The sequence below is a fragment of the Medicago truncatula genome, chromosome 1, assembly GCF_003473485.1.
Source record: "Medicago truncatula cultivar Jemalong A17 chromosome 1, MtrunA17r5.0-ANR, whole genome shotgun sequence".
Lineage (NCBI taxonomy): Eukaryota > Viridiplantae > Streptophyta > Magnoliopsida > Fabales > Fabaceae > Medicago > Medicago truncatula.
The window spans coordinates 44,033,264-44,105,352 of NC_053042.1; the positions used below are offsets into that span (position 1 = coordinate 44,033,264).

The following is a 72,089-nucleotide window of genomic DNA, read 5'->3' on the forward strand; positions in this document are numbered from 1 at the left end:
GATTCGAACTATAATCCTCCACACCTTCATAGGCAATTTCAAATAAGAAAGGTAGAAAATTGGAATTGAATTTAACACCGAGTTAAGAAACACAATTCTTCCATCGAAACTGATTTATTTATGACTCCAAGAGTTCAGCCTCCTACTTAAAGTATCCAACACCGGATCCCAAGTTACCGTCGATCTCACACTCGCCCCAACTAGAAGACCCAAATACTTGAAAGGAAGACTTTCTTGACTACAAACCAAGAAATCACAAGCCATTGCCATGAACTCCGGTGGAACATTCACGCCAATCAAAGAACTCTTTGCGAAGTTAATCTTCAACCCCGACGCCATTTCGAAACCCCGAAGTAATGCCTTCATCGTCCAAAGATTACCAACCGTTGGTTTGCCTATGCATAAAGTATCGTCTACATATTGCAAATGAGAAACCGCCAAACCATTATTACCAACCTCAAACCCTTCAAACAAATTTAGAGCCACCGCATTCCTCATTGAACCACTAAACCCTTCCGCTACCAACAAAAACAAGAACGGTGCTAACGGATTCCCTTGTTTAAGACCTCTTTTAATACAAATCTCCTCCTTAGGGATCCCATCAACAGGAATTGACATTGTTCCACCAAACACACATGCCTTCATCCAAGACACCCACTTTGGACACATACCAACTTTTCCCATCATGTATTTCAAAAAACCCCACTCCACCGAATCATACGCCTTTTCTAAATCGACTTTAAGAATCAAACATCGACTCTTTATCTTAATTGCATGATCCATCACCTTATTCACCACCAAAACCCCATCCACCAAATGTCTACCTTTAAGGAATGCCGATTGAGATGATGAAATTATGGAATTCATCACAACCGCCAATCTTCTAGCCAGAACCTTTGCTAGAATTTTGTAAAGGGAACCAAGCAAAGAAATCGGTTGAAAATCCCTCAAAGCCATAGGGGACAAAACTTTAGGAATTAACGCAACAAAATAAGCCAACATCCCCCTCGGAAATACCTCATTACCATGAAATTGGTCAAACATAATTCTCACCTCATCTTTGATCAAGTACCAAAATTCCTTCACAAAAGCAAAATTAAATTCACTCGGGCCCGGACTTTTGTTACCATCACTATCCATTATAACCAAATCTATTTCCTCCAACGAAAAATTGGCCACCAAAGACTCATTCTCCAAATCGGATAACCTATCAAAAGGGACCCATCCAACTTTGGCCTCTCCCAAAGATTTGCAGAGACTTGATTTGTGAAATAATCCACAACCACCTTCCGAACATCACTGGCGAAACCACCCAGCTCTCATTAACTCTTAGTGCTTTAATCGAATTCCTATTGGATCTCAATTTAATACTATTATGGAAGAATTTGGAATTTGCATCCCCCTCCTTAAGCCATTTTAATGATATCTTAATCTAAGCAAAAGTTAAAAAGAACAATTATGACATATTTAACAAATACTCTAAGCTCTTTTGGACAAAAAATTCATGCCACCCTCAACAAATGCTCATTCTTAACCATTAAAGTAAATTTTCTTGGATGTATCATCACCGCTGAAGGAATAAGAGTTGGTCTAATCATGGTAGAAGCCATCAATAGTTGGCCAACTTCAAACTCTCAATGGCATAAGTTGTTTTTACAACTTAACTACATTTTACGGTAGATGCATTAAAAACTTTAGGCCGACTCTTACCCTCTTATTGATTGGATGAAAGGAGAACAATTTAAAGAATATCGCTCTTTACTCAACACATTTTGCTTGCGTCCATCTGAAATACCGAAAATATCCCTGCGTGAGTTAACTCGCGCATATTTAAAATTAACTTGATTTAAAATTACGTTTTTTTACACATGCGTGACTTAAGTCACGCTGCATGAATTTAACTTACGCAGCGTGAAGTTAACTCACGCAGGTGTTACACCCCGAGTGAGTTAACTCACGCTAGTTCAATTTCTTTTAATATGACGTGAAGTTAACTCACGCAGGTGTTACACCCCGAGTGAGTTAACTCACGCGAGTTCAATTTCTTTTAATATGAATTAATTTCTTTTAATGAGAAGGCACTTGTTAGACACTTATCTGCATGTGAAACAATGGGTTCTGCTGGTTGTATTTGCACTGATAAAACTGGAACTTTGACCACAAATCAAATGGTTGTTGACAAAATATGGATTTGTGAACAAACGAAGCCGATTAAAAGCGGAAATCGTGATGATTGAAATTTATGGAAAGAACAAGGTGATGGGAACTCCAACAAAATCAGCATTGCTTGGTTTTGGTTTGATTTTAAGAGGTGATACTAAGTTTTTCAATGATAAATATAAGATAGTTAAGGTTGAACCTTTCAATTCAACTAGCGTGAGAAAAAATTGAACTAGTTTGACTTAAGTCATGCATGTGTAAAAAAACGTAATTTTAAGTCAAATTAATTTTACACCTGCACGAGTTAACTCACGCAAAAGTAAGCTTTGGGAAGTTATAAAAGAGTTTGGCATAAACACTTGTACTAACCCTTGAAATATATACAATTTATCATTTTAGTCTCTAATTTAAAATATAGCATATACTCTATGGACTAATTATTATATTTACACAAAATTATAAACTAACATAAAATATAAACTACACTGTAGTGTGAGTGTTATAGTTTAGAGATTAAATCGATAAAAACTTCACACAACCAATCAAATTAATAATATTAAACATAATAATGACTAAATTCACACAGCCAATCAAATGAATAATATTAAACTTCTCACGCATCATTCTCAACGTGGATGGAAGTTGCCTTGGAACTCCGCAACGTGCTGGCTTTGGAGGTCTCATTAGAAATTATGCTGGTCGCTATCTTTCTGGTTTTTGTGGTTTTATTTTCAATTGGAGGACATTTTGCATCTATCATGGGTTATCTTTGGCTGGTGATATGCATATCCGAAATTGGTTTGCTATACTGACTCTCATCTCTGCATCCGTCTCATTACCAGTTCAGCCAAGAATATCACATTTATGCTGCTCTCATCCAAGATATAAAGGACATATACACCTCACCAATGTTACTATCGTTCACACCCTTCGGGAGGGAAACTAATGTGCTGATTTTTTGGCTAAAATGGGAGCTTCATCTGATCCTGATTTGTCTATCCATTTCTCTACTCCTGCTGAGATGAATGATCTTCTTAGGAATGATGCTTGGGGAACCTTCTTTCCTAGGGGCTAGTTTTTGTTTGTTTGTTTAGGCTTTTTTCTGTTTTCTTTTCCTGTTTTTTCCTTGTAATAAAAAAAAAATTGAATAATATTAAAAATAATTATGAATAAATCAAATATCTTTAATAGTATAACTGTATAAGGATTATGATTGATTTACATTAACAACAACGGTGCATAAAAAAGAAGATAAAATACCAAAATCATACTATTTTAGCTAAAAGAAAAACAAACACAAAAAAATAGCAGTTGTCACTGCGTACTAACAACGGGAATCTGCTGAAATTGTTGGAGAAAAGAAAAGAAGAGACTTCTCGAAGATGGTAGAACGTTACGTGATCACGACTTTGTTGCTTAGTTTCATCTCATTTTCTTCAATCGTTTTCGCTTCTTCTTCTTCTTCATGCTCCTCCATCGCTGGTTAGTTATTCACTTCACTTCTCATTCTTCTTTTTTCTCCTTTTTCAATTGATCTGTCAAAGTTCTTGTTAGGTTTTTGCTGATTTGAACTTGTCATTCCCTTCATTTTCGGAATAAACAATTACGCAGGGTTACCGCTTGTGAGAAATATCAGCGAGATTCCTCAGGATAGCTATGGTAGACCAGGTCTCTCTCACGTAACCGTTGCTGGTTCAATCTTGCACGGAATGAAAGAGGTATCCAACTTAGTTACTATTTTTCACCATCCTCTAAACACATTTTAAGTTCATAATGTTATTTCACACAACGTTTATTTTGATCGACTTATTTGAGTTTATATACTGTGTAAACACCAATGAGACTGTTTGGCAAAACTTATGAAAACATTATAGCTTTTCAAAACAACTTATAGTTTATACAGAAACAATATCTTTTGTTATGGAAATAGCTTATAATAAGCGCTTATTCTAAAAGCTGCAAAAATTGGCCAAAAAAAAGTTGCAAAAATATGTTGTTTATACAGGGTCGTAGTTACAAATGTAAGGCGAGATTGTTTTCTTCTAATATATAAACATGCTGTCAAATTGTCTTACATAATAGATTTCAAGTGGTAAATGTAGAGAGGAGTTAAGTAGTTAACTAAAGGAACGGCAGAGTTGGCACAATTTGGATTACTTTCTAGTTTGTTGAAACTTCTCAACCGAGATAAGTATTTGGTTCCTGATTTATGAAAAAGTTCTTTGAAGTTTATAGGTGGTTGTGTAGAAGTTAAATGAGAGGTGCTTATGAAAAAGTTGAGGTGGACAGGCTAACTTCAACTTATGTGGGAAGTTATTTTATTATTTAGAAGACTAGTAGTTCATTGCAAGATTATTTCATATTTTCTTTTTCTACATGTGCCTGTTGAAAATTTTATCCAAACCGGTTCTATGTGTAACACTTGGTGCTCATGCCTTTTGTTTATTGGAACAGAAGATTTGTTGTTGATAGTTACACTATATTTTCGAGTTGAAAAACAGATCATTTAAGGTCTTCCATCATGTTTTTCAAGCATCTGTGTGGTCAATGATGGTTCCATCTGTTGTATAATATCATTTTTGTGAACTTTTTATGTAACAGGTTGAAGTATGGCTTCAAACATTTTCACCAGGAACACATACCCCAATTCACAGACATTCTTGTGAAGAAGTTTTTATTGTTCAAAAAGGCAGTGGCACTCTTTATATTGCATCATATTCACATGGGAAGTACCCTGGAAAGCCAGAGGAGCACTTTATCTTTCCAAACAGCACATTTCATATTCCTGTCAACGATGCTCATCAGGTAAACCATTAACTACTGTGAGATTTTACCATCTTTATTTAGTTGGATGCTAGGATCTTTGTACGTGCATAGACACATATGAAATTTGAATATGTAAAACTTAGCATGTCTGGCTGTAAGTAATGCATGCAATTTTTGCTTAGTAAACAAAGAGAATGCTAACTTGATAAAGAAAGGTTATATTGAGTGTCATTATGTTTTGCTCACAGTTTTGCTTTAAGGGTTAGGGAAACCTCATGTTTAAAATCTAAGCTTTTACTTGAGAAATTATAGAAGGCCAACATGTAGAGTTGAGCGCACCTTGTCAACTGTGAACTGTAACTGGTGAGCTGATTGAAAGAGTACAAGTTCTGGTATGGTCAATGTACAGACTTCAGATTCAAATGATGTCTAAATAAATGTAAGTTGGTCGGAGTGAAGTAACTCTTAGGAGTTTGTTAGGAACTTCTTAACTGAAAGGCAGGATATCCTTAGATTGTTTCGAATATATAAAATAATGCATGCCCAACAAGATGGAAAAAATATGTACAATGTTTCAGAGAGCATTATCAAATGAATTTTTTTTTAATGGCAAATAATAGTGTGTTAGTTTTTTTCTCTCCCCCCCCCCCCCCAACATTAGCAAATGAATGATGCACATTTCTTTAGATAAACTTAACATATTTCTTACTTGTTCTTCGGTTACTCTGGTCCCCCTCTATTTTTACATAATTATGGAGAATATGCTTTGCAGCTTTGGAACACCAATGAGCATGAGGATTTACAAGTTCTAGTTATAATATCTCGTCCACCAGTTAAAGTGTAAGTGGCCTCTAGTCTCATTCTCCTTGGATTGCATGCTTTACTAATAAGGTGATAGTTGTGACACTGACATTTAACTTCAGAAACAAAAGAAGATAGTGGTGGTGACTCTTGTCTGGCTCTTAAAAGTATAGCAAAACTAAAGCTCTTTATAAATATTGATTAGTACAAAAGCATTCTTAGTTCTGAGTAACTTGGTTGATGGTATCCCAAAAACGCGAGTATTAACCTTGGCATTTCACTTTCGATAGATTATACATTGGTTTTTACTCATGTTTTTTAAACTTCATGGTAGTTTTTATGCAGAATTTAAAAATGAGAAATGCTAACGAGTGCCCCGCCCCGGGACACTCTTTAAGGTCTTTAAATGGTAACTTTGTCTGAAAATATGTGTAATCAATGCATTGGAAATTGAAATATTTGACTTTTTTATGAAATAATTTCTTGTTTTGTAATCCTTAAAGAGTGCCAAGAGTTTCCCCGGGTGCACTCGCTAGCAAGACCCTTTAAAAATTCATATTAAATGGGTGGCATTGAATTGCATTCTTTTACCCGTATCACATTGTCTTTGCCTACTTTGTTCTGCAGTCAAATAAAATAAGATGCTTAGTTTGAAGTCAATATCCTTAGGTTCTTTAAAGATTGAACTGCAATGTCCCATATCGGGGGTGGGGGGGCTAAGATTGATTTTGTTGAGGTGGCCACCAATTTAACAAATATATATAAAACTATTTCAAATAAAAGCCAAATCAATTTGCTGGCCTGGTGGAAACTTTAGACCGATTTTTACACTCAAGAAGTGGGTGCTTCACCTAACTAGAACATTTTAATTTTGGTGTTTGCCCTCTGATTCTCAGGGAAAGGGGCCCTGCTAATCCAAAGTTCTGCTGAGAGGTAAGTAATGCCTGGCCAAGAATTGTTCTACCCAGGAATCGAACCCAGGTTCTCCTGAACAATTCATCATTGGTGGAGTAACTAGAACATTTTTGGAGAAAGAAAATAAAATAGAAACAAAAAATATACAATCTAAGACTCAAACTACCTATGCTTTGCAAGACATCCCTGTGCCACTGGAACCCTAGCAATGAACTCTAATATGAAACAGATGATAATATATACAGACATAACTATTATAATGTATATATTTATCTATTGAGCAGAAGAAAGTTTTGGGGTGGTCATAGCTATCCCTAGTCCCATCTAAGATCCAACTCTGTGTATTGGTCTGATGATGGTTTCTATACTAAACAATATTTGAATCTGTTGAGAGACATTTCATAGTTGGCGGTGGTTCAATAGTTTTGCTCTGGAATGCACGTCTTCTATTCTACTCCATTAACATATGTACATTTTACATTATCTAACAGTGGGGCCGATATTTTTCTTTCTTTTCGTAAGTTGGCCTTTTCTCCTATTTATATTTTCAAAACGCAACAAAGGATTCAAACTTGCACTAGCATCAATTTCCCAAAGGGCACAGCCACTGGGCTATCTTGTAATCATGTTTTTATCCTGTTTTTAGTTGCTCATTAATCATTATGTTTTTTTTGGTTTTTCATTAGGTTTGTATATGATGACTGGTCTATGCCTCACAGTGCAGCGAGACTGAAATTCCCCTACTATTGGGATGAGCAATGTTCTCAAGAATCTTCAAAAGACGAATTGTGATTTATGGTCAAGGTGTACACTTAATACATGTTTTATTGCTGGGATGTTGCATTGTTGTACAGAATTTCTTAACTACAAGTTCAAAACTGTTAGACAATCATATTCTTTAGTCTAATATCACCACTTTCCACATAGACTTGAATAAATTAGCAGGTTCTAAAATTTTGCTACTAGTTGTTCAACATTGGTTATGCAAAACAAACAGAGGATTCTTTAAAAAGGGATACGCCCAAGAATGGCAACTCTTTGAGGTGCCTTGTAATCTCTCAAAATTAAAAATTTAATTATACTTGCTATAAAGGAAACTGATCATCCACCCCCCCCCCCCCCCCCCCCCCCCCCCGTTTAAATACTTAAGCAAAACTTACTCAAGTCTTTAAGGGAGGGTTCCCCAAGTCTTTGGATATTTATCAATTGATATCAGTGCTTGACTTAGGTGTTATGGGGTGCCTAAATCCCACATGAGTTGTCTGGATGCTAGGTGGAGTATTTAAGTGGCTTGATTCTTCCCTTTTGATAGCTAGCTTGTAGGAGAGGTTTCCCAAATCTTTGATACTTATGAAATTCATACTTAAAACTTGAAATTGGTGAAGAATAAATTAATGAAAAGTTAACTTCGGGATTGTTTCAGAAGTTAAATATATTTGTTGTATAAACACATGGATTTTTAGAGTAGTCATTTGAGATGCAACTCAACCTCGGGATTTGGATCCTCCCCATTGAAATTTTTTTCAAGTTTTCTCCATTTTTAATCTCCATCATTAAAACCCACTAACCACTTTTCTTTATAATTTAACACTCATTTTCTCTCTCATATTTGATGGTTGAGATTTCAATGGAGAAAACTTGAAAAAAAATTCAAAAGAGAGAATCCAAATCCCTCAACCTCGAAATAAATTATATATTCTGCTTTTGACTTGAAAATTAACCTCATAGGAGGCTCAAAAGGTCAAAACCGTACAAATATTTGAATATTCCTACCGATAGTCAAAGATGTTAATTCCAGTTAGAAAATAAAACCATCTACCAAAAAATTCATTTAGTTATTTGCAGAGAAATATAACTTAATAGGATGGTAGCTAATTTTTTTTTTCTCTTGGGTTGCAGCCATGAATTTTTATTACTAATAGAGTTCAGTTGAAAAATTTATACTAACTTTTTTAAAATATGAAAAGTCAATTTTTTTGCTAAAAAAGTCAAATTTGATTCACAAACAAACAAAGGACAATCTAGTAATATTCACACACAAAATAGACATATTAATTTCATTAACAACAATTTTTAGGAAACAAGAAGACAAAGATGACTTATAGGGACTGAGGGAGTATTTAACAACTTTTGGAAAAGAAAAAAGAACTGTTTTTTTTTGGTCACTTAGATAAAAAAAAATAAAAAATAAAAAAATAAAAGAACTGTTTGAGGCAATGGATATGCAATAGCAACCTAATTTCGTTTGTGATAAAAAAGTTGTCTTTTTATAGGAAGAAAATCATTAATTTTTTTTGAGAAAAAAAATCATTAAAATTTATTTACATTATTTATTATTACACACGTCTAAAAATTTATTCTCTCAATTCAAAACGATGGGAAACTAATTCAAACTATGTTTATAAGGTATGATAATGATTCAATGTAACGAAGGTGAAACTTTGTTACTCTTCCCTTAGATTATTATAGTTGGTGGCTCAGTCCGTTTACCATTCTCGATATAAGCTAATAGTCGTTTCTTCCTAAATACTTCTTGTGTCATGAGAGCCAATTGTCGTCATAATATATTTTATTTTAGCATCTTAAAAAAAAAAATCAATGTAACGAAATAATCTCCTTCACAAATATACACTAGTATAGTATCCGTAGGAAAGTCATTCCCGACTATTTAGGCAACCAATATAGAAGCCATATACAAATCTCTTAAAAAAAACACGTAAAAGTAAATTCGTATTGTACAAAGGTTTTGGGACAGTGCCAAATAGCAACAAAAATGGCAACTATATTAATATCTTTCTATATTATAATATCCTCCGAGGATTATTCTCTTCCCTACAATCTCTCTAACTAATCCCACACAAACATTTTCTTTTCCTTAACCTTTTTACAAAATTTGTCTCAAACCAGCTACGCGCAAACAAACAACAGATCAAGGAATTATGGCTCCAACTCTTTCACCTCCTTTTGCTGCTTGAGACAACCTTGATTTCTCCTACATTAACATAAAAGGAGACAGGATGGCCTTTGGAAAATCACCACTCCATGGCCTCCTGTCTTTCCTCCTTCTCTTCTTCTCCCCTTCTCTCTACCATCGTCATGTTTCCGCTGCAGTCACCGTCACAACAACCTCCATCCATCTTGATGTCGTACGAAAGCCTTCCCTCGATGCCCCTATATTTAGAGAAGCCCCTGCTTTTCGCAACGGCAATACATGCAACAAAGAAAGCATTCACATTTCCATGACATTGGACTCAAATTATCTCAGAGGGACCATGGCTGCTGTCCTCTCCATATTGCAACATTCAACTTGTCCTGAAAATGTTGAGTTTCATTTCCTTTGGGCAAGGTTTGAGCCTCAGGTTTTTCTAATCATAAGATCAACCTTCCCTTACCTCAAATTTAAGATTTATCGCTTTGAATCCAATAGGGTACACGGAAAAATATCGAAATCGATTCGTCAAGCATTGGATCAGCCTCTTAACTATGCAAGAATCTACCTTTCTGATATTCTTCCTCTTTATGTCAAGCGAGTTATATACCTTGATTCTGATATTGTTGTTGTTGATGACGTTGGCAAGCTATGGGAGGTTGACTTGCAGGGCAAGGTATTGGCTGCACCTGAATATTGCCATGCAAATTTCAGTGAGTATTTCACAGATTTGTTCTGGAAAGACGCCGAGTTAGCTCGTACGTTTGAGGGTCGGAAACCTTGTTATTTTAACACAGGGGTGATGGTAATGGATGTGGAGAAATGGAGGGAAGGAGGGTATACGCAGAAGGTGGAGCATTGGATGAGAGTGCAGAAGCAGAAGAGGATATATCATTTAGGATCTTTGCCACCTTTTCTTTTGGTTTTGGCTGGGGATTTGAAGAGTGTGGATCATAGGTGGAATCAACACGGACTTGGAGGTGATAATCTTGAAGGAAAATGTAGGAATTTGCATCCTGGTCCTATTAGTTTGCTTCATTGGAGTGGCAAAGGAAAGCCTTGGTTGAGGTTGGATTCAAGGAGACCTTGTTCTGTTGATCACCTATGGGCACCTTATGATCTCTATGGTCCAAACACTCATTCTTTGGAAGAATGAGTTGTTGACAAAGCGAACGGGGGAGGAGGAGGAGGAGGAGGAGGGGAAGGAAGAAATAATAATAATAATAATAATAATAAAAGAGGTGAGTACTTTTAACAATTTCATTTCTTAATATTTTTCTTTTTGTTTTTGAATTTGGTCCTTTGACATATTATAATTGAGAGAATCTGTTGAGGGTGAATTATAGTTTACAAGACTTGGCTGAAAGTGCTGAGGGAAATGGAGTTATAATTAAAATTTTAAAATAAAAAAAGCTTTTTGCAGTTTGGTTTTGAAGAAAATTAGTAAAGGGAAGACATGGATCAATTTGCAAAAGCCTATGTTCAAGACCTACCTACGACTTCAGAAGCCAAGGGAAAAGCAAATAAATATTTATACATGGAACAGTGTTGGTTATGTGTTTTTATGTTTTTTTTCTTTATATAAATTCTGGGTTTTTGGGGGGTTGAATAATAAGACAATTCCTTGGGCATTGGTTGTGTGGATGATGGTATCATTTGCATCAGTGACTGGTTGCTGGATCGATGAACATCGTCCAAAATTAAGTGTCCCTGAAAAATGATATCTATGAATTTTAATATTTTTTTTATTATCTTGATAGATTTTGTACATTCTTGTGTCCAGCTCAAATTGCTGTTAGAAGATTTTGCCGTTTCAAGTTCTATTTTTGACTGAATATTGTGCATGTAATTTATATAGTTGAAAGTTTAATCTAAACTCGAAATCTTGAAGGAAGGAAGTACGTGTTTGGATTCACAATGAGTTTGATATAATCACGGTGAGACACTATGACTTTTTGTGTCGATCCTATTTGTAAGTTGTAACGATAATTGTAAAAAAGATTAAAAACATGCACATCCTAAGGATAAGGTTACTATAACCCTCGATTTAGGCCCACCAACAAAAAAATATTTTTCATTAATTTTTATAGGAAAAAAAAACCTCATCAGCAATATTTTTTATTAATTTTTATAGACAAAATAACCTCATCAGCAGACAAAAAAGGCCACATATAATAAAATTTGTCTCATATCTCACTTACTATTAAAAATTATTGGACCGTCCTTGTAAGTGGTCTCAATTTTTACCAAAAAAACCACATCATTTGTTGTATAGGGGGATGTTGAAGCCTAGGCGGTCACCGGTCGTCCAATACCTAAAATTGTTGTTCCAAAACGCCCATGATTTTATGGCCTTACGATCAAGAGACAGGTACCAAACTTTTGAAACAATACACACTTACTTTTTTTTTTTTTAACAGCAACAATACACACTTACTAACTTGCTTAGAGTATTTGGATAGATGATTTTTGAGGGAGTTTTTTTTTTTTTTTTTTTTTAATTAAGGATGCTATAAAACATTTTTAAAAAATAATCAAGTATTATAGTAAAATTATATGATGACCTATCTTGTTACTATTTTGATTTTTTCTTTCTTTCAAAATCTAGAATATATACCAAAATATGGATTTACTCCCTAACACCTCTATCCTTCAAAATTATTTCTCCAAACATATCCCTAAGGTGGATGTTTACGGTCACCTTATAAATAGATTTTTTTTTTTTTGAAAGAAAGATTTTGTAATGATTTTTGTTTGATATGCATATTTTGTTATTTACACCATATCTAAAATTTAAGAGATAATAACAACAAAAGAACAAGTTGATTTATAGCTATTGCAAGACTCAAGTTCACCAAAGCTTAAATTTAATAAGTCTAAAATATGATTTATAGCTATTTTTTAGTCTTAACGCAAAACCCTCAATCATACCACCCTTACAAATTGTCATGCCAATTCACAATAGAATTTGCTATCTATGCATGTGAATCATGTTGATCTGTAAAAGTAACATTTGTCTTTTGAAGAGTGCACCCAGTAGAAGTAACATCGGTCTTTAGAAGGCTGCACCCAAGGCCTATCTCATTACTTGGTATAAAGTTGTTCATATTATCAAACAACAAAATATTGTTCGAAGATGATTCATTTACTTCTTTCTCAGATTCCCATAGATCACGAAGTTTTTGTTGAAACTCCTCCATTGGTGTCGACGTCTCTACAAAATAAGGTATTAATGATTAAAAAAAATATACATCATATACGGTACATATTAATGAATATTAGCTATTAATGTGTAAACATAAAAATGAGATTGATTGATCAATCTTAGACCGACTCTTCCTTAGTTGTCTTTTTTTGATCAAGTAGTCTAGTGGCCAGAGAAATTCACCTTAAAGGTGAAAAAATGAGGTGTTTGGGGTTCGAACTTCGACCCCTACATATAATATGCATTGTCCCTTACCAAGTGATCTAAGCTCATGGGAACTCCTTAGTTGTCTTTTTATTAGAATAATTATCTTAAAAAAATGTAGAAATATGGAGTTGCATCGTATGTGTGTTACAAAGTTTGGCAAAATATGTCTACGTCTTTTAATATAGATCAATTGTAGTTCCATCTTATTGATAGTGAAGCAAATTAAGGTTTACAATGTTACAACTCATACATAAATATTACGGTTCAAATTATAATAATACTTCTGAATTGTACCCCTTAAAAATATTCTTACAATGTATTTCTTGCTCACTCTTCTTGCTTGTCCCGTCCATTTTACACTACTTATGAGACGTACTCATCATTTTCATTTTCAATCTATTAATTTGATTATATATTTTAAAAAGGTTTAAATATGTATTTCATCCTTGCAATTAGTGGTCGTTTAAAATTTGGTCTTTGTATTCGCTAATCCTTGCAAACTAGACTTGCAATCATTAATCATTTAAAATTTCGTCCTTTGACCAACTTAATCACTGCCACGACATTAATTTGATGACATGGCAATCACTGTTACATGTGAAATTCCAATTTTGCCCTTAAGAAGAGAACAAAATATTGAAGAAAAAATTGGAAGCCCAGGGGTAAAATTGGAATTTCATGTGTGACAGTGATTGCCACGTCATCAATTTAGTGACGTGGCAGTGATTAAGTGGGGAGAGGGACGAAATTTTAAATGATTAAACAATGCAAGGGTAAATTGCCAGAATTAGCGATTACAAAGACCAATTTTTAAACGGCCCCTAATTGCAATGATGAAATACATATTTAAGTCTTTTAAAAACTTTAGCGGCATGTGACTTTCTCACACATCACAATAAAATCAATCAATGCATTATAAAAGGAAAAACGGATGATATAAAATGGAGGGAAATTGAATAACTTGAGCTTTAAATTTTGTGAAATATGGTGAACAATTAATTAACTTATTGCAATTTTTATTACCTGGAGTTTGGTTTGAAAGCTTTGGGTCACTTTGAGATGCTTTTTCAATGTCAAGGTCTAATGACATATTTTGCTGAGCTATCTTCGGGAGATAGTTTTCAAGGGTTCCTTTGGCCTTGAAATGCAATCCACAAGCGTTACACAAGATTGGCGTCTCATATGGTCCTTTACGCCAAACTTTAGTTTCTGTTGAAATCATGTTAACATATATAAATAAACAAGAGTGATAATAATGTAAGATGAGATTCGCGTTAAAAACTAGAGTAAATTAAAATAAAACTGTATATGCGGTTTAGTTTGGATCGATTTTTGGATATCCAAATTACAATTTTATGAAAGAAAAAAAAATATTAAAATTAATATCATAAAGACACGGTAAAATTATAGGTTTTATGCAAAATATAACATATAATATACTAAAAATTAACAATAAGGAAGGAAAAAATCGATTATGTTTGCGACACATGAAATAGTCAAAAAATTGAATTAATTTTTTTTGTTTTGTCAAGTAGCCTAGTGGCTATAGCTCACACAATTTAATTGTGGAGAAGTGAAGTGTCCGGGGTTCGAACCCCGACTCCTGCATATAATATACAACTACCAACTGAGTTAAGCTCACGGGGATAAAATTGAATTAAATTTAAATAATAAGTATTGTTAAAAAAAAAAAAAAAAACCCGATATTAGATTAGTTCGATATTGTATACATATATATTTTTTTAATATTTGTGTATACGGTTCGGTTTGATTTTGAAAATGGAATTCAGTATCTAATCCGATCAGAGCGGTTGTTACAAAAACCTATCCAAATACATCCAATAAATTTATGTTTTGTGCGGTTTTTTTTTTTGGGATCGGTTTACAGTTTTATTTTAGAACGTTTCGATGTAAACACCTCTACTTTGAATATGATTTCCTCGGGAATCTATGAAAAAAACTCAAGATAAGAGATAACTTACCATTAATTCCACAATGCACACATGAACCCGCCATAGAATATCGTAATTTGAGTTAAGATGAATGAGCAAGAACAAAATTTAACTAGCTGAGCTTGAATTGAGTAGAAGTGGCTAGTCTCTCACGAGCTGATAAACACAACTTTAGGTTTCAACTAGAAGAGGTTCAATATTTATTGTTCGACCATGTCTTGAACAATACTACCTTCAGCGGCGTGAGCCCATAGAAAACCAAACCAAAAAGAAAGTTATGTGATAAATATTAAAAAGTTTCATAAAACAAGTCAAATGAATAAATGAAATTCTAAAAGTTTCATACCTTTGTTTTTTTTGGTTGAATACCTCGTTTTGAATATTAGTCCGGTCTCATATATAAGAAAATATTATTTTTCTAAGTTTATTGAATAATTAATATATCTGGTCTATATTGTAAAAAAAATACATTAATTATTCAATGGACCTAAAAAAAAGAATCTTTTCTTATGTATGAGATTGGAGGAAGTAGTTTTTTTGTACAAACTAATACACAACCTACCACATAAAAAATGAATGTTTAGATACAGTTTTGAAGGAATCAACTTTAAATATTTGATCAAACTCTATTGACATCGCATCTCTATCCCAACTCCCTATGACTTCGCATCTCTAAATGTTGATTTTTATTGTATTTTTTTCATATCTAATTTGCTACATTGTTATTTATATTTTTGAAATTAAATAGATTAAGAATACTCGAGTTTGATTATTGACGGGAAAAAATTTTGGTCAAATTTTACTTATTCACATGGTTAATTAAGATGTAATTTATATTTTCCAAAATGGAAAAAATTATCAAAAAAAGGTTGGCCACATTGGCCAAACCAATAGACAAGCTCCGCTTGTAACATTACGGCCATTTGCCGAGTATTTAGCCTACACTTAAGGATTAGCCGCATAATCGAGTCAATATTATATTACACTTTTGGTCCCTTAAAATAATTTTTTGTTTTACTTTGATCAATTAAGTTTGTTTTTTTATTTCTTTGTTTGACCCCTTAAAGTTACAAATGCACACTTTAAAAAGTATAGCAAATCAAGCAAATTGAATAAAATATTATTTTTAAATTACTTTTTTTTTGTAGCTTCTAAACGTTGTAATGGTCCTAAAAAAAAGTTGTAGCAGTGGTATTTTTTATTTATTTATAGCTATGTTAAAGTTGTAACCTTTGGTTTAGAATTTCTAACTCAGCTGAAAAAAATGTCAAAATTATTAAGTTAGACACCAAGCTCAGGATTTGAATCACAGCTCATCCACTTGAGTGTAAGTTTTCAATGACTATTATCATTTCATTTGTCTACCAAAATAAAAGTTGTATCTAAGTGGTTGGTTGAAGCGTTTAATGAACTTCGGTTAAGATCAAATTAATCACGATACATATTGATTTTTAGTGGAAATAATCTTTGGTTGTTTTCTTTAAATTTCATAATATTAAGGTCCTTTCTCATCTAACCTAAAAGTCGCCGCACTCCTTCCCTTCTTCTCCAAACCTCTCGTCGTCTTGATGTAGTGGTTCTTGGTGGTGGTGCAACGAGTTTTCTACTCTGCATCACCGATCCACCCTCATGGGTTGGATCGTCCCTTCGTCGACAATCTTTTGTTTTGTCGTCGGTTTGAAAACACACACGAGTTTTGGTCCTAGGTGCTATCAACACACGACTCTGGTGTTTTTTGGGCCAAGATGGCTGAAAACCCGGTGTTGCTAGGTTTGCAACATCTGGGTCGGTTTTTTTGGTTTTTGTTTGAAGTCGTGTTATCTTCCTTGGAGGTGGCGTCAATACCGTGTTTAACTTGCAAGATGGCTGCGGTTCATTTTTGGCTTTGTTTTCTTGATTCCATTACAGATTTGTTGAGATCTGCAGGGTTTCAAAGTTTCGGGATTGCGCCTGTCGTGCAAGAAAAGATAGGTTACAAGTCGGAAGAGAAGGTTCTGTTTCGACATAATTTCGATCTTGTGTACTTTGTAGTTTTGTATCCTAGTCATCCTTATTTTTAACATAGGACGGTGTGGGCACGATAGAGTCGTTAATTCTTGCTGCCGTACAGGGAGTTGATGGATTTTGAATAGTTTTTTATTTGGACTGTGAGGCTCGAAAGAGTCGTTTAGCTTGCTCCATTATTGCAGGAAGTTGATGGTACATGAACCGCCTCCGCATTGAAAGAGGGTTCAATCACCGCATCGAAGATCTTTATTTAGTTTTAGGATTAATTCAAGGTTGATACACTTGTGTGTTGTTTTAATTTTTGCATCATCCGTTTGGGGTCGACTTACACTCTTGTATGGTTTTAATGGGTTATGTTTATGTCCCCCAATTTTTATGTATTTTTTTCTCCCATTTTTTAATAATATTCATGAGCATTTGACAAAAGATTAGAGTAGGGTACCAACTTAGTTGAGAGTCTCTCTTTTAGATGTCATTTTACTCTTTATTAAAATTAATATTAAGGTCATTTCCCTCGAGAACAAAATTGTTAATTAAGATCGAAATATATTTTTTTATAATGAAAAACATAAAAAAATAAAAAATAAACTATCATATCTACCTTTAAAAAAATAGTAATTAATATGTTCCAATATCCTTTATAAACTTTAATAACTAGTATTTTATTCAAAACTAGTATTTCATTAAATAATTATTTTATATATTTTTTAGTATTGTCATGTTTCAAAACTAAAGTACTGAGTTTTTTTTTTTTTTTTTTTTACTGTGGCTGAAGTTTGAACTATGTACCTTGCATATATATTATGTATTGTTTCTACCAACTGAGCTCAACTCACGAGTTTAATAATTAGTAATCATCTCTAAAATATTTAGGAATGCCATTAAATAATTTTAATATTTAAATTAAAAAAAATATAGGCAAAAAAAAGTCCAAAAGTCAAATGTTTTTCAACTAAATTCATTGAGTTTTTAGATTCATTTTCCTTAAGTTTTGTTTTTTTTTTTTTGAAACATTTTGCTTAAGTTTTGTTATAGAAGAAGCATGTAAAAAAAATAAATAAAGAGATGATATGATTATAAATTGAGCAATGCTATATATCAAGAAAGATTTTATCAAGAAAATTTCAAGAATGACATGGCAGAATAATCACCCTTAGATTTTATCAAGAAATAGTCTTGAAATTAATGTTAGCCAATAAAATCTCAGCCTGGCCGGAAATCATGGGGTGGTGGGTGTTATGTATTTTTTTTTTATGAAATATTAATAAATGAGACTGAAATCTAAAGGTGATTATTGTGCCATGTCATTCTTGAATCTTTCTTATAAAATCATTCTTGATATCTAGCATTTTCTTTATAAATTATACGTATGCAAATTTACTTTTTTTTTTTGAGAGGCGTATGCAGATTTGTACACGGTGTAAAAAAATAAATTAAAATTTACTATGTTTTAAAATTAAACCATTAGTTTTTTGACAAGATTAAGCCATTAAAATTATGTCCCCTGCAGTTGGTAAGGACACTGCATAATATATATGTAAGGTCTGAGGTTCTAACATCATACGCAAAAAAAAAAAAAAAAATCATTAAAATTATATATACGCACTAAACGTCCAAACCTATTATTTGACTCTTAATGATTTTTTTTTATAGGAAACTTCGAATGAATTATCATTAAGAAAATTTAAGCCATAAATGTAGAATTCATTCTTTAAAAAAAAACGTAGAATTTATTAATTATTTTAATGCAATATACTTAATGACGTTTAATTTAATTTTTCTTAAAACAAGCATTTAGTTTAATAATTTTTAAATTTTTTTGTTTTTCTTGACAAATTTTTAAATTTTGTTGTTGATGTAGAGTATCCATTGATTATTAGGCGTGCTTTGGAAAAGCTATGTTTGAAGACATGTAATCAAAATGAATATGCAAATATAATTTGAGTTAAAAAGTATTGAATATTGATGATAAATTTGACATCTACAACAAATTGTTTCAACTAATAAAGTAGTAAGTTATCGTCTATATATTTGACATGTAAACCAAACTGTTTCAAATAATAAAGTGGTAAGTTATCGTCTATATATGTGTCAAAAAATGTTTTTTGAGGAAAAAAAAAGTTATTGTCTCTATATGAATTGTTGTTTTCAATTTGGCGATTAACTAAACCTATAAATTAAAACAATGAATTGGGGGAGTTTTCAAGATTGGTTGTTTGTTTACAACTAAATTCAAAAGGATTTTTTTTAATCAGCAAATATTATTAAACGTCATCCTCGCAAGACGCCAGATATGGACGAATCAAGATACAAATGGTGCCGCATATAGACGGTACATCATAACCACCTAAAAACACATCTGGAGATTAACCCACCGAAACACATCACACCTAACACGGACTCAAAAAAAAAAAAAAAATTGTAAACACGATATCCACCACCGCCTATCGTCACTACTAAATTCAAAAGGATTGAAACAAAGTTTCTACTGTGATTAGGATTCTTTAAATCTCATTTATATTCTTAGTTGGATTAGCACATGTTCCTAGACCGAATACTTTTTAAGGTTTATACTTTTGACGTCTAACAAAGTAAGACATATTCCAACTACAATTTCATAGACCTCTTCGTGAAATATTGCTCCTCTAATTCTTGTAGGGACTTATATTCTCAAAAGTGTTTGAGAAGGTTAAATCTAGTCATACAAGAGGAATTTTCAATCTCCATCGAATGCATCTAGTAAATAATAGCCAAGTCTTAACGGTATACAAAGATCACAGTACAAACCTCAAATTATCTATATATTCACTCTAAAAGTGAATATATTTAACTACTAAATTATTTGACAAAAAAGTTATTTCACCGGTCACCACCTCATCATCAACAACAATATTTTTTTATAACAAATTTGTCTACCAAGTGAAGCTCATACATTTTAATATAAAAAAGTAGAGAATTTAATATTTGAATCCTAACTCCAACATGATATTGTTCTATTAATTTATTTATTTTTGGTCAGGAGTTTTTTTTTTTACAAGTCCTATTAAGAAACATAAAAGAACTTGATATGAAAAGAGAAAATATTAATTTAAAATTAAAAATATATAGATTTGGTTGATAGATAGTACTTCCTATAAAAATTTTAAAATCTTCGAATGGCATTCAGCTAACTCAATTCACTCTCTAATCTCTCCTTAACCTCATGAATTTCTTCAAATCCGTTTTCTCCGACGACCCAGATCCACCTCAACCCGAATCCGAACCCAAACCCAACAATGTAGACCAGGATCCAAATTCCGGCGCCGGCGACGGCGACACTTGGAACTTCGGCGGACTCATGAAAACCCTCGCATCCAAATCCGAATCCATAATCGAAACTTACCGTCGCGATCTACAAGAATTCAGCACCGGCTTAAAAAACGAGATCGAAGTTGCTCAAGATTCCGTCGGTGAGATTGGAACCACCGTCATCAAAGGAACGGCTCAGATCATATCTCAAGGTAAGGAAGCAATCCTCGCCGTTAATCTCGATTCCGATTCCGATAATAGCACTGCCACTGCGAATCGCGATTCGAATCGATTGGATTCGAAGCGATATAGTAGGTTTGATGCTCAGGTTCGTGCAATTCAGGGTGATGTTGGGACTTATACTGAGATGCCTGAGGATTTGAGTGAATTTGATGAGTGGAAATTAGGGTTTGTGTTGGATGAGAAAAGTGATGAAATGGAGAAGCTTTCGAGGGAGAATGATGCAATGGAGAGTGTTTACAAGAGGGTTGTTCCGAATGTTGTCGATCATGAAAGTTTTTGGTTTAGGTATTATTACAAGGTTTATAGGTTGAAGAAAGCTGAAGATGTTAGGGCTAGACTTGTTAGAAGAATTTCCAGGGAAGAAGAGGATTTGAGTTGGGATGTTGAAGATGACGATGATGATGTGGAGGAGGAGGAGAATGAAGGTGAAGTTAAAGTTAAATCAGAGATTGTGATCAATAAGGAAATTGGTGGTGAACAATTGGTGGAAAAGGTTGATACTGATTTGAAAATCGGTGCTTCTGGCTCTGGTGCCAGTGATGAGAAGAATTCGAGTGTCGAAGAGGGGCAGCATTTGAGGGAGGAGGAGTTGAAAGTAGAAAAGAAAGACAATGTAATGCAAAGCAATGAACTAGGTGATGAGAAGGATAAGTCTGTTGAAGAATCACGAGTTTTTGAGAACAAGGATGATGATGGCGGTGTTAATAAAGCATCAAAGTCGGTAGTGGATGATGCTGCGAACAAGGAAGTTTCTGTGGGTGAGTCTGATGAGAAAGTGATAGAAAGGAAGGATGGTGATGAAAAACCTTCTAGTAAGAATGAGTCCTCTGTGGTTGAAAGTAAGCACATGGAAAATGAGGAGGAAGAGGATCTTGGGTGGGATGATATTGAGGATCTTAGTGGTATTGATGAAAAGAAGGAAACTCAATCTCAGAGTCAGAGTGATAGCACCAGCAAAGTTGATTTGCTGAAGCGCCTTAGTACTGCAGAGGAAGATGAAGACTTGAGTTGGGACATTGAAGATGATGACGATGAGCCTGCTAAGGCTTGATATATTTGATTCATTCTGTTTTGATTCCTCAAAAGAAATAGTATATGTGTGCCATTTTTAACAAAAAGAAATTTGCATGTGTCTTTTTTTTGTATTTTGTTGAATTATGATAGAAGTAATATTGTGAATTTGTGATTTCATTTCTATACTCATAATGCATCAAAAACAATTGTTTCTATAGTAATATGACTGATATCTTTTCTTATTTGATTATACATTACTTGTGAAAGTCTCACTCCAACTCCAATGGTTCCAACATAATACGCCTTTGTGTAATCGTATCGTCTTTTTATATTAAGCACGAGAATAGATTTGATTCATTCTCCAACAATTCCCATGTTATATTTATTAGTTTCCTTGGCTGACTCTCCATATGAACTTTGTTATACAACAAGCTGTGTAAATGGAAGTTCATATTTTTTTTTTTTGGGTACAAATGGAAGTTCATCTTAGAGTGATCTAAACAACCTCTCATTTCTACCCTTGAACGATTCAATGTCCAACTCTTATATTGCTTCTTCTGAGGTTGAGCAGCTTAGGGTTTATGGTCTGTAAATGGACATTGATTATGTTTGAGTCGCCAATGTTTGAGATGAAACTTGTCTGAATTGCATAGCCACGACATTAGAAGCTTGATTGGCAAACTCAGTTCCCAATCAAAAGTGTCTACGGAGATGTGTGTCAATAATGTTATCTTAATAAATTTCTAGCGAAAACTAAATGCTAGATTTGCTAAGAAAATGTATAAGCATTTCAGATGCTCATAACAAGAAAAATTTGAGTTTGTTGTAATTGAGATATTGAATAATCTTATACTGGTGGCATCTTTTAATCTTTCAGCTAACATGTATGCACAAGGAAAGTCCCCTTGGAAGGCAAAACAATGTATGCCTTATGTAGTTCAATTTGTCTACCAGGTGCCTGAAAAGTGCCATAAGAATATATGTGGTACAAGTTCCTCAACCAGCTACAATGAAGCCTGAATTAAGTGATTTCAAAGCTTACATTGCAAAAAATTGTCTGGACTTAAATATATTATAAGATGTAATCATTCAAAGCTACACTGCATTGGTCTTTTTGGCTCATTGCAGATGACATAATAAAAAATATGGATTATTACAGGGCCTTTTAGCCGTGGCAGGTTTGAGATCTTGACTTTGAGATAGGTAGGTGTCTACTATTTCATTATTCGTGTTATATGCAAAATATACTCTTTAAAAACTGAGTTGTGTTCAATTTTCAAAAAGCAAGATAAACAATATTCAAATTAAAACAAAATGAACGAACGGGTTTGCTGTAGTTCTTCCTAGAATGAAGTAGCTGAAATCAAAACTGAAAGCGTCAAATATACAAGTCTCTCTCATAGTATAACCTTCAACTGTTAGAGGATGAGATGCATGATAAAATTAGGTAACTGAATGTTAAGAATCTGTTTCCACTTTCAGATTTACTCCCTCCGTCCTAAAATATAAGCAAAAAAATCTCATATTCTTTGTCTCAAAATATAAGCAAAAAAGACTAATTTTTATGCTATTATTATGTTTTTTCAAACAAATATCTTTTCCAATGTAAAATTAAATGCAAATTGCATTCAATTTGTTCTCCTTTTTATTTTCTCCATAATTTTTAACCAATGAGAATTATTTTTACATCTTTCCATGAAACTTATTCCAAGGAGAACACAAAAAATTATACCTCAAATCACTACTAAGTGTTAGTTTTCTTAATAAGTGTGAATTACTGTTTTTTGCTTGTAAATTAGGACGGAGGGAGTAGGATGTTGATTCAACTATTTAAAGCATGTTGTTCACATAGACACACATGAATACAAACTCAGAAATGGAAGCAATAATTCTAAGCAAGAAAATGACATTAACACGAAGCATGGTGTTGGTAATGCAGAGGGGAAAAATCCACCGGAAATACTTGCAAGAATACCCCCTTCAAAGATTGAACGTGCATGTAATTGTGATTCAGACATGGCTAATTGTCCATACAAGTCTAAAAAGCAGTTAAAACAATCCATAACGAAGACTGAACTTGAGATATAACATCATATGGAATAGAGAAGCATAAATAAATAATACGCATCCCGGTGACGATTTGATTCGTCTAAGAAGATGGTTAACTTAAAATATCATTCTTACAAACTGATATATCAGAGATAATTCACACTCTTCAATTTTGAAAGCTTGACTATTCTACTAAAGCTCTTACTGTGACTGGCAAACATAAAAACCGTTGTGAACTCCACTAGATTCTACTCTATCCAAAAGGGAGAAGAAGAAAAAAAAAGAGTAAAAGAAAGAGTGTGAAAAAAAGAAAGAGAAAAAAGAATGAACCAAACTCATGTAGCAGCACTGGGGTGGACCCTGTTTGTACAACAAAATGAAATGCTCCTGTAGAGCAAATAACCGGGGCTTGAAAGCCAGCCACCTATCATGTTTCACAAGTCTTTGAACCCAAGGCTGCTTCAGAACCAAATTTGTTCTCATCCTTCAACACAAATGCTAGGTTCAGAAGTGGACTCTCCAATGTGTGGCTCAACAGGAGAAGGCAATGCTAGAAGCCTTCCTTTTTGCGCACGTGGTGGAAGATGCTTTGTGGGTTTTCTGGAAGGAACATTCCAGGGCAAGAAGACTCCAGTACCACCCCCAGCCAGTTTGCGGGGATTCACTGCCATAGGACGCATAGGTGTCAGCATCATCATCGGGCCGGGAAGCATTCCCCATTTGGGCATCATCATGTCCATACCATCATAGCCACAGCTTAAAGCTCCATTTGGCAAAGCATACGGGTTAGCGATGGCAGGTTGCCACATAGTCATTGCGCTTGTCATGGTAGGAGTTGGTGATTGACATTGATTGGAGTCTGGCCTCACTCTGAAGAAGGTGATGCTTACCCTTCTGTTAGGAGATGGACACATGACATGCCTTGCCATGTCAGCACTGTTTCCTCTCATCACCAGAAGAGACCTGTAAAATCAAGTGGTTATTTATCAGTTAGTACTGTACAATGATTGTCTCAATTTCCTCGCACGAGATATTCAAAAAAATATCTCAGCAGGTAACTATACATTCAGCAGCAATGATTAACTTGATGCTTGAGCTGAGAACATTAACAAGGCTATTGATAATTAAACTAGGTGCTATTTCAACTACAATCTAGCAATTGATATTTTTGAGATACAAACAATCAGTTTTTGTCTCTGGCTTGAGTGACTCCAAGTTTGTCTGATATTGAAAAACAAAACAAAAGTACCAAAGAAATATCTATCCCAATAATATGCATAGAATACGAGCACATAATTGCATCCTGTAAAATGCTAGCACTTCATATTATTCACTTACATCTGTCCTATATATGTTGAAGGTACTTCTTCCATTGATTCCAGCACTGTGCTAGAATCCTAATTAATAAATGGAAGATTAGGACTGCAAAGAGAATAAGTTCTTTGATATGTACCCCTTCTTCAATGACAGCATAAGTGGTCCCTTGTAGTTCCCATCGTTTTCACTCATAAGAATACGCCCAAATGCCATGGTTGATTCAGATAGAAGAAGAGTGGTCACAGGTTGATCCAGATGCGGTGGTTTCAGGAATGGCTGAGAAAACTCCCCCTAAAAAATATAACAATATTTCTAAATGGTTATTTCACTACACACTACAAATGATCACAGACTATTTTTTTTGAAGAAGATGATCAGAGACTATTACAAGGTAGAATAACTTTAAAAGGAGTGGTAAGAGAGAAATGGTACAAAATTTACCTCTTCAAAAAAGTTGATGATACAACCATTTGGTCTTTTGTACTCCGGAAGTAAATGCCATTGAATAAAGTGATCAATAACACGCTGCAGAAGTGCCGGAATTGGCTCTATATTACCTGAAAACGAAAATCCAAAATGAAAAAACAGAATTACAGAGCATATCTCTAGTTTAGAATCATCATTTATGCAATATTTGAGATCATAAGAATGAGATTGTACTTATATTAAGGTAAAGTAAAACTACTTGATAAATCAAAATTTCTTCAATAAATTCTTCTTACTTTTTGTGTCCTCCTTTATCTGTCCAAATATTGGAACACCAAGCTGAATGAGCTCTCTCTTGTTACCTTTCATCTGTTTGTTGAATAATATAAAAGTTTCACCTACAAAGGATGCAAGAGAAGTAGCAGTTTAAGAAATATTCGATTCATTATATAACGGCACGGATAATTTGGAGCTGCCATAGATGGTCTTGGTATATTTTTCTAAAAATGAGAATATCCAGCACACACAAAGTACAACAGTGGTTTACCAGACAGTTCCCCATTCTGACCAGCAGTATGGATCTCATCCACAAAATCTGACAGCTTGCACAATTCTGAATCAGTGAAAACGTCTTCATATAACTTCAATCCTTTCACAACATTCACCTGCAAATTGCAATCAGCTGTTATTCAGAAGTACTGCAGTAATAATAACCTGAATCTTAATGCATAAATTAATTAGGACGAAATAAATGTAATGTAATGTATTTTAAATTTGTGACATAAAGAAAGAACTTGCCATATGCCCCTTCACTGACTCTTTTGCTGTAAAACCTTTTGTCAACTTAAACTGTGTAGCACGTCCTTCACACTCTTCATGATTGGAACATATATTAATGTTCATCGAATTAGCTTGATTTTCTTGTGATCCTGCACATAAAAGCCATGCAAATTTTATAATCCTCAATTTCTAATACCCTCTTTTAGTAATACAAACACTACACAGTACACAGCATGTGCCACGATCCCCAAAATAGCTAATCTTTTTGTTATTATATGATTTATTCAATGATTAATGCTTAATTATAACATTATGGAACTAACATTAAATGAGTATTTTAACTGAAATTTTATAGTGTAACATGTTTGAAGAGTGTGATTGTTGAGAAATACTTGTCCTTTTCCTAAAAAGTGGTGTCCACCACTAATGTGTGCCCAAGCACTAACATTAGATACATGTCTGTTTTCAGAGTTGATGCATCCAACTGACCCTACATGTCTTTTTCCTCCCATTTCTTGTTTGTTTTAGCAGACTAGAGGCTGCTACAAGTTTGATCATAAAGTTCTAGCATTTGATGTTTTTTATTTTATTTTATCTTTGAATTATTTTAATGATTTTACAAATAGCTTTACTACATCAACATCAAGCATATACTTCTATATGAGTTATAATATGTGTTAGCATATTCTTCACCTAGTAATCAATAATTCATGAGAAAAACTTGAATTTGGCACCCAAAATTTGACCCACCAACCCGAACCACAAACTAGTGAGGTCACCAACACATCATGTAGGGTGGTCCCGATGGCTGAAACTGAAACAAAAATAACTCTGCACACACTTTCTAGTTTCTAGATCCAAAAAAAACTTCAACCTTAACATAGTGCTCCATTTGTCTGGTCATACCTCAAAATCCCTAAACTAACCCCCCATGTAACCCACATACACCAACCCTTTACTCTCTTTTTCTTATTATACCTCTTTGTTCTCAAAACGGTAAACCCCACTTAGAAAAAACAGTACTTTACTTTACTTTATTACCATTTCTATTAGTATCCCAAAAAAAAATCATACTTTAATTACACAATTATTAAAACAAGAACTTGTAATCTTGTTTTACAAGCAAACAAAGTTAACACACGGTTTACCCATGACTGATGAAATCATGAAATTGAACACTCATCAACATCATTCATATTGGTCAAGATGTTAAACAAGTAAAGTCTGTTATTGAGTAACAGAAATTTTGACTTCAAATGTTGGAAATAGGAAACAAAAACAAATTCCAAAACCAAATTTGATTGCTGGAGATACAAAAATGTCTCTTTCCAAAACTTGAACCACAAAAAACAAAGAATTAAAAAAAAATTGTTCTTTATAAAAACAGATACTTAAAGTCGCTGTTTATTTCAATGAAAAGGTAAAAAAAAAAAAAGGTATTAATAATAATACTTTGTGTAAAAAAAAGACTCCACGAAAGAATACTTTATTCTTTCTCGTAAATAAACAAAGTAAAAAAAAAAAACTCTTCCATTTCCAAATGTTTCTTCCAAACAAAAAAGAAACAAATTGTAGAAAAATATTAATAAATCCGTGAAAATTGAAGAACGTATTAACAAAAAAAATGTAAACAAAGAAAGAACAGAGAGATTCAGCTATGAATGTAAAAATTAAAAAAATGGAAAATTTATAATATAGTTGTCAGAAAAATAATGAATTTATAAGAATAATAATATATAATTAATTTACCTGAATCAGTAATCTCACTCTCAGGGGAATCATACTCCTCGTGTTCATCACCACCACCGTCGATCACTTTCTCCTCTGTTTTCTGTTCCTCCTCTTCCATCACAACGATGTCGTTTTGAATAACCTCCTCAACGGTATTTTTTTTGTCAGCTACTGTTTTAAGCTGAAGAGCGACATCAGCAATGGAGTGATACTTCTGCATCTGAAGGATTTGGATCCAATGGAGTCTCCGACGATGGATAGCGGCGAAAACATTGCTGTAATCAGCGGCGGAGGAGAGGTGAGAGAGATGAGAACAGAGAGCGTCGATGATTGCGTTGGCAGCGGCGAACTCGCCGTGAAACCAAGCGAGGATAGCGTCTTTGGCGTAGGAGTCAGAGACGAGCATTGGTGGTGGTGGTTGAAGAGGAGTGGTTGTGGGACCTACAACGGTAGGTCGATCGGTGGTGGTGGTTGTTGTTGGACCAGCCGCCATGGATGGAAGGAAGGAAGGAAGATGACAATTGTTGTTTGTTTGTGTGATCCGAGATGTCGGGAAGAACAATGATGTTGGTTCGAAATCTGGCTTTAGAATTGTCGCAGGTGAAAACAGAGGTTTGTTGTTGTTTTTAGAGAGAGGAAAAAGGGTTTAGGCTTATTATGAGAGTGAAATGGGAAATACTAAGAATGAAGAAATGAAATATATGATGATGATGAAGAAATGATGATATGAATATGAATATGAATATGAATATGAAGATGGCTTCTCATGGTAATAATAAGAGTGTTATGTATGGTTATACTGTGCCCACTTCAATTTCACCACAACAACAACAAGGTTCCTTTTTAACGTGGCACTTTCACACACCATTTGACGTGCCCAATTTCTTATTATTTTACATGAGAATCTATTTTTCTTCATTTCTTTATAATTCACATCAATGTGATTTATTAATCTAACCGTATATTTATTAATGTGATATATAGGATTAAAGTTTGAACAGAAAATTAAAGTTTATGTGAGTTGAATTTCAACATTAATCAAAGTTAAGACAAGTTTTAAAGTTCAAAAAATGTTTAAAGATAATTATACGATATCTATCGAAGAAGACTTCACATTAATGACGAAAGTTGAAACATTACATGTGAGTTAACACCTATTAATTAAATCAACATTTTAGTTTCTACCTCTTATGACATGGTGTACTATTGTTATACATGATACATTATTACTCTTGTGATAAATCACTTTATGACTCACGGCAAGTTGTTGTATTGTATCGTATCGACGAAAATTTATTTGATTTTTTGTATGATTCCTAATGTGCTAGGATATTTATGTGATTTTTTAATTATTGCTTTTATTTTAGTCTATGCATTACTGTGTTTAATTTTATCTATGCACTATAACCGTTATGGGTATGCAAACGATGACTGATATAGCTTTTTTAAAATAACTATATCGTATGTTCATTGTTTTTTTTTTCTTTTTCTTTCGCATCGTTTCCGACCAACTAATGGTGGATGACTAATCTGACTTGTGCGTAGAGGCATGCATACTGACCAAGCGTTGTTACCTCTGATAATCGAATATGATATTCTTCGAATACGTCCTTGGAAGGAGCTCCTTGCCACTGAAACCCAATCAACTTGGTTTATGTCCACTAGTTTTAGTTCCATCAATAAAAATATGAAAATTCTTAAACTGAACGTTAAGATTAGAATTCAAACCTCAACTTTTTTATTGACTATTGTCATTTCATCATGTAAAAAAACAACTTTATTGTCATGTTTTGCATAAAAAAATAACTCCATTGTCAATTCATCACTTTTTTTTAGTTAGACAACAATATAGATTAAGAGTGATACAGTCGTGCAAATTCAAGAAGAACAACCAACTCCATTGAAGATTTGCAATTGTAATTTATTAATTGTTAAATTTCGGACCATAACTTAAGTTAAAGAAGGTGTGTCCCTAGCCATGTGGACGGAAAACTTAAGTCACTTAACTCTACGTGTCAAGTATAATTGGTTGCTAGTTTCTTACTCACAAATCTCAACCATAAAATTATTTTGTCTAAACTATAAGTGAAATTTAACTAATTATATTAGATTTAATTTATTATTTTATAATACTCTTTATTTAAAAAAAGTTGCTATCAAATACAGTGAATACCCAATGATACTTCTGATAACACATTTATATCTATGAAATAATAAAAAATAAAAAACTAATTGTATTTAATTAAAAAATTTAGTGAGTATATGATTAGCAATTTTGACTTATAATTGAGATAAAAAGAGTAGTGTTTGAGTTATTTTATATAAAAACTTTTTTAATCAATTTTTTTAATATGAATGTCAATGACAGAACTGTTTGTTTAAGGAAACAGTGATGACTGAGATCATAAAGCACACCAAATACCTACAACATTATAACCCGGTTAGGGCATGTCAACTAGTTGAAAATTTGTGTTCGGGGTTTAAAATTATCGCCAATAAATAATATATGCAAAATATTAGAAAGAGTGGAAGACGTATGCAACTATAGAAAAAACCAATAAATAATTTTAGTGGTTAGGTTTTGAGTTCTATAATGTTATTTTCTGAGATTGATTTATTATTATTAAATTGGGTTTCTTGCAATTTAACCTAATTATTTTTGCAAAACCTGTCACGAAGCACGCTAATACACTAATGTACAATGATGGATTGGTTGGTTAGATCCAAGACCTGGTTATATAATTAAAAAAAATGGTACAGTCTTATTACTTCACAAAACGCATGCGAAATGATAAGTGATAATTCTTAATTTTTTAATTAGGGCAATTCTAATTGTGCTAAGGGCACAAGGTTTTTTAAGGAATGCTAAGGGTACAGATTAAAATGTCAAATGTGTCTTTTAAAAAAAATTGTCAAATGTAAATTGTGAATCCAATATCTTACTTAAAAAAGTTTAAAAATTTAATTTTTCATCCTGTTAAGAAAAAAAATTCAATATAATTTTTTTTTTTTTAAGGAAAAGAAATATGTTTTGATTTCTTTTGTAGTTCCTTAAATCGTTTCCTTATGTCCTTATGAGCTTAGCTCAGTTGGTATGGACAATGCATAAAATATACAAGGTCTGGGGTTCGAACCCCGACCACCACAAAAAAAATAGTTTCCATATGATGCATTTAAAAAAAAACAGAGAGAATAGCTTAGGACGCAAGTTACTATGACCATTTTTATTATATAATTGTGAAGTCATCAACAACAATAACCAAACGTTATCGCAATAAGCAGAGTCGGCTATATGAATCAAATTACGTCGTATTATTTTATCACAAACCACATTTGAATATACCACTCATTAACCTTCAAATCTTTCCTAATAGTTTCACTTATAGTTTTTCTAGGTCTTCGTCTGCCTCTTTTGATCTGACCCTCCTTTATCTAATTTACTCTATGTACTACAATATTTATAGGTCTTCTCTCTATATACCGAAATCACCTAAGCCCATTTTCTACATCTTCTCCACTATAGGTTCTACCTCGACTCTCTCCGACCAAGGTCGGTCCCAATCAAGGTAAAAGGATAGGGTTGTGCTAGGCAACGACAACCAACGTAAAACTTTTTCGAATCTTTATGACATCGAACAAAATAAGTGTAAGGTCATAAAATAGAAGAATGTCTACAAACGTACACACACAAGTTCTTCTTTTGTAGGAAAACACTCAAGTTAAAGCATATACCGGTAAAATGTCTACAAACTTGACAAAACCAAAGTGGTTGGAATAATCATACGTGTAAGTTATTTAATGAATATGCAATCAATCAAAGTTATTTCGACAATCTGAACCAAACAGACATTACAACAAGTCGAAAAATTAAACAAAACGCACAAAAACAATACACAAAACAATGTTGCACTTAGACGACGAAATCACAAAAAAAAATACGGAAGAAACAATTAAATTTAGTCCAATTTCCGAAACAGACACAGTGCACTATCTATGTTGAAATTTGAAAATCAAAACATGCTATAGTTACGAATTAGGATGTTGCCCTTTTTAGTTATTTTCATGCTAATGCAATTTTATTTCATGCAACTTTAGTTTTTTATAAGTATTTTATGATGAACTTTATTATTTTATGATGCTAAAAAAATAGTGAAAATATGTTACACAATTTTTGAAGAAAAATATAAAAAAATTGAGTAATTTTTATGAAAAAACACGACACCTCATTATTTAATCATTTAATATTAAAAAAAAATTAAAATAATTTGGGTAACCCACTACCGATCCAATCTAAAAATTAATGGGTTTTTTCAAACCGACCCAATGACGTAACGAGTGATTATTTACCTCATCATAACTAAAGTATCCTATATGATTCAGGTTTTAGGTTTGATCAAATACAACTCAAACCGACACACACCCTAGTTCAGCATAACTAGATTTTCTAAGACATTAATTGAATGATAATTTTAGAAATAATAAAGAATTTAGTTTTTCTTCCTTTCTATATATAAACAAGTGTTAGTTATGTTAAATTTTATAATTTGAGCCCGAACTTCTTACTTCTTAATTAGTACTTTTCATGTACTCCTTAGTCCACTAATCTAGTTGATTGCTTGTGACAGTAGTGAAATCTGTTGAATGTTGTTTATAGAAATATGAAATATGACCTTTTTTTTGTTTGGTATGACGGTGATGAAAATTGATTTTGATAGAATTGATTTTGTTGGAATTGATTTTGGTTAAAAGTGAGTTTGAGGTGAATTGATTTATGTTTGGATACACTTTCTTACAGGTGATTCTTCTGAGTTGATGTTGTTTGGATAATTTGAATCAAAATTGATTTTGAACGTGTAATGACCAAACTATCCTTTTAATAGTATTTGAAAGTAAATATCTTATTCTCATTAGATAATTATTTCAACATATAAATGGATTTTTATTGCTTCAAAAATTCATTTTAAAATAATATTAATTTATAATAGTTATTTTTAATAATTCTTTTATCAACTGGGTAATTTTTAAGAGAATATAATTATCAAAATATGTAAAAAAAATTAATCCATTGTAAAGAAAAATATATATAGTTTCTTAATACATAATTATAGATGTTTTTTAAGCCTTAATTATAGATTTTTAAAACCTTTAAATATATCTGTCAAAACAAATATATAGATTTTTTTTTTTTACAAATATAGAGAATTTAATTTCAAATTTATATTATGTTCATATTGATTTTGGGGCTCACCGCAAAAGCTAGGATTTGCGGCTTCTCCCAAAATGGCGTTTGCAAGACTAAATCGCTTTTGGAAAAAGACAATCAAACACACTTCAAAATGGAAAAGCTACGGTGAACATTCTCAAACGTACGTTTATGGGTTCCAAACGCGGAATCAAACAGACGCTTTGTTTATACTCTGAAATTGGGTTCATAGTTGGCATGTCATTCTCGGAGAACACTGTCAAGTTAATAATTGGTTTGAACAAAAAATCCAAACACGCGAACATGTACCAAACAATATTGTTTCTGGCTGCTTGATCTTACGTATGCGTTTGTTCTAGACCAAGCCATGTGTAATATTTGTGATGAATTTAAGAGATGGAGAGGAAGCATCACCATCGCCAAGATGGTTAAGTCTTGGCTTTAATTATTAGGGAAAGTGATGCAAATTACCGACGTTGACCTCATGCTCCATGCATGCGTTCTAAAAAGTATTAATTATATGTTCATGTTTGCATTTGTACACCCAAATATTTCTTCTTTATCAATTGATTATGCATGTTGGCACACATGACACATTCTTAGTGGATTACTAGTATTCCATAATTAATTGGTTTTACTTTCTATCTAATGTCTAGTTTCTATTAGACAAAATTGATTATATTCAAATTACTTCAATTTGATCAAAAGTGATAAAATATTGCTTTTATATGTGCCTTAAAAAAGGCTAATTTGAAAATTTCGTACTGTTTTTTTAATCAAACTTGCTAACATATAGTAAACATGTTTTTTTTTACATTTGAGGAGAAAAGGTTGATAATATAAAAAAAAAAAATCAGAAACTAGTTCTTTTGCATCCTCTAAAGTCTAAATTTTTTAAATAAATAAATGGAAAGACATGTTTTCACTTTTAACCCATTATTATTCAAAAGAAAACTTGAAATTCAATACTCAACTTTACAACCAACCCGGTGGCCTATTATTTTTTGTATGAAAATAAAATAGTATCAAGTTGGCTAAGCCAAGATAAATGACATGGCGGAATAAGTAAAAGGCATGTCCCCATGTGTGTGGGACCCTTTATTCTATTGTTTAAAGTTCACCACAAATGAAAACATAGTGGCTTATTTGTTTTTAAGAAGTTAAAATGAATTATATACTATAAAAAGGCCTTTTGAGTGTAAGATGCGCAAAAGAAGAAACACCCAAGTCAAAATAAGGTAAAGACAATAATTATAGTAATTACAAGGTTAATGTCGGTGTCCATAAAACGTAAACAACAATCACCAGATCTTAGCCAATATAATGTCTAAAATGGTGAACGGATTAAGGCATCAACCGTGGTAATTAAAAGCAAGAGAGGTAAATTTCACCCTCAACCACATGTAAGTTACCGCCTTAATCTTGTCCACAACCTGTAAAATGGAGCATTCTTTTGCATTGAATATTCTATTATTTCGTTCTTTCCATATTTCAAACACAGTTGCAAACGATAAAACCTGTAAAATCGATCTCAGCGACCTCGCAATGCCACCTAAAAACTGAATTGATAAAAATGACTTGCTGCCTTCATAGGTAAAACCGCAACTACACCAAGCCACCGCAAAATGTGGTTCCAAACCAAACCAAAAAAATTACAATGTAAAAATAAATGAGATGTTGTTTCAGACAACCCGCATCCTCCAGCACAAATTTGAGCATCAGAAACTAGAACGTTACGACGATGCAAGTTCTCCTTGGTAGGAAGGCGATCTCGAAATAAGCGCCAAGCGAATAGCACCACCTTCAAAGGAACATCCTTATGCCAAAGAGAAGGAAATGATACCTAACGGAGCCTTGAAAAAGGAAAGAGCATAAACAGGCAGAGACGACAGGACAGACTTCAGCAAAACCAGACGGCCACCCAAGGAAGTATCTCGATCTCCATTTAGACAGTCTAGAGTTAATTTGATTGATGAGAGGCTCCCAAAAAGCCAACCGACGAGCGTTCCCACCAATAGTCAAACCAAGGTACATAAAAGGAATAACACCCACCTTACAATTTAGAACCAATGCAGCTTCTGACAACCACGACCTATGCACATTCACGCCAACCAGAGAACTCTTCGAAAAATTCACCTTCTAGCCAGACAACTCTTCAAAGAGCAGTAAAATTGCTCTCAAAGCTCTAATATTAGCCCATGATTTTTCACATAAAATTAAAGTGTCGTCCGCAAATTGTAAATGAAAAACCACCACCGGATCATGGCTGCCCAACTTATAACCAGTAAAAAGATTATTAACAGTTAAAGCTTCCATCAAAACATTAAATGTTGGAATATATGTGGAAATTGAGTAATTGACTAATGGGTAGAACTAATGTAGTGTGAATTGAAAAAAGTGGAAGTCCCACATCGGATGGATCACACATTAGTAGTGTTTATATAGTGGGGGTGTACCTGTAATTAATGGGGGTACATAATTATGTGAACGAAGTAAGCACTAGAGAAGAAATATATATCGATATATATTTTATTATTTGGAAATGATAAATTAAATAATTAATTTAATCATTAGTAGAAAGTGTTTTCTTAGTCCCCAAGTTATGCTAAAATATTTTGAAACGCAATCTAGAATATTTTGGAACACAATCTGAAATATTTTGGTAGGCAATCTAATATATTTTAGTGCGTGATATGAAATATATTTTGATAGTCAATAATATATTTTTGTCCTCAATAATTTATTCATGTATATGATATATTTTGATACACAATTTGAGATATTTTTGTACTAGATCTAATATGAGAATTACTTGCTCCCAAAGTTTCTCACTTATTAGTTGTGAACTTTCTCTATAAATAGAGAGCTCACACAGTGCATTCCACACACCGAAATTCACAGTTGATGCTTCCTGTACTTTTCCTCTCTTCTCCCTCCTTCGACTTGTGTTGATTTTTCTGTCCCTTCGGAATTAAGAGTGTTCTTAAGATCATAGTCCATCGTCGATTTATTATCCTTTCGGAAATAATAATGATCTTAAGAGCATAGTCCCTTCAATTGTTTATGTCTCTTTAGAATAAATAATATTTTAAGATCATAGTCCTTTTCGGTACAATAAGAATGATCTTAAACATATATATATTCTTCTTCTATTCATGGAGAAGTTAGATATTAGAATGGTCGTAACACCATGTTTGAGTGGTCATAGTACCATAGTTGGAGAAGTTTGAGTGGTCTCAACACCATAATAGAATGGTAACAATACCATAAGTTGAATAGTAGGCTCATGCACATGATTTTCCTCATAAGACAAAAACACCAGTTTTTTATAGGTTGAAAAAATAAATCAAATATCCTTAACTTTCAATAACGCTTAGAAACAACTTAAACTTTTGCATTATCTCAATCCACAAATAAAATAGAAGACCTTTATATTTGCTTTAGGCACCTTAAGGAATTCTATGTAAATTATTTTCCTGCAATGAAATGCTAAACACAATGAGCAAAGAAGAAGAATTAACAACAATATTTGGATTGTTTTATTTAGCTTACAATTCTTTAAACTAATCAACATAAAATTAAATTTGCATTATATCCTCCAAAATATCAAGAATTTTTCAAAGGGATCATTCCATTTGTATGGCTATGATGAGAACTCATGTGTGTCCATGAAGACCAGCTCTACGGATAAGTGTTATCTATAGAATTGGTATTGCCATTCATAAAGCCTCTAATAAAAAATATTATTATGACTACAAAACAACAAATCAGCAAAGCAGTTTAGAAAAGAGTGAAGACAATAATTTTTACCTAAAGAGGATTATGAAGAGAAATAAATCTCAAAAAATTATCTGAATATAAAACAATGAAAGATTATGTTATAGTTAACATTCACACATGCAGCTAAATGCCTGGTTCATATTCATACCCTCTATCGAAGCATGTCCTACGTTTTATACACTAAATATATTATGTTGTCACATTTCCATCAATTGATAAGAACTTACAGGTATAAATTAAGATAAATAAGGCATTAAATGTTAACAACTAAAAAGTGTAACATCTAAGAGAACAAAATGCGGGACAAAAACATTGTTAACCAACTAAAAGACAGAAACAAATCCCTTGTAGTTAAGTCTATATAATTTCTATAAAATATAGCATGATCACTTTTCACCACCTGCTAGAAGTTTTCACAGAGTGAAAATCAAATCAATGTATATTTTCTGAGTTATAATCTTAAATATTGCAAATGAAAGTTATATTTATAAAACTCCTTACCAAATGAAGAGACTAAATTCTTACTCACCCATCAATAACATTAGCAATTGTTGCATTGTGAGGACATGCAACTGCACATGGTTTTTACTTCAAGATAGGTACCATTTGAGTTGTGCACACATAAATAAAGAAACAAAATAAAAGAAGACACTTAAATCCCTCAATAAATTGTTTATTTGTTTAATTTAGGGGAAGACTAAACAAAGCTAATACGACATTCTATCGAAGGAAGGAATGAAGAAAAGCGAATGCATACTTACGTTTAATTGAAAGAAAATGAACACGGAAAAAGATCATAATATCGACATCGTAGTAAAACTGCAACAATGGAGAATCTGAAAAATTGTAAAATCAAGATTAAGAAAATAAGAGACAGATGCCGTAAAAAAAGAAAGTCTAAATTGGAAAGAGAATAAAATCTGGATGCTTAGATTAAAATTATGAAGAGAATTTAGCAAGACTGATACTTCATTACATTGAAAAGCAAAAACTGAAGAATCAAATGTTTGATTCAACAACTGAAAATAATGCAAAAAAGATGGAGCAGTAAACACTCCATTATATAAATCTGGATTATTAACCAAAGGACCTGTTTCATCAATACAGTAAAAATAAAAAGTGTTACAAAACATCTTTAAGCATGAAAATATACGCAAAAATTAGACCATAGCATCAGATATACCCGTTAAGCAGTGATACGACAACAACATTTTTCAATATTACCACTTGATATTCTTTGAATGAATGATTGAAGGGAGAAATTCTCTGAACGAATGATTAAAGGGATAAATAATGATGTGTTTTATTCAATTCTACATGATACACATTTATAGTGAGAAGGAGAATTGATACGTGAAAGTGTTTTGGAAGATTTGATACGTGAAAGTGCTTTGGAAACAGCTAAATTTGCGGAGAGTTGGAGTCTGGGTCGTGGTTAATATTAGAAGGGAATTTGAATTTTGCAATCGCAAAAATGGGAAGCCTGATATAATGGAAAGCCTAACAAATTCTGATTAAGTCATCCATTAATTAATGCACACGAATTGGAAAAGGTGCAACAAAATTACAAGAATTTGTGAATTTGTTAGGTTTTTTTTTTTTTTTTTTGAAAAAGGGAATTTGTTAGGAGCGAAAATAGGATTGGATTGGATTTAGTAGTGAGTTGTTGTTTTTTATTTCAGAAGCATTTGAAAATAACATTTTGATTAAATGAAAATAATAGGAAGAATTTGTTAATAAGAGTGATTTTTTTTTTTTTTTTTTTATGTTTATCTGTTTATTGTTGTGTTGGAAACAAAATAGGAGGAAATTGTATTTTTTATTTATTTTTATGTTTATCTGTTTATTGTTGGAAACAAAATAGGAGGACATTGTTATAGGAATAGGAGGAACGATTTTTAAAGTTTATCTCTTAATTAGACAGGTTTAATTGAACACGGGGTAATAACGTAAAAGTCATCATAAAATCTAGGTTAAAATTAGATTAAAAAAAAATAAGAGACAGATGCCGTAAAAAAAGAAAGTCCAAATTGGAAAGAGAATAAAATCTGGATGACTTCATTACATTGAAAAACAAAAACTGAAGAATCAAATGTTTGATTCAACAACTGAAAATAAAGCAAAAAGATTTAAAAATAAAAAGTGTTACAAAACATTTTAAGCATGAAAACATACGCAAAAATCAGACCATAGCATTAGATATACCTGTTAAGCAGTGATACGACAACAACATTTTTCAATATTACCACTTGATATTCTTTGAATGAATGATTGAAGGGAGAAATTCTCTGAACGAATGATTAAAGGGATAAATAAGGATGTGTTTTATTCAATTCTGTATGGTACACATTTATAGTGAGAAGGAGAATTGATAAGTGCTTTGGAAACAGCTAAATTTGTGGGGAGTTGGAGTCTGGGCCGTGGTTAATATTATAAGGGAATTTGAATTTTGCAATCGCAAAAATGGGAAGCCTAACAAATTCTGATTAATGGTGCAACAAACTTACAGGAATTTGTGAATTTGTTAGGTTTTTTTTTTTTTTTTTTTTGAAAAATGGAATTTGTTAGGAGCGAAAATAGGATTGGATTTAGTAGTGAGCTGTTGTTTTTGATTTCAGAAGCATTTGAAAATAACATTTTGATTAAATGGAAATAATAGGAAGAATTTGTTAATAAAAATGTTTTTTTTTATTTTTTATGTTTATCTATTTATTGTTGTGTTGGAAACAAAATAGGAGGAAATTGTATTTTTTTTTTTTTTTTTGTTTATCTGTTTATTGTTGTGTGGGAAACAAAATAGGAGAAAATTGTTATAGGAATAGGAGAAATAGGAAGAACGATTTTTAAAGTTTATCTCTTAATTAAACATGTTTAATTGAACACGAGGGTAATAACGTAAAAGTCATCATAAAATCTAGGTTAAAATTAGGTTAAAAATTGGCTTACGGGTTAACTTTTATATATAAAGATAAATATATTTTCATTTTGTATAAAAAACAAAAAATCAATAAAAATAGAATGAAAATGAACTCATTCATCCTAGTCGCCAGTGTGGGCGCTTAAGCATATAGTACTTTTTTTTTTTTTTTTTTTTTTTTTTTTTATCTTTTTCGAAAGGTAAAGTACTCTCTTGTTGTACTTTATGTTCTTTCTTTTTGTTCTTTCTAACTGTAGCAGCAACAAAAAAAAAGTAATACATTAAAATGGTTGGCAATTAAAACACTAAAAAGAAATAATGCTTTTCTACATACAACTGTTTTACATAACTGTTGCTGTTCATTCTAGTTGTATCATAATGTCATTTTATTATATTTATTATTATTTTTTTTACCAAATATTTATTATCTTTTTTAATATCTCTACAAATATCTTCATATTGATAATCAAACTAATTAAATGTAGAAGTTGGATGATTTTTTTTTTAACAGCATAGAAAGTTGCATGAATAGAGTATTGTTTTATAAACTTCTCCAAAAAAAAAAGAAAAGGTGTTGAAACCTAATTTCTACCGTCCAATATCCATGATCCTAGCTAGCCAACCAAAATCGCACTTCCACTGTTGTCAATCAGCTAAACTCGTGGTATATGACTTGCTAATGCGTTGACATGCCCAACATTTTTTTTTTTTTAACAAGCCAAAATAAAATTAGATCTCGCACAAGACGTGCAAAAGATAATCACTCAAAAGAAATATAATGTCAGTTCACCGGTGCCACAATATCGAACACCGAGAGTTTAAACAAAAACAACAAGACTAAAAATACTCATACAAGATATAAAGTGTTGTATGAGCAAATATAAGCAAATTGTAACCGAAAGCAAACGAATGTAAATTAGCTAAACAAGTAGTTATACTCTGTATGTAGTTCATATTATGAACCACATACATCATTAATTGAATGAACTTAAAAAATAAAATTTATTTATATTTTAAAAGGGAGGGAGTATATTGTTAATTGATGTAGCCTTCTAATTTAAAATGCCATTGTTCCTTAGAATTTTTCTAAGTTGAAACGACCTTGACGAATAAACGGTAGAATGCATACTTTTGTAGTTGAAAAATATTTAGTTATGCTAATTTCAGTTATAGGCTCACCCCTTAATTTGATTATAGGTCGTTTTCAACTAATCATTTTTAGTATTTTTAACTATAAACAATACATATATAATAAAGTTTGACTTCGTTGATTTTTTTATTCATTATTATAATTAAACACTTCAAATGCAAAATGTACCTCTTAATTCTTAGTTAAAAAAATATAAATGATAAACAAATAAATAAAAAAGATAAGTGTTATAAGTACTCTTTATAACATTCATTCTTTTATTGAGTGAAATTCACGTGGATCACATTGATATTTATGTGAAACTCATTTTTTAAATGTTAAACTCATATTAATCTTACCTTGATGTTAAAAAGAGAGCATTCATAACATTTTTAGTGAAGAATAGAGTAATCATATTTGCACGATCATTTTAGAGCACGATTATTAATAAAAAAAAAGAGTATTTCATATTTTAAGATATCTTTATTTTCTTTTTATTGGACCAAATAATGGAGAGTGAACAATGAAAGGCGAAAATAAATACACAAAGAGAACATGAGAGAAACCATTCTTAAAGAAGTGTCCCAAAATGATTTCTCTCAAAAAAAAAAAAAAAAACCTCTGGAGAAGCTCAATTGTTGGTTCGACAATAAACAAAGGAGAAATGATATTTGTACAATCATTTTTTGACAACTTTTAAACAATTTTTTCTCTCATATTCACATTATATTCTTACTTTCTCTCTTCTTTTTTCTCTCTCCATTATTTTTGACCAATAATAGAAGAGAAAAAAGAGGTTGTCATCAAAGTTGTTAACAAATGATTGTTCAAATATGATTGCTCTAAACAAAGCTAAAAAGGACAGGTGAGTCGGGTGAGAGGGAGAAGGTAAAGTCACCTTGAAATTGAATATAGAGTATACTTAATTTGAAGATGTCAACATCCATACATTACATGTGACGTGAGTGGTGGAGGTTGTGTGGCTTGGCCATGGTGCACTTTGGCCACCCAACTGCGTGTGCACCTACTGTTTTCATTTTTCAAGAACCAAACTACAGTATGACATTAGAAATACATATTGTTTAAGAAAATCATAAAAGAAATCCTACTTTAAAAATAAAATTCAATCACTTGTTACGGTCTTTAAATTAAATATTTATTTTAATTCTTTATGTTTGACAAAAAATATCAGGTTAATACTTTACGTTTTTTAAGTTTTAAATAGGTCATTTAAGTTGTTAATATTACCTTTTTAAGAATCTATTTAAAATTTAAAAAACTATAAATATGTGCATTAAATTAACAACTTAAAAAACTTATTTGAAACTTACAAAACTTAAAAACTAATCTGATGTTTTTGTCAAATTTAAAGGACCAAAAAATATATATTGGCCTAGTCTTTAGTGTGCATTTTGTTATACAGAAATTGTTTATTTTAACCTCTTGAACAATATTTTAAGGTTATTTGTTAGCATTTTTCATAAATAAAAAACACACTACGTTGTCAATTGTACCATCCCGGCTTCGCTCGGCTTAAGTTATATAATATAAGTCGATAACTATTTCTTTTTGTTGGTCAAATAGTTTAATGACTAGAAGTTCACCTCTTATTATAAATAAGTGAGATGTCCGAGTTCGAACTCTGACCGCTACATATATTATGCAATATTCCTACCAACTGAGTTAAGTCCGTGGAGACATCCATACCTATTTTTCCTAACCTTTTTACACAAATTCTTGTAAAATAAAAATGCTTTCTGCTAGAAATTGGAGCGGGTCAGATTAACCCACTGAATTTTGGGTTGATCCACTATCCAACTCTCAATGTGGTTGTTAAAATATTGTTAGTAATTTTTTAAAAGTTATTAATTTGCTTCAATTCAAGGAATAAAATTTGAGTTTAGTTTTTTTTTTTTTTTAAAAAAAAGCTAAAATGATATGTATTCACACAAAACACAACGTCTTTTTAGCACAAGGCGTGCCAAAGAAAACGTTCAAGAAGCAGAGTATCTGACAAAGTACGGAACAAAAACAAAAGTAGGCATTAGTCGATACCCAAACAAATCAACGGATTCGACCGCCACTGCCGACAAACCATACTCAAAAGCGGCATTATTAGCACGCAACCACCAATAAGAGTGGAACATGACATTTTCCAGTAGCTCCTCAATGGGAGAGATGATATTGTTAAAAATTCTATTATTACACTCTTTTCAGATAGAGTAATAATATTTGAACAACTTTTTTGCTACAACTTTTGGGACAACCTTGTTGTGCTATCTTTTCATTGGTCAAAAACAATGGATAGAGAAAAAGGAAAAGAGAGAATATGAAGATAATGTGAGTATGAAAGAGAAAGTTGTACAAATAACGTTTCTCTTTCAGATAAACCAAACACAAAGAAGCCAAATGAGCCGGAGAAAATAACGCATTTTCTTCATACCACCTAAATAATTCGTGAAATGAAGAAAATGAGCACCAACATTTTGCCGATCAACTCTTGAGAAACCAAGCCATAACCTCACCTGATGCCAGATAGCACCAAAATAATCACAGTGCAAAAACAGATAGAACCAAAATTTGAGTTTAGTTGATATTTAGTTTGTATGTAATAAAATTACATATGTATTAAATTATATTTTAATAAAGATAATTGTGCAAAATTAAAATATCAAAGTAAAATGAAAAAAATGGAATTAGTGAATAAATATGAAATGAAATGCGTCGTATTGATCCACTATCACGTAGCGATCAGATCAGGCTTAATAATGTTTAGTCTAATAATAAATCAGCTGATCTAATCTAGTTTGTTTATGTAGTTTGGTCAATCAGATCAGAACGTGTCGAATAATTCATTTAATAATTTTTTTTTTTAATACAAAAATTTAGATGAGTTTGGAAGCTCATCACGATTAAACTAGGTCTCAAGGATAAGTATTAAGTAGTTTGAGATTTTAGATCTTTAAGAGTGTTAGTATGATTTGTGTAAAATAAATAAATAAATAGTATGACACGGAGGGTACTCTAGAAATTTAGAAAAAATGACGGATCACATTCTAATAAAAAATAACAATAACGAAGGATCACAAATGTGCAATTATTTATCTAGCCTTCAGTTTGGCTGCCAAAGTCCCCGTCGGTGCAATGCGCATTATTGGACATTAAACATTTTTAAAAAAAATAATTTTTTTGAAAATTTCTTTTAAAATAATATAGCATATATTACCTTTTATCCTTTATATATTTTATTCATAATGTGTATTGATGTCACTTTACCATCGTGGAATGTTGAAACTCGAAATTGACAAGGCATGCCAATTGGCAATAAACGAACATTGCATTTGAAGGATGATAAATTGAAAGGGAGAAAGTTATCATCAAAGACAATCTTACAGCCAACAAGTAAAAAAATAATTCGTATTTTTTACCTATGAATTAATTATTGTGCAAGGAAGAGAATTTTATCATTTTTTAATTGTTGAAATACATGAAAAGGGCATGCTCTATATATATTTAATTATTTATAAATGTCATCGTTAACAAACTTTACAGACTTTATTGGATTCTTTTTCTACAGCTAATTTAAATACTTTTATTAGATTCTAATGTGACAATCAGAACCGACATTAGTTTTTATATTCGATAAAACCCTGACATGAGATGAATATTAAAATTGTAAAACAAGACGAAAATGAAGATAATAAAAATATTCATAAGTCCTAACTCAACTGATAAAATGTCGAAATTGTTAGGCCGGATATCATGACCGGAGTTCGAACCTCGGTACCTCCACTTGTGTGTGAGTTTATAATGACTTTGCTATTTCGTCTATAAAAAAAAAAAACTCCACAAATATAATTAATAGATAAATTACCATTAAGCTTGTGGTGAGTAATTAGGTATATAATTGTGTGTATGAAATAAAAGACTATAACAGGAAAAACAACTCTTCAAATAAAACTCAAAACAAGATTTTAAGGTTGGTCATAGAAAGTGTAGAGTTATATTGTCGTTTAAGATTGTTATTACACTTATGTTTGATTTCATTGGGTAAGGTTTTCATTTCCCCAATCGTTTGTAATTTTCTTTTTATTTAATGTATTTTCTTATCTCAAATATAATGTATACTATACTTAAAAAAAAAAATCGTTATAATTTAATTGATCTGATTTCTTTTTGTAAATAAAAGCCCCTAAGCCTAAAAAAGAGAAGTTACAAAGAAAATATTTGCCTAAAATCATGAACAAAACCTAGTGCCTCATGAAAAGGATTATCAATGACTTCCCATATTTGTAGGGATATCGGCACACTATTCAGCCTCTTGATAAACATGAACGACTGTGACTTCACAATTTTACTTTAATGAATTTGATAGAATCATAACATGACACTATAATTTTAGTAAAACTATATTTGAGTTTGAACAAATCGATTTCACTAAATAAACCCATAGTGTATTTCTTTTTATCTTTAAATGATGAATTTAAGTAACAAAATCATAATACTATCGTAATTTGTTTAAATCCCAAATATAATTTTGCTTTTTGAAAATTACAATGATTCACCGTAAATCTACCAATTTCACCACAAATTCAAACACGAACATAATTTATTGGATTTTGGCTCATGACTTGAGAGCAACTTAGGAGAGCTAAGACCATCCATTAGTGAATGTTTCATCTATTTAGCACCATATTATATAAACACGTCCATTGTAGAGTAGAACATTTGAATGCCCATAGAGAAAAATGATTACCGAAGCATCCTTTCTATCTCTTCACTTTTTGCGAGCCTAATTTAATAAATAATAATTGAATAATTAACTTTTGCTAAAATATATTGATATAAAATTACCAGTGTGGTCTATTTAGTGTACGTTTAGTTTTACTTTGACGAGAATTGATTTTAAGTAGATTGATTCTGCAAAGTTGATTTTACTAAAACTGAGTTGGAGATAAAGTAATTTGCTGTTTGACTAATTTCATGTAAAATTGGGTTGAATTATAATTTTTTTGTCATTGAATCAATTTTAGAATATAAACAATAAATAGTATTCATAGCTTCAAGTAGAATTGTTTTTGGTTCCCGAAATTGATTTCTCAAAAAATATCAAACATAATTTTAAAGAGTGTTATAATTGTTTTTAAAACTTCTAAGGCATCTAGAAGTGTAATGAAACACTCTTTAGTAAGTTGTTTTGAGATGTTGTGTTAAAAAGAATTAATGTTTATTAATTACTATCATAAAATAAAGGATAAATAATCATTTTTGTCCTTAATTATGTAATAAGTAGGCACAAAAATCCTTTAATGTAGCAAAATTGTAAATTAGTTCATGAGTGAGCAACTCGTTAATCAAAATAGTCTTTAATGTTAAAATGTTTCCTTTAATGTCATGGCATTGGAGCTTTTGAAGGGTTGAAGCATGATGGATTAGCTCACGAAGGGTCAAAACACAAGTATGTTGTATGCGTAAAGGAGAATTAGTAGTTCGAAAATAGGAGCATTTGTTTTCGTCAGAGACTATTTGGACCAACAGAATACACAATCAAAGACCATTATGTAATTTTATTTTATTTTCTTCATAATACAAAACCCTTCTCATTTTGGAGAACTAAAAAGTTATATTAGAGAAGAGTTTGAGAGAGTTTATATAAATTCTTCAAAAATATAATCTATGTTGTTATAATATTCTTAAAATTAAAAATATATTAATCATAAACTTGCAAACAAAGCCCAAAACAAAATGATGTGGATATTAGAGACCCACTTAATCACCTAAAAATGAGGCAGCTGACCTTGAAAAAGAAGACATAATGAGAGGTATAAAGAAAGAGATCGATTTCACCGCGGAAAAGGGAAGGGTGGTGCCTCATCTCATGACCCTTTTTGAAGGTCAAAAGTGTGAAGAGTTGAGAACACGAGAGGTTCATGTTAAAAGTACCCTTTACAAAAGTGCCCCATTTACGATGGAGAGGACAGAGGCAAAGCCACAAAATATCTATATCAGTAATTCTTCGTTATCCCATCACCTCTCTATATAAAAATAAAATGCAAAATATTAGAAAGTCTATTTTCCAAAAGAAAAAAGAAAATTAGAAAGTCAATTCCCAATTTTTAAAGGCAATTTCGTATTGGCTAATCATCACTAAACCGTCTGTGACACCGTGAGTCGTATTCATAATCAAGCATATCCTTAGAGGGATCCATGATGCTTTTCATTGTCAAATTTATTTGTCTAAAAATACATTCATTTTTCCGTAGTATTTCACATATTATTTTTTTTCTTCAAGTAATTTAGTGACTAAAAATTTATCTATTAAGATGAATGGGGTGTTCTATATCATGTATTAATTCTTTTAAGAACTATGAATTAAAGATTCAAATCTCGTCAAAATAAAAATTTATGTGAGTTCGACTTTAAAACTTACTAAAGTTAAGATATATCTCAAAACTCTAAAAGCGTTAACAAAGTGTTCGCATATCATCCAAGATTTTCATGAGTTCGGTGGTAGTGGAACTCACATTTTTACAATGTTCAAAGGTAATTGAACTCACATTTTGACAAAGTATAAGTTAACTTTTTACCAACCAAATCAAACTTCACTGATTTACTTTTCTTGTTTACCAAAAGACTTACCGATTTTCTACAAAAATGTCAAGCAATTTGACGAGCAACAAAATTAAACAAAGAGAAATCATTAGTGATCACAAATTAAATGAACCCCTTTGGTTATGCGACACTTTTTCCCCAACTAGAAGGATTCATCGTTGTAACGTTTGACGGATCTCATCACAATAAATATTTTGATAAATTCAATTTTAGATAAAATAAAGAAGAAAAAAAACTAATTGTAAAGATGAAAATTCAGATGAAATAAAGGTGTTTTGCCTCTCGTAAAAAAAAAAGTATTTTACCTAATTTAAAAGGAATCCCTCCTTTCCCAAGTACTTTTGTTTTTTCCTTTTTCTTTTGTAAATACCAAAACAAAGCATAAATTCTGAATTCAAACTTTACCAAGAAGGCATTGCCAATTTTATTTGATAAATATCATCCCTGCACGAATCATTCCCATCCACGCACGCACATACTTTTAATATGCTTGTGCCAAACCTCTTTAGGTGCTTTATCGTGGATATAGAGAATCAAATAAACAACTCAAAGAAATAGTATTTGGTTCAAAATTCTTCTTGGACCATATAAGATAGGTAGTTTGTACCCAAATAAAAGTTGAAGGAACCACTCATCCTTTAGGGATCAACATTGCAAGTGCACAAAAATATGACTTATTGGTTTATCATAACCATTCATTTATTATAAGTGGGAAACTTTGGAAGATTCTTATTTCTGCAGAATTTTCCCTTAACTGCATGGTAGCCAAGAGAAAAGAAACAAACATAAAATCATATCATATTATATGCACTTAAAAGCTAAAAGAAAGAACTAAATTTGTGAAGGATCATTACATGATATACATTGTATGGTAAATGTCTCTGCTCCATCTCACCGGTGATGTGAAAAACAAGTTTAATATTGAATTCATTGTAAAAACATTGCTAAAAGAAAGAACTAAACTAATTTTGTGAAGGATCGTTATATGATATACGTAATTTAGTTAACTTAATTGGTTTCGAAGAGTTATATTATACTTGGGACATCTTATAGCCACTATATATGTTCTTTTGGTCAACCAATATAATAGGAATAGTCAATCATTAGTATGACAAAAAAATTACTAATAGTCCCACAATTGGAAAACATTAATGTATAAATATGTTCACTCAAAAATATTAATTTCTGTCAAGAAGACAATCTGCACCCAACAACAAGAACAAACTCACTTGCACCATCAAGAACTACGTTGACACCAAACCGCTAACTTTATAGCATTGTTTATATTTTTTATGTTTTTCTTGATAGTAAAAACGATGCAGAGACATTTTTCAGTTTTTCGAGATATACAAACTTGGTTGACACGGGTCAAAATTGATACCATTTATTAGTATTTCAGTCTTCCTTAATTTTAGATGTTGCTCACTTTTCTCCTTTAACAACAATTGGTTTGATTTTTAGTTTAAAATTTACGCCATGACTTGCAAAAGACGTGAAGAAAACCCAAGAAATATTCCCATAAAACTGGCGCTCTCTCTCTCTCTAGTCTATTTTTTATATACTTTTTATGTCATCCCATATTAAAGAGATATGTGTATGATTTATGATCCATCTTCCTTTTATCCCTCACTATTTAAAAAAAAAAGAAAATCACACACACTCCAAATTTACAACTTCGAATGAGAAAAATAAGCAATTTTTCTCATACTCATATGGATATAATATGAGAGAAACGATATTTCCCTTACACTTGGATAGAAAAACCCACAGGGATTCATTTTGTTAAGAAGAAAATGGAAATATGTATTCAAATATTTGTATGCGGAAAGAAATATCCTTTGGAAAGAAAAAAATAGCTTAATATAATATATTATACTTATAAAAATGGGTTAATAGGCATTTACCCCCTGTAATATAACGCACTTTTGATTTCCCCCCCTGTAATTTTTTTTTTTGGATTCGATCCTCGTAAAATTTTTTTGTTTTAGAAAACCCCCCTAGGCCAGTTGACTGTGCATTTTTGCAGATGTGACACGTTGAGTCACATATTTTCTGATGACGTGGTGCGCTGATTGTATAATTAGATTTATTTTTTTAGGGTACACGTGGCATTTGTGATTTTTTAATTAAAAAAATCTAAAAAACGAAAAAAAATCTGAATAAAATAAAAAAATACTGGAAAATTATTAAAAAATTAATAAAAATGAAAACAAAATCTGGAAAAACTAAAAAATAAAATATGGAAAAATTTTAAAAAATGAAAACATTCTGGAAAAAATTAATATATTTTAAAAAATTAATATTTACAGATTTTTTTCAATACCGAAAAATTGAAAAAAAATCATATTTTTTTTCGAAAGTACGAAATTTTATTTCATAAAAAAATGAAAAATTCAGGAGCTTAAAATATTTCAATTTTTTTTAAAAAAAGTTCAGATTTTTCTTTCGAAATTGAAAAGTTTGTTTTTTTATTTTTAATACAAAAAATAAAAATATTGGAAAATATTTTCATAATTAAAAAAACATAACATTAGATCATGAAGAATAGAATTAAGTGTTTGTCATTCAACCGTATAACATGATTTATATACCAGTGTTAATCAATATCCATTGTATCATGTTATTCATTTAGATTATATTTTCGAATAAAATAAAATTTTGGAAATTAATTTTCAAAATCTAAATAATTAGATAATATTATATTTTTGAATTTTTTTATAATTTTAATTTAATTCAGATTTTTATTTATAATTTTTTCAAATTTTTTTATATATATTAATTTTTCCAGATTTTTTTCATTTTACCAATTTTTTTATTAATTTTTCCAAAATTTTTTCTAGTTTTCCAAATTTTTCCGGTATTTTTTCATTATTTTATATTTTTTTAATCAAAAAAATCACAAATGCCACGTCATCAGAAAAAGGTGACTCAGTGTGCCACATCTCTAAAACGAAAAAATTTACGAGGACCGAATAAAAAAAAAAAAAACTACAGGGGGGAAAACCAAAAGTGCCCTATATTACATGGGGGTAAAGACCTATTAATCATATAAAATCCAAATCGAGCAGTTTTTCACAAAATGTCATTCAAACACATCCCAATAATGTTCGATATGCTTTTCTCTAAAAAAAAAAAAAATAATGTTCGATTTTGTGCGATTTTCAATTTTTTTGAATCAGTTTGCTGTTTTAATTTGGATTAGTTTGGTTTTGAACACCCCTATATGTAGGTGCACTCTATGCATTATGAGCTAATATCATATGTTTATAAGTGATATATCTATATCAACGCGATGTTCTTGTGACTTTATCATAAATCACATGCCCTTCTTGGATTTCTCCATGTTCTTGAAATGATGCTTGAAAAATAAAAATACAATGTTTATAGACAATCACATGCATGATGACACTCTAAACACACCCAATAATGAATTCAAACACAACACTCACAAAGCACAAAGTTTATAAATTGGTTTTCCTGGAAAAGTCACGAACGGAAGTTAAGTTCCGTAGAGGAGAACGACAGTTAACTATCGTTCGCGAGTAATTCGGGGCGCCCGATAGCAAATCAGACATACCTAAAAAGCATTTTTTTTTTTTGCACAAAATACTGGGCTTAGATTCAGCACAAACTACAACCCACGTTTTCTTGGCCCATCGTAACTACGTTTCGACAAAAAAATACCGAAACGCACGGGCACGAAGTGCACGAATCGGGTAAATCGTAACCTCACGAACCCACGTTCTCTCCTCTTCTAACATTTCTGCAAATCGCACCGTTTTCTTCGCTTCGCAATTCCATAACCGTCTCGCCACCACTTTTTCCCGCTTCCGCAACCACCACCGTAGCGTTCGAAGAATCCTTTTACCGCCGAATCGTTTCTGTACCCTAATTCCTCTTCACACGAATGTGTTCGCTTTAAATCAGTAAGTATAATTTTTCTATCAATTGATCCTTCATATCATAAGAGACAAAAATCTGCACATTGATTGTTAATTTTTTGTTTTTGTTTTATTTGTTTAGTTGATTAATTTAAGTTTTTTATTTTATTTTTAATTTATTGTATTTAGTGGAAGAAATAGTTGCATCTTGTGACAAAGTTGAAAAAAGTGAAGCAAGTAAAAGAAGTGATGATAAATTTTCAGCTGCTATTGTTGTTAGTGAAGATGAAGAACCTAGAACTGGGATGACATTTAGGTCTGAAGAAGAAGTTATTAGGTATTACATGAATTACGCTAATCGTGTAGGTTTTGGAGTTACAAAAATAAGTTCAAAAAATGCAGATGATGGAAAGAAGTATTTTACTCTAGCATGTAATTGTGCAAGAAGGTATGTGAGTACTTCGAAGAATCCTTCGAAGCAATATCTTACCTCGAAAACACAGTGTAGGGCTAGGTTGAATGCTTGTGTAGCTTTAGATGGATCGAGTACCATTTCAAGAATTGTTCTTGAACATAATCATGAACTTGGTCAAACCAAAGGCCGGTATTTTAGATTGGATGAGAGTTCGGGGACTCATGTAGAGAGGAATTTAGAACTTAATGATCAAGGTGGGATTAATGTTGATAGAAATCTTCAATCCGTGGGTCTTGAGATGAATGGGTGTGGAAATCTTACTTCTGGAGAAAATGATTGTAGAAATTTTGTGCAGAAAGTAAGACGGCTAAGACTTGGGAGAGGAGATGTTGATGCAATTCATAGCTTTTTTCATAGAATGCAAAAGCAAAATAGTCAATTTTATTGTGCAATGGATATGGATGATAAAAGGAATATACAAAATTTATTTTGGGCAGATGCGAGATGTAGGGCTGCATATGAATATTTTGGTGAAGTCATAACTTTGGATACCACTTATTTAACAAGTAAGTATGACTTGCCATTGGTCCCCTTTGTTGGAGTGAACCATCATGGTCAGACTATTTTATTGGGGTGTGCAATATTGTCGAACCTGGATGCTAAAACTCTTACCTGGTTGTTCACAAGATGGTTAGAATGTATGCACGGACATGCTCCAAATGGCATAATTACTGAAGAGGATAAAGCAATGAAAAATGCAATTGAGGTTGCCTTTCCTAAAGCTCGTCATCGATGGTGCTTGTGGCATATAATGAAGAAGGTTCCAGAAATGTTGGGTAAATACTCCCGTAATGAGTCTATCAAAACACTTTTGCAGGATGTGGTATATGACTCTATGAGCAAAAGTGATTTCATGGAGAGGTGGGGAAATATGATAGAACATTATAATCTACATGATAATGAATGGTTAAAATGGTTATTTGATGAGCGGCACCGTTGGGTTCCTGTGTATGTGAAAGACACATTTTGGGCTGGAATGTCGACTGCACAACGGAATGAAAGTATAAACTCATTTTTTGATGGGTATGTTAACTCAAAGACAACATTGAAGCGATTTGTTGAACAGTATGACGATGCATTGAATGATAAAATCGAAAAGGAAAGCATGGCTGATTTTGATTCATTTAACTCAACAATTGCTTGTGTGAGTCATTTTGGCTTTGAAGTCCATTTCCAGAAAGCATTTACCATTGCCAAATTCAAAGAATTTCAAGTAGAGGTCTTTTCTATGATATATTGTAATACTAGCTTTGAAAGATTGGAGGACTTGAATTCTATATTCTCTGTTACTGAAAATAAGAAAGTAAAAGAGAAAGTTAAAGACGTGGTGTTTAAGGTATCTTTCAATGAAAAGGACTTCAATTTGCAGTGCACGTGCTGCTTATTTGAGTTTAAAGGAATTTTATGCAGACACATTCTTTGTGTGCTTAAGCTCATTGGCAAAACAGATTCAATGCCCTCTTTTTATATTTTGCCACGGTGGAGGAAGTATGTAAAGCGGAGATATACATTGATTAAACATGGTTTTGAAGAATTGCAACGTGTTAATATGGCCTGTGATGCCTTTTATGAAGTTGCTTCTACTATGATAAATTCTGAAGATAATTTACAGAAAGTGATGAATAGGATCAAGGACTTGAAAACCGCGTTATCTTCTAAAGAGCCATCCTCCAGGATTACACAAGAACATACTTCAGTTCCAAACCCCGTGACTAGGATTGTTGATCCAGCAGTAACTCACAGTAATGGGTATCCTCTTTCAAAAAGGAAGACATCTAACGTTGATCAAATTTTAAAGAAGAAGCTTGCAAGACACAAAACTCCAAAGAACAACCAGGAAAATAAAAACGATCAAAGTCAAGAAGAGGTGATCTTGAAATTCGCAAATTTATTTTCTCTATTTAAACACAAGACTTATGCGCGTGCGTGCGTGTTATAGCATAAATAAATGTCTGATTTTGGGTTTTTTATGGCAGGGCTTATTGTGTACACCTATTCTTCAAGAAACTGATGATGAAGAACATCTTAGTGATGTAAACCAGGTGATGAAAATATAGAACCTGGTGCTCTTTATTTTTATTTGAACATTTACATTGTGGAAATAACTGATAAAATATCTGTTTCGTAGGTTCCATATTGTCCTCAAATCATAAACCAGAATATTTCCTGTTCTGAACTTTTACAGGTATTTATTTGGTTATTTCTTGTGGTAATATGGTCAAATTTTAATATGAAATCAGTAATTTTTTTGCCCGTGTGTTCTTTTTGCAGGCACAACACCATAAGAATGATCAACCATCCTCATAAAGACATAGACCAACCACTGCTCTGGACATGTTGGTTATAGTTGCTGTTAAACAAAGTGGACTGCTTTGCATGCATATATTTAGCTATTTCTCTTACCATTTAAGTAGATAAATCTAGAATGATTTTGATGTTGTTGATGTTTGATTATTAATCGTATTTGTAGGCTACACAGTATTTCCTATCTTTACATTTAACACTCTAATATTACAGCAATGTAAATACAAGGGCAATTTGTACATTGCCCCACAAAAGTTCTAGCTTACGTATTTACACTTACAATAGCATTGGGTAACTGTTCCTAAAATACTTGATGGTTATACACTTATACTGCTTATGAATCACGAGAGAATGTCTCCTTTGAACTCCGCAATGTGGAATTATAGTTGTATTCCTCTTATGGATATTTGACCTGTCCTTTATTGACCCATGAAGTTGCTTCTTTCAAATATTTTTGGGATCACTGAGAGATTTGACCTCTTTAATCAAAATTTGAACATCTTCTTTGGAATTCTGCATCTAACTCTCCATAGAGTTTTGACGAATTTCTCAGCTGTAATTTAGCAGCACCCAAGCTCTACAGTAGTATAGTACAATGTTCCATTGGTTTTAACTGCAAACAAATATTTTCAGTTCATTCTATTATAATTTCAATTTCAACGAGTTTGCCTCTTGGAGAGAGCACAATTTTACTACAATGAAATATATTGCATTCCAACGCCTTCATAAATGGATTTTGTGTCTAGTTGGTAGAAAACAGGCCAGGGAAAGGAAAATGAGAACATTCATGCCAAGTAGGTGTGCCTGCTTGGCAATGTACTCTTGCTGAGGATAATGAAATATAGGCACGCCTTGTTTCTCAGGTATCAAAATAAGAATGATTTGTTTGCTATTTTTTATGAACAATGTGACTGTCGTCCATGGTATACTGTACTAAAGAGAAGGTACCTTAGATGGTATAAAATATTTTACTTTGTTAAAGAGACCACCTGTTATTAACACCATCCTTTATAATAAAAAGAAAATTAAAAGCATGTCTGTAAAAGAATGCAAAATTTATTACTACTCTAGAGACAATATGAAGTGATAATTCTGCTCAGCAAATTATTTCTCTGCAGGATCGTGGAAAAATTGCTAATTTTTTGGCTCTAACTTATTGTAAAGAGATGAGACAATGATATGCAAAAAGAGAATTTGTAGTTCTTAAAAAGAGAAACAAGATGTCGTCCCTTTGAAGTGGGCATTATATAATATAGACGTTAGATTAAGATGTCAACATATATATATATATATATATATATAAGGGTATCAAATCACTCTAGCAGTAACTCTTGGCAGAACCATCCAATATTAACATATCATATTATAGACATTAAATTTCACAAATCCACTCGTTGAATTAAAAGTTCAATTCTACAAATTTAGCACAAATATGAGATAATGAAATAAATATTAAGCTTGCAAACCACAACAGACTATGACCTTATTTTTATCTGCACTCAGCCACCTAGATTAGATAATAGTTACATAACACAATACTTCACCAACACCAGCTCATTAATGAACATTCTTGTGACACTCCTCATTTCAATAATCATATCCTTAATTTCTTCTTCCAACCATTGTTGTGGCTCTGATCTTCTTCTTAGCGCGATGAATAAAGTCCTGAAAATGCTCTTCAAGGCTTTCATTTTTGCCACTAGTAGTAGTATCGTGATGAACCTCGTGATCTGGTGCAGCTGCAGGGTTGTTTTGACCGCGACCAATATTCGAAACAGTTCTGATTTTTTTCTTAGCACGTTGAATGTACTCTTTGAAAGTTTCATTAATATCCATTGATTCCTTACCGTGTTGATTACCATTTTGTGCCACTACTTTCTTGGGAACATATTGTTGTGGTTGAGGTAATTCACTCTTGGCAGAAACTTTTGTTCTTTCCGAATTTCCAACATGAGTTGGTGCACTTTTTGCTACACTTGAAACTGCTGATGAGTTTCCATTCTGTTTGTATGTTGGTGTTGAATAATCAAACTTGATAGGGATTACTTCTGATGATGTTTCTGTTTGAGCCTTGTGATGTGGTTTGGTTTGATGTGGTTTGGTTTTGACATTATTAGCCTTAGGGGGAGAATTTGAACCATTGGTGACATGTTTGTGTTCTTGATTGAAGCTTGAGATTCGTTGAATGGCTCGGAGAGCAGGACTGCTTGCAAAGGCATGACGGATTTTAGTGCACACAGAAGAATTTGATGAACTGTTGTTGTTTTCCATTGAATTGTTTACTCGAAAGAGGCTAAACCTAAGAAGATTATGGGGTGGAGAACACTGCAAGAGTTGCAGAAGATCGTTTGCTATATAGTGGTTATCCAAGTGTGAAAAGGAAAGGTGGAAAACAAGAATCTTTTGAAAATGAGAATGCTAACAATGGCCTTACAACATTGGTTAAAGATTAAAAAAAAAAAGCAAGTTTGTTTGAGAAAACTGTGTATTTTTTACATTAACAAATGTTTTACTTGTTTTGATTGATTCCTTAATTTTCTTATTTTACACTTTACTCACTTAGGAAATTCATATATTTCAATGAATCAATAGTAAATAAATTCCATATGGATAAGATTCCTAACAATCACTAATGAGGTTACTTTTTCTTAATTTTCATGGAAAGGATCAATTCCCACTTTCTTTGTCTCCAATTTTCTCCAATTAGATCTCTGAATCAAACGAATAAACCAATCATCACACTAAAGAGAGACATGTTTGGCACATTTTTGTTCATTGAAAAAAGAAGGGTAGTAAATGAAACTTGACATGAGGACTTTACAGAGGTGATCATGGATGGTATAGGATTCAGCAAAGACTCATAGTTAAACAAAACCAAGTTGCAAGAATCTTGTTTTACGTAGGCTTCCCATGCAAGAAACGTGATGATAGACATTGTATTTATACTGTACCAATACAAAATACATTGTACTTATTAAAATTGTGCACTATGTCTTGTCATGCTGAAATGGATTAATAAACAAACATATCAGTTAATTGATAATTTTTAGATTTATTTAACACGCTAATTCAAAGATGCACAAAAGTGATGAAAATGCTACCAAATCTTGCAGGTGGCATCTGTAATATGCTGTAGCTGGTTATAACATTACAATTTGATTTGCCAACGCAAAAGGGAATTTCAATTTGTGAAGCCGTTTCAACGAAGAGACCATTCATTAGAGTGCTAAAGCAAAACACTCCTAATAATTGATCTAAATTATAGTTGCACTTCTTCATTCTCACAGCAAACATTTCCTAATTTCCCACTTACAAAAAACGCACCCATCTCTTTCTCAAAAAAACAAAAAACACCTATCTTATAGTATCAATAGAAAAATAGTATTCCTTCTGTCAAAAAAATAAAATAGAAAAATAGTATTCCTTTCCCACCGTTGGTTAAAGTTTCTAACCATCCAGAACAAACAAAAAAGTTTACCATCCTCAATAAGAAAATACTTTTCTCCCTTTCAAAATTGCTCATTCCCTTAGCTCAGCTAGAATTAACTCCCGCTCGGCATTTTTCAGCCAGAGTTAACTCCTTCAAAATAAAAAATTTAACAAAAACCAAAACCGAAATTCATTAAGGCTACAAGGGACAATAACATATATAGCCCAAAATATACTCTATTTATGAGGAGTATACTAATTTATCAAAATAGAAATTACAAGGAATTAAAATGAGCCAATAAGAAGTGCATACCTACGTGTTCGCTAAAAACAGATAAGGAATGAAGAACAAGTCGGGTCGGTCACATTAACAAAATGTGTTCGCTAAATGCATTATATAATTTAAAGAAATCCACGGGACTTAAGTTACATTTTGGGTCAGAACAGTCAACAAAAACTTAGAAAGAAAGATACCATATATGGGAATTGGAGTAACATGCACCTAGTTCGGATAGTAAATATTTACAATTTAAGAGGCCAAAAGAACCAACAGTAGGTCACCATCTTGATGCTTATTTGAAAGTTTCTGATATTGCTTGTAGACAAAGACAATGGATGAAAACTTGCATAATTATATGATCGCAATTGCCCAAACTGTTACTGTTGGATTCATAACGCATGAATCCTCATTCTCATGTCAGTTTATGTATGCTCAATACTCAATGACGGAAAGTCTTTACCGCCTTCTCTATCTGTCTCCGGCAAAGAGGACAACTGGTCAAGTGCGAAGAGCAAGCTGTACAGCAGCACATATGCCCACACCTGACATCACAATATAAATCTTAGGGACATATACCTGGAATAAGAAATTAAATAGATAGCTCTACTAGAGGGGCTTTGACCATCTTAGTTTAAGTGGTTTTAGCAGGCATGTTTGTATGTGTAAGTATCCACATGCAATACAAGTAACAGTGTTAGATCAGTTCACGAATTTCCTGCAAAGTCAGACTTTTTTTTCTTGCATGTAAAACAGACTGAATTTAAGGTTGAAATATAGCCAATAGACAGTTATGGCAATATATGTTGCATGATGTTTTTTTGAGTCGATTAAGATGAATAAGCAACTTTTCTTCATGTTTGATAATAGTCAATAAAGATCATAAGAAAGAAATGGTAATGAGATATTCTATATCAATGGAAGTAGTAAAGAAAATGGATAATATGGCCAGAGATTCACATATATGGAAGCATGCTTGTTATTTTCAGTGCCACTGCTTCCTGTAACAGCATGACATTACAATATGTAGATAAGAGGATAAGATTGAGAGCTTACGGAACAAAAACAGAATTATATTCCTGCTCGAGGCATATTACACACAAATTTGGCATTGCACGTTCCCTTTTAGCACCATCTGATAAACTGTCATCCATTTCACCTGAGACAAAATCATAAATTTCAGGTAGTTGTTGAAACAGCCATTGCAAACTTAAATGTATAACCATTGCAATATACCTCCATTATCTTGTCCAGATATCTTAGCAGCTGCAGCGAGAACCCTGCATAAAATTGTTCAGATTATTAAAGGTGTGAGGTAATGTAAAATGGAGTGGAATCATATGCATAGGCATTGTTCATAAATAACATTTCATATGCATAGGCATTCAACTGTATTCAGTTTTGTATCCGGTGATGTGTACCTTTTTTCCAATTCGTTGCGACGTCGTCTTTCCAAGATGTATCGAACAGCATGATTGGCTATCATATAAACACTCAACACTGTCAAGCCCGCAGAGGCGTACTTATACCACCTAATAAAATAATTTAGTCAATAAAAACCCTGTAGGCAAAAACACACGATAAGCAAATATAAAGTAAAGCAACCTCGCCCATCTCCCAATATTTGCAATGAGTTCGTCAATTGTTTTGGGAGAGACATAAAATGGCCCTTTGGAGGGTCGCTGAATTCGAATGGTTCCGACATCGTCTTTAGCAGCCTGATCATACACAGTTTAAGAGTTATTATTTTAAATAAGGTTTGAAACAGCAAAATAGATAAATTGAATGTAGGAAGTAAGACCTCATATAAAAATATAAAGCAGTCCTCGTGAACCTTTTCTTTGGAACAAAGAATTTTATTATTTTATTCAGAAAGACTTTGTTTATGATATCATATACTGTAATGCATTTCATTTTGTGAGAAACAGCAATGACTATGATCAGAGTTTGATAATTCATAACATGGAGTTCATTTCACTTGGAGTAAACAGTAATCAATACAAGAAGCCCTTCCAATGTAAAATCTGCACCATATATATATATATATATATATATATATATATATATATATATATAGTAGAAGCATATGTTTATTGAAATTATTGTTCCAGCCAGTAACCTGGTATATCTTGCACCATTACCTATCCACTCCACGATATTGCTAATACCAATTACAATGAAATTCTGTAATATGACATTCTTGAGAAAGTAACTAGCTATATATCTGAAACTAATTAGATTACCTCACCAACAACAGTCAAGGAAGTTCCAACTGGAAGTACCCGTTCAATTCTTTTAACTCCAAGCATCTGAAAATAAAATTTCAATCATGTCAGTTCACAAAAAAACCGTCTAAATGCTTCAATTTTTTTGTTAATATTTTGCAGGGTGAGAGGCAGGGATTGAATGGTGTTCTGCCAAGTGCTAACACTCCCACCTTTAGACCTTGTACATAATCCGATGTTCCGCGTACAGGTAACCGACCTGACTCTTCAAATGCCTCACTTCCAACAGGCAATACAAAACCAGTAGCACCCTGAGCTCCAACTACACGTACACGACCAGTTCCATCATCCTAACACGTTAAATAATTATTTCAAATGAATTTGATTTCCACTCATAGAATATATATTCACAAATAAACCCACTTGGGTTGGCCTGGTGGTATTGGCTTGAGACCTGGGAGTGTGCTCCTCCTCGAGGTCTCAAGTTCAATTCTATCCGGTGTCAATTTGGGTGGGCTAGTTTAGCTTCTTCAAAAAAAAAAATATTCACAAATAATATTATTTTTTATTATCATTTTCCTTTTCTGACTCCAAAAGAGGAGTGTTCAGTTCAGAAGCCTAAATATTGATTTTAAGAAGGGGAGTGTTTTATATCACATCATCCAGATAACCAACAACAACTGCAGTAGAAAAGAGAGAAACTGCACACCAGATACCAAGGAACTTCGTTACTCCTGGATTGCATTAACGCAGAATCTTGTATCCAGGAACCAGCATCACTGTGTTTGAGAAAATGTTGCTCTGCCTAAAAAGAAAATTGTAAAACAGGTTCAGTGTTAGTTGTAAAGGGCCAAAATGAGATAAGCAAGATCCTTATAAAAAGGAGCGATTATTCATGCTTTTCAGAAATGAAGTATACATACTGTTTCTTCAATTATAACACCTCTTAAACCACTGAACTCGCAGCTAATTGGAGTTTCAGAACCCACTCTTCCAGAAATTGCAACAACCAAGGGAAATATTTCTTCATCCAACAGTTGTGCTGAAAAAACAAGAATCCCAAGGATGATCAGAAACCACAACAGTACAGATTGCATCACTACTTACCAATACCAGGTAGTTAACTATAACACAGCTAAAGTGCATCTAATCTCCATTTTCTTCACAGCTAAGCACACATCAATTTTATTTTAATAACAAGCCTTACAATTCAGTAGTACATATTAAGGAGGCCAATATCTTACAGATGTCTTATGCGTACAAAGATTGTAAGGTAAAAACTCTGTTAACAAAATGATTATAACAAAAAATTGCCGCAAAAATCTTATCGAGAAAGATCAATGTTTATGCCAATTGATTATTGTCAAACAACACAAATAATGTTTATGCGAAAGACAACTAACAATTTCAGCCAGATGCAGCCAACATTTGGCCGCAAGTAGCTACCATTCAAAAACAAAACAAACTTAAGAAAATGATATGCTGTAAGTTCAAAAAACAATTTCAATATGTATGCAATTAAGCTACCAATTGAACGGGCAGTATTAACAACATAGAAAGGAAGATTGTAAATTTTAAACATGCAGAAAAGCACTTTCTTCAACCAGTTTAACCAGTAAACTTTCTTAAAAATACTAAATAACCACAGAAGACATCAGAAATGAAACCCAGCTGTAAAAGTAAACAAAAATCATTATTTTTGAATTCCAGTAACTGAATCATGTTATTCAACACCTATGAAGCATTGTCACAAACACAACACTGACACGTAACCAGTAATAATTTGAAAAATATGGCATAACTGAATGTAATGATGTGTGTCCGACACTGACACCTATCGAACATCGAGCACGTCGGTGCTACAAAGTTCAACACAACAATACTACAATTTTATGAAGCATGGACACTCCTCGGATTAGGCGTGTCCTGGTGTCGGACAGGTGTCGTGTCTGACACCGACACTTGTAATTACACTGAATTATGTGATTTTTTCAAATTATTAATTGTGTCGGTGTCCGTGCTTCATAGCTACAATTTAAACTCGCTTAGCATCTGAAAAAAAAACAAAGAACAACATAAGTTTCAGTTGCTGAAAAAGACACAAACCTAGCTCCCTCAGCTGATTAACCCGGTTAACAGATTTAAGAATATCAACATCCCTAAAAAAAAAAAAACAATAATTCTTATCATTACAGAAGACAAAAAAACATTGAACTGTGTTATGAAATGGCACAAAAAATAACGCGATTGAGGTGAAAACTACCTGCCACTGGTTCTACCGAGAAGGTAAAGAGCAGCAGCACTCAAACAACAACCGACGCCACGCCATGGAACCATCGCCATCTTCAACAACACTAAGCTCACAGACTCAGATTTTTCGTTTGAATTGAAAACTATAAAAACGGTTTTGGGTTGATGAGAAAATGAAGATACTAGTATTTATGATGATTTAGATTGATAAGATTAAAGATTTTGTGACAATAGTAATAGTATAATAATTTGATTAATTGGAAAATGGAAGGAATTAGGAGGAAGGTGAAGGAATTTGATGCAAGAAGTAAAGTGAAGGAAAGGACAAAAGAAAAGAAAGAATAGAATTAGAAGAGAAATAGAATGGAATGGATAGTATGTGTGACTCTGCTTGCCTGCGTGTTAGGGGATCCTCCTGACAAAATCAATCTCATCCTACTCAAAATCCTTCTTATTTTTATATGAAATGCTGCTCCTATTAGATAACACTAGTCTCTTTTAATTTAATCAAAGTTTAGGATGTTAAAGATTGGACATATAATATATCACGAAATTTAAGAATATATCACGAAATTTAAGAATTTGTTGCGACATTTGGTTAACTATTTCAAAAGAAGAATGTCAAAAGATTATATTTATCGCAGTTGTGTGTGGAAAACTTGATTAAAAAAAAAAAAGTTAATTTTTTTAAAGAAGAAAAAGTTAACTTTATCTTGTTCTTAAATTAAAAAATTAATTTATTCATTTACATGTAAAATACTTATTTCAGATTTTTATTATCTTTTTTATCTTTGCAATGTTAATTCATCTTTTTATTCATTGAAAAAAAATTAACTTTTTATTACCCATAACTTTCTCATATAATGTCTAGCATAAAACTAAACTCTTGTCGCCATGGTAACATAAAAGAATTGTAATTCTTGATTGAGGCGTTTTGGAGGGTTGAGAAGAACAATGAGTTAAACTTTATTAAAACTACATCCTATCTAAAAATTTAAGGTTTTGAGTATATGAATTGTCTCTCTTATATGTTCAACATTTAACTCGTTTAAATCAATTTGAGACTTAACTATCACACTCAAATCTCTCATATGTGGTAAGGTAAGTTGTATTGGTGCTCCTAACATGGAGTTGTGTGTATCGATGGTCATTTAGTGGATTCATGTCTCTTGCTTGTGAAAACCTTTGACGATTAGTAGACATTTTGTTTAGGTATAGAGACCCAGTTTGTAAAAACAATTAGTAGATTTCTCAAAGATTTTTTTTTTGTGTGCGTCTTTCTACTACTTCATGGCTTCTCATGGCACCATACACAGTCCAATTTTTCACATTTCACGGCTGAATGACATCTACAAACAGAAACAAATTCATATGATCACACACCTTATTGATAAATATTAATGCACCTTTTAATTTTGGGGTGACATTTTTCTCATTATGTTCGATAAACTGCACATCATCCTAGTATTACATATAGCTACAATACAATATTATTCTACATCTACACATAAATTTTATATACTATCTACATCAAACTCTACAATAGATGTTGTTAACCCTTTCCAATACGACACATCCCTCTATTTGACACATGTGTTTAATTGTTGATCTCCACACTCACAGAGAAATACTTCTAATATGCATCATATTTATAACTACCTGAGTTACCAACACTTGTCTTTTGTCCATTATGCTTTTATTTCTATTATATCTTTTTTATCTTTATTCCTAAAACCTTCAAGGTAACATTATCCAATTCAGTATGACAACAAGAAATGCTTGATGTAATGACTGCTTTTGAGTCCAATGGTAGATGAAAGATTGTTTCACTTTTCTTGAAAAATGTATCGATGGATCCGATGGACAGACATACGATACTCTATTCGTCTTAAAATAACAGTCTCTTTAGCAGTATTTTTTTCCTCAAAATAATTGTCACTTTAAAATATTAATATAATTTTTATTATTTTTTTTCATTATTATATCTTTATTTATTGAATTTCATTTAACTTAGCTACACTCCACTAACTACAACTAATAAGAGTATATTAATACTCTACCCGTTTCACAATATATGTCGCTTTTGAAGAATAATTTTGTTTCACATTACTTGTCACTTTCAAGTTTCAATGCAACATTAATTATTGGTTTGTCAATAATACCCTTACATATTTATTGTAGAGAGAGAAATAATAAATGGTTAATGATATTATAGAAAAAAACACACGCAATTTCATCAAAATTAACAAAATTTATTTGATTTCTTGGTATGTGTAAATTTCTCAAAAGCAACATGTATTGTGAAACGGAGGGAGTAGATGATACTCCCTCCGTCCCTATATGCAAACACTTTTTACCCTTTCACATTTCTTATGAAAAGTAGTTAGTGCAATTAATGTGTTTATTTTGTGTGTTAATATTATCAAATTGCCCTTTGTTTATATGTATTAAATTTGACTTTTTATATTTCAAGACAAAGTTAGTGATATTAATTATGGATGTTAAGGAAAATAATGATAAATGAATATAGTAATTTGAAAAGGGATTCACATTTAGGAACAATTTTTTTAATCAAATAGGTGTTTAAATACAAGGATGGAGAGAGTACTACTTTTACCATTAAAATCAATATAACTATTTATTTTTTTAATTATCGTGCATAAATCTTAAACGATTATTGTTTTGAGACGGAAGGAGGATCGACTATAGCAATAACATTATCTCAAATCACATATGAATGGCTCATGCTCTCACTTTTTCTTTTTTTTTTGATGGTTGTAATGAAACATCAGTCTTTGTATCAACTTGATATTAAAATGTATTTTTGAGGGAGACTTAGCAGAAAATATCTATATGGAGTGACCATTTAACTTGTTGCTCAGGGGAGTCTAGCATTATTTGTAGGTCACAAAAAATCTGTGTAAAGCAATCATCTTGAACTTGGTTTCAGAAATGCAGTGAAAATATTAAATAATTTGACATGTTTTTTTGGTGAGGCAGGCCATTTTGTATTCTTTACTGTTCATACGTGAACAAACTTATCTTGTTGTGCATGTAGACGATATTTTCATTATAGGTGAACAACATAAAGACCGTTTCTCCTTAAAAGGAAAAGAAAACATAAAAGACCGTTTCTCTACATTTTTTTATTGTACTTGCGCGTGTGTAATTTTACAAATTTGTTTTAACCTAATTATTTGATTCAGTTTTAACAACAATTAACAAACATATACACTCTCCGGTCACTAATATAAACAAAAATCCAGTTTTTAGATATATTCAATTAATGATGTATGTGACATATAATAAAGACCACATACATCATTAATTAAATGTATTTAAAGTGGATTTTTGCTTATATTAGTGACCGGAGGGTGTATGTTTTAAAATCGATGGGCTACCGAAAATTCAATAGACTCTCCTTTGGTTTTCTAACATTCCAAAATATGAATCACTAAACAACATTAAATATCCTTAATAAAAGGTTAACAACCAACTGTATGTCAAAACTTTCATGTACTGAAAAGCATAATGGAACTCCAAAATACACACTCCTATATAAAATCCAAACTACCAAAACAACGCCTAACCAAAATAACTGAATCATGCTAAAGTCACAAATTAATGATCATCAATTAAGGCATATGAAAATGAAGGAACTCTTGGACAAATCTACAAATAGAAGGGAATACTCATTCTGCAACTAGTGAATCTGAAGAAAAAAAGAAGAAAGAAAGGGTGAGTCACATAAAATCAATGAGAGCAGAAGGAGAAATAATGATGACATGAATATTGAAAGTAAATAAAAAAAAATAAGTATAACTTCGTAAACTTAGCATGCTCTCTCTTGAAACTCATTTGCAAACTCTAATAAAATTATGAAACTACGTAGAATATGTCTCATGAGTTGGGTCTCGTCTCACCTCAAAAACATTATATTACACTCACTATGTGCATAAAAGTCATGTTATCTCTTCGTTGTGGCGAAGAGTACCATATTTCTCCTTCCTCTTTTTACGAGTTCTACACTTAGGTATGTTACTTACAATTAGTGTACACCTTTCCTCCTCTCTTTTAACGAGTTATGTACTAGATCTTTTCTTATGGTTAACAATAAAATTACAATGATGCAATTTGTCCTCGATGTAGCGAACCCAAAAAAAAGCATATTTTCAAAGTAATTCACATCACTAAAATCTATCCATACCAACAACAAAGTTTATGAAATTGTTACCTAACATAAATCCAATCATAATATTACAGCAACTTTCAAGAGCTACTAATTCACACTATCTTTCATAATCATTAAAAATCACAACTTTATGAGGCTAGATCATGTTCAAATAAAACGTGACCACAAAATCCCATGAACCATAAACTTTGGCTTAATAAAGAATGAAATATCTTAGAACAAAACCTATTCGTAAAACTTCAGATTTGATAAAAGAATATTTCTCTTAAAAATTGTCGACTTAGAAAGCTTGGAGCAAAGTAAATTATTTACTCACAACTATGAAGAGTCAACTTGTTGGCTACCAACGCCTTCAGAAAAGTCCACCGGAGCAATTTCCACTGCATCAAACAATAATCTCAACCTTTAATTGAACTATTTAAGACAACACTAACAATAGGTAAAAGATTAGACAAAACCCCTAATTTGCTAGACTAATTATGGTTTTAAACGTACCCGTGAAAACCTTAGATTTTACTAGCCTATACAATTCTTTTCACTATTCATCCAAGCTCCAATGTCATCTCTCATTTTCATGAATCATAAAGTTTTACCTCAAAGAATACTAGAGAGAAAAATCTTTAAGAGTGTGTTTGGATAGGGGAATGTTTTGAGGGAATTCAACTACTTTGAGATGAATTCTATTGTTTGAATCCACCTCAAAATAATTGAATTCCCTCAAAACATTACATTACCTCAAAATATTCCCCCATCCAAACACACTATAAGAGTTTGTATTTGTATTCATAATGGGTGTAGACAATAGGATAAAAATTGAAGGAAATAAGGTAAAAAGATGAATGAGGAATGGTAGGGTAGAGGGAGAAGGAGTGAGGCACAAGAAAATTGGGGTAAGTAAAGAAACGAGCTTACACCGGTGTGAGAAATATGAAGTGGTGTTGTGTTTTGAAAATCATAGTTGATACCAATATTTCAAACACTTCTCAAGATGATCCTTGATTTCTCTTTCAACTCCTTAAACTAGGTTGGTTTCATTTAGGGGCTTTGAACATCTCAGTTTGAGTGGCTTTAGTATTCATGTTTATGTGTATGTCAGTGAGTATAAGCATATAATACAAATATATAACCCACTAATTTACCATTATACTTACATTTACCAATAAAAAAAAAGTAGAACACACTTGGCTAATTGAAAATCATATAAATGAATAACCTAGTGGATTGTACCTTTTTCACAGCTCACAGCATCACCGTCTTTCGTGATGCACCAAATAGCAAATTCGGCTATTAGCCAAGCACCAAACAGCGTGAGTCCCACAGAAGCATACTTAAACCTCCTAATAAGAAAGTTCAGTCAATAAAAAAATCTTATAGAACAAAACACAGAATAAGAAACTAGGCAGTAAAGCAACCTCGCGAAATATGTAAGATCTGCAATCTGTTCATCAATCGTTTTGCGGGAAACATAAAATGGTCCTTTGGGAGGTCTCTGAATTCGAACAGTCCCGTCACCATCTCTAGAGGCCTGATCATACAGTTAAAAAATTACTTTTGCATAAAAAGGGGTTTGAGCACAACAAATGATTGATATTAACAAAGTTGATAAAAGGAAAATAGGAAGCAAGACATAACAATGGTTATTATTGAGTGTAATTACTTATGATCTGAAGTTCGTTTTACTTATCTTATGATCGGAGAAAGTCACTTATTATATTTTAATAGTTGATAGTTAATGTAAGAGAAGAAGTTCTTGGTTTGGTTTAATCAATAAAAAATAAGTACCATTTTCAATGGAACCCTGAATCCCTTCTTTTATTAATTTACTAAGAGAAGAAACTACGTAAGTGATAATAAGAATTGTTCAGTTCAGTAGGCTAATCTTGACCTTTTTCATTTTCGATTGAGAAAGCCTCCAATAAGTAAGTGCACCGAAAGGGACCGAAGAGACGGTCAAATGATCAAATGTACAAGATCTACTAAGATCGAAATTGGTTTACAAGCCTATCAAATGATCAAATCTACAAGATTTTTCTATCTAAAATTTACACCATAAGTTGCAGCAAGTAACCTGTTATATCTTGAACCTATTAGAAATCTACTTTGCAACACTCAAAAAATACTAATCATACTGAAATTATGTAATATATAGAAAACTAACTGCATTCTTGAAACTGATTAGATTACCTCACCAACAACAGTCAAGGAAGTTCCAAACGGAAGTGCCCATTCAATTCTCTTAAGTCCTACCACAGAGACCGAAGCAGACAATGGAGCTGACACTCCCACCTTTACACCTTGGAGATGATTCAATGTTTTACATGCACGTGCCCAACCCGAATCTTCAAACGTCTCGCTTCCAACCACAAGCACGCGACCGGTCCCATCATCCTAACAAACAGAATATAAGGACTTGTTATCTAAAATATTAATTTCAAGTATATTCTGTTAAAATGTTTAGTTTATAAGCTTAAATATTCACTTCAAGAAACAGGCATCTCAATTCCCATCATCCCGATAACCAGGAACAACTAAAATTGCATTAAAAGAACAGAGAAAAAGTACACACCAGATACCAAGGAACCTCATTGCGAGTGTACAATGTCAACGGAGAATTTTGCAGCCAAGAGCCATTGTCATTACATTTCATTATTAGCTTATTAGCATCACACTCTCTTAGATAATGTTGCACTACCTAAAAAGAAAATTGCAAAACAGGTAAATTATCAATTGCCAAAGGCTAAAATGAGAAAAGCGACATCCTTGTAAAAGAAGAGATTATTAATGCAGTCAGAAATTGAAGTCTACATACTGTTTCTTCAACTACAACACCTCTTAAACCAGTCAACTCGCACTTAATTGGGGTTTCAGAAACAACACACCCAGAAATTGCAACAACCAAGTGTGATCTTTCTCCATCCAGCAATTGTTCTGAAACGTGAGAATCTCAAGTATGATTAGAAACCGTAGCAGCACAAATTGCATCATAAATAATCTAGTATGCTATAATATAAAGAACTTGGAAAGGAGAATATGATTTTTTTCACAGGCTGAAAAGTACTTTCTGTAACCATTTTCAACGACAATCTTTGTTGGAACCGCTAAATAAAAATAGAAGACAGTAGTAAAGAAGTCATTAATATTGAAGATCAGTTATTGACATGGAACATGCTATTCAAAACAACATTAAAACAATTTAAACTTGCACATGCATATTCAAGAACGACTGGTTCATGCTATTCAAAACAACAACAAAACAATTTAAAATTGTACATGCATGTTCAAGAAGTATAGGATTAAAACAAAATCAATAAATACTAGAAGTTTTAGTTCCTTATAAAATACACATGCCTATGTCCATCAACTTATTGACCTGGGTAACAGATTTAAGAATTTCTGCATTCCTATAAAAAAAAAAAAAATGATTATTAGAAATAACCAGCAACTTGAAAAAACCTTGCATGTATGTTAATTTTCATTGTGTGTTGGAAAACATTATATTGGATGGAATGGCACTAACTAACACGATTTTGGTGATACCTGTGATTGTATTTGCTGCAAGTGTAAAGAACAGCAGCAGCTGAACAGAAAACGACGCCTCCCATAAGAGCCAGCTCCATCACAACCACCTTAACAATAGCAATACATCAAAAGGGACAGGGAAACAAAACACCCCAACAACATAAACAGGAAACAGTTTCGCAAATAGGGCTGGGCCAAGCTAGGTGGCCTAAACATGGCTTGTTGGAAAATTTAAGGCTTAAGCTTGATCTGTAACTTGCAATACATTTATTTTTAGACTTGAGTATAATCTTTTTGAAAGTCTGATACGGCTTGTTAGCATATTTTAAAGGCAACTTCATATAAAAGTGTTTACATAATTAATTTGATATATGTGTAAATGAGCGTCCAACTAATTGACTAATGAGATTAAACTTTCTTTTGATATTTAAGATCTATTTTATTTTTTATTTTTTATTATATACGACATCATATTTTATTTGTAGTTCATAATAATACATTTAAATATGCGAAAAACTAACATACACAAACAAACTTAAATTAGTGAAAAAGTTAACAAATTTATAATGTAATTCAAAATTTAATATACTAATACTAATAAAAAATATTATTCATATTTATTTAAATAGTCGGTCTAGTAGACTTAAAAGTTTGTTTTTGTTTATTTTGTATGGTCTGCTGGTCTAGGACAAACCCTGTAGTCCCTAATTGCAAACATCAAGGGATCCAAAAACAACAACAATAAAGAAACAAAAACAATAAAAAAAATCGGAAAAATAAAAACTAACTAAAAAGAAACGTGAAAGAGAGTTATGCAATGTGACGAAATCGTAGAAGAGATGATACCTGATTGTAATTGACTTTGAAGACGAAAGAGTCGCACGAAACGTAAACAAGTTTTTGTGAGGGTTTTGTATTGTGAAAAGAGAGTTTAATAGTAAAGTAAATTCAAATCGTGTTCCGCAAGAAAATTATACAATAAGCTAAAGAGGGATAGCTTATCAAGATAAAAGTACGGTGTAAGGACATTTCATATTTAAGGATAGTTTGTTTGGGATTTTTAATAAAAAATTATTTTTATTATTTTTCATAAAAGTGTTTGTTTCAGATTTTATTTTTGTTGATAAACAAAATGACAATTGTCCTCGTGAGCTTAGCTCAGTTGGTATGGACAGTACATAATATATGTAAGGTATAGGGTTCGAACCCTGACCACACAAAAAAAAAAAAAAAAAGACAAAATGACCTTTGTTATAGAAACTCAAACATATAAGTGAAGGAGTCTCACAGGGGCGGGCGTAGCTTTCAAGAGGATGGAGTAGCCAAGTATATCCCTAAAATAATATAATTCTTGAATAGGCCGGTATGTTTTTAAATTTAGCAACCCTAAATAATAAATACTTAGTTACCCTAAATAAATTTGTTAATCTAAAATTAACATAAATAAAAAAAGTAAAAAATTATTACATGATTGATTGTATTGTTTTAAAAAAAAATAAAATTTGGATTTGACACTGTGAGTCTCAACAACAACTATGGAGAAAAAAAAATTAACAATAAAAATTGTTAAAATAGTCACAAGCAAGTTAAATGGATAATGAATTTTTTGCAAATAACTTACTTGTTTAGATTTAAAAAGACATTATTAGTCTATTTTAATAAACAATTAATTATAGATAAAATTGACTTCTTAAAACGCGTTGTGCCAAACTTTTTTAAATAGCATGTCAATTTTTATTTCATTTGTTGTTGATTTAATTTACATTTGTAATTTTTTTTACGTATTGGTTAAATTTAAGATTAAATTCGTTTTCAATCTCTTGAACATTCATGATTTTTAATGTTGCTAAGATTTTGTTTATATTAGTCCTTAATTTTTTGTGATAGAGATGAAATGCAGGACTAGAAAAAAAAAACTCAATTTTTTGGTAAAAAATTAAAAAGTTCAGACAAAATTTAAATATAATTTTTTGTACGGAATAAACCTAAAATGTTTAATTAATAGGACTAAAACATATTTTACCCTTAAATTTAATATGTTAGTTTTAAAAATATTTTGTCTTTTCTTTATATTTGGCCCCCACATAAATGTTTTTTTTATTATTT

At 32.0% G+C, this 72,089-nt stretch overlaps 8 protein-coding genes across 8 annotated transcripts; 4 read left to right on the forward strand and 4 right to left on the reverse strand.

Annotated features, from left to right (window-relative positions):
* The first annotated feature begins 3,374 nt into the window (after nt 1-3,374).
* Nucleotides 3,375-7,604, forward strand: LOC11420038 (auxin-binding protein T85). The gene is made up of 5 exons (XM_003591568.4): nt 3,375-3,642; nt 3,772-3,878; nt 4,762-4,965; nt 5,699-5,766; nt 7,329-7,604. Exons 1-5 carry the CDS (start codon nt 3,543-3,545, stop codon nt 7,432-7,434), a joined length of 585 nt encoding a protein of 194 aa, XP_003591616.1. The 5' UTR covers nt 3,375-3,542; the 3' UTR covers nt 7,435-7,604.
* A 1,764-nt stretch (nt 7,605-9,368) lies between these two features.
* On the forward strand, nt 9,369-10,727 carry LOC11420039 (probable galacturonosyltransferase-like 4). Its single transcript, XM_003591569.4, has one exon. It carries the CDS (start codon nt 9,660-9,662, stop codon nt 10,725-10,727), a length of 1,068 nt encoding a protein of 355 aa, XP_003591617.2. The 5' UTR covers nt 9,369-9,659.
* Nucleotides 10,728-20,060: 9,333 nt separating this feature from the next.
* LOC11410236 (BSD domain-containing protein 1) lies at nt 20,061-21,737 on the forward strand. The gene has a single exon (XM_003591572.4). The coding sequence runs from the start codon at nt 20,145-20,147 to the stop codon at nt 21,522-21,524; it is 1,380 nt and encodes a 459-aa protein (XP_003591620.1). The 5' UTR covers nt 20,061-20,144; the 3' UTR covers nt 21,525-21,737.
* Nucleotides 21,738-23,577: 1,840 nt separating this feature from the next.
* LOC25484804 (RNA demethylase ALKBH10B) lies at nt 23,578-28,582 on the reverse strand. Its single transcript, XM_013613796.3, has 7 exons — nt 27,809-28,582; nt 26,078-26,208; nt 25,827-25,944; nt 25,576-25,677; nt 25,295-25,410; nt 24,990-25,144; nt 23,578-24,499 (listed from the first exon to the last, which is right to left on the reverse strand). The coding sequence occupies exons 1-7, from the start codon at nt 28,281-28,283 to the stop codon at nt 24,016-24,018; spliced, it is 1,581 nt and encodes a 526-aa protein (XP_013469250.1). The 5' UTR covers nt 28,284-28,582; the 3' UTR covers nt 23,578-24,015.
* Nucleotides 28,583-51,116: 22,534 nt separating this feature from the next.
* On the forward strand, nt 51,117-54,491 carry LOC112421942 (protein FAR-RED IMPAIRED RESPONSE 1). Its single transcript, XM_024784152.2, has 5 exons — nt 51,117-51,357; nt 51,502-53,654; nt 53,764-53,829; nt 53,916-53,972; nt 54,059-54,491. Coding segments are annotated over exons 1-5 (2,313 nt in total). The 5' UTR covers nt 51,117-51,356; the 3' UTR covers nt 54,095-54,491.
* Nucleotides 54,492-55,410: 919 nt separating this feature from the next.
* Nucleotides 55,411-56,514, reverse strand: LOC11410237 (uncharacterized). The gene has a single exon (XM_003591574.4). It carries the CDS (start codon nt 56,360-56,362, stop codon nt 55,694-55,696), a length of 669 nt encoding a protein of 222 aa, XP_003591622.1. The 5' UTR covers nt 56,363-56,514; the 3' UTR covers nt 55,411-55,693.
* A 1,348-nt stretch (nt 56,515-57,862) lies between these two features.
* LOC11412285 (E3 ubiquitin-protein ligase SP1) lies at nt 57,863-62,693 on the reverse strand. The gene is made up of 11 exons (XM_003591575.4): nt 62,286-62,693; nt 62,129-62,181; nt 60,946-61,064; nt 60,732-60,827; nt 60,235-60,372; nt 60,041-60,106; nt 59,403-59,515; nt 59,219-59,329; nt 59,034-59,077; nt 58,854-58,956; nt 57,863-58,342 (listed from the first exon to the last, which is right to left on the reverse strand). Exons 1-11 carry the CDS (start codon nt 62,363-62,365, stop codon nt 58,240-58,242), a joined length of 1,026 nt encoding a protein of 341 aa, XP_003591623.2. The 5' UTR covers nt 62,366-62,693; the 3' UTR covers nt 57,863-58,239.
* Nucleotides 62,694-65,699: 3,006 nt separating this feature from the next.
* Nucleotides 65,700-70,294, reverse strand: LOC11417118 (E3 ubiquitin-protein ligase SP1). Its single transcript, XM_003591576.4, has 9 exons — nt 70,002-70,294; nt 69,813-69,865; nt 69,274-69,392; nt 69,031-69,156; nt 68,649-68,852; nt 67,877-67,989; nt 67,692-67,801; nt 66,781-66,844; nt 65,700-65,984 (listed from the first exon to the last, which is right to left on the reverse strand). Exons 1-8 carry the CDS (start codon nt 70,079-70,081, stop codon nt 66,783-66,785), a joined length of 867 nt encoding a protein of 288 aa, XP_003591624.2. The 5' UTR covers nt 70,082-70,294; the 3' UTR covers nt 65,700-65,984; nt 66,781-66,782.
* Between the last annotated feature and the right edge of the window lie 1,795 nt (nt 70,295-72,089).

Coding starts and splice junctions, on each gene's coding strand:
- LOC25484804 (XM_013613796.3), bottom strand. CDS start 28,283: ATGGCGGCTGGTCCAACAACAACCACCACCACCGATCGACCTACCGTT. Junction 26,209..27,808: donor GAGTGAGATTACTGATTCAG/GTAAATTAATTA, acceptor TTTTATGTGCAG/GATCACAAGAAAATCAAGCT. Junction 25,145..25,294: donor TCATCAACTTTTTTGAAGAG/GTAAATTTTGTA, acceptor TATATTTTTTAG/GGGGAGTTTTCTCAGCCATT.
- LOC11420038 (XM_003591568.4), top strand. CDS start 3,543: ATGGTAGAACGTTACGTGATCACGACTTTGTTGCTTAGTTTCATCTCA. Junction 3,879..4,761: donor TCTTGCACGGAATGAAAGAG/GTATCCAACTTA, acceptor TTTATGTAACAG/GTTGAAGTATGGCTTCAAAC. Junction 5,767..7,328: donor TCTCGTCCACCAGTTAAAGT/GTAAGTGGCCTC, acceptor GTTTTTCATTAG/GTTTGTATATGATGACTGGT.
- LOC11410236 (XM_003591572.4), top strand. CDS start 20,145: ATGAATTTCTTCAAATCCGTTTTCTCCGACGACCCAGATCCACCTCAA.
- LOC11417118 (XM_003591576.4), bottom strand. CDS start 70,081: ATGGAGCTGGCTCTTATGGGAGGCGTCGTTTTCTGTTCAGCTGCTGCT. Junction 69,393..69,812: donor CAATAAGTTGATGGACATAG/GCATGTGTATTT, acceptor CTCACGTTTCAG/AACAATTGCTGGATGGAGAA. Junction 66,845..67,691: donor TGCTGTGAGCTGTGAAAAAG/GTACAATCCACT, acceptor TGTTTGATGCAG/TGGAAATTGCTCCGGTGGAC.
- LOC11412285 (XM_003591575.4), bottom strand. CDS start 62,365: ATGGCGATGGTTCCATGGCGTGGCGTCGGTTGTTGTTTGAGTGCTGCT. Junction 59,330..59,402: donor AATATTGGGAGATGGGCGAG/GTTGCTTTACTT, acceptor TTATTTTATTAG/GTGGTATAAGTACGCCTCTG. Junction 58,957..59,033: donor ATCTGGACAAGATAATGGAG/GTATATTGCAAT, acceptor ATTTTGTCTCAG/GTGAAATGGATGACAGTTTA.
- LOC11410237 (XM_003591574.4), bottom strand. CDS start 56,362: ATGGAAAACAACAACAGTTCATCAAATTCTTCTGTGTGCACTAAAATC.
- LOC112421942 (XM_024784152.2), top strand. Junction 53,655..53,763: donor ACGATCAAAGTCAAGAAGAG/GTGATCTTGAAA, acceptor TTTTTATGGCAG/GGCTTATTGTGTACACCTAT. Junction 53,973..54,058: donor CCTGTTCTGAACTTTTACAG/GTATTTATTTGG, acceptor TTCTTTTTGCAG/GCACAACACCATAAGAATGA.
- LOC11420039 (XM_003591569.4), top strand. CDS start 9,660: ATGGCCTTTGGAAAATCACCACTCCATGGCCTCCTGTCTTTCCTCCTT.